This window comes from Lycium barbarum, chromosome 2, assembly GCF_019175385.1.
Source record: "Lycium barbarum isolate Lr01 chromosome 2, ASM1917538v2, whole genome shotgun sequence".
NCBI classification, from domain to species: domain Eukaryota; kingdom Viridiplantae; phylum Streptophyta; class Magnoliopsida; order Solanales; family Solanaceae; genus Lycium; species Lycium barbarum.
In genome coordinates, this window is record NC_083338.1 from 9,607,999 (window position 1) to 9,680,087 (window position 72,089).

A 72,089-nucleotide genomic window follows, 5' to 3' on the forward strand; every position below is an offset into this window, starting at 1 on the left:
TTAGTCTCCAACTCGGACCGACCCGCCACTGCAATAGTCCTCATATGGACAGCAGCTTCTAGCTCGGCCTTAAGAACATCGTTGGCACTCACCGCCTCCTCTAGCTCAGCTTTTAAGCCCTCACTAATCCGAGACCGCTCCTCGGCTTTCTCTTCGAAAACTTTCATGCGTTCTTTATATAGAGCAGTATCTGATTCCAGTAGCCGGTTCCTCCCGGCTAAGCTCGCTGCATCGGCTTTCACCAAATCAAGTTCCCCCCGGAGTTGGGACACGGTGGTCTCCAGCTCATCCAGCCTCGACGAAAATTGAGCTTTGTCTCGGCTAAGACAAATCTTCTCAGCCTCGAGGCTTCGGTTATAATCAGTCATGGCGGCCAACTCATTTTTCAAACGACGATTTTCGTCCTTGGCTGCATCAAGCTCGGGACGAAGGTTGGCAAGAACGGCGGCCCGACCCAACTCTTCATCCTTCTCTCGGAGGAGATGCTTGTATTTCTCCGTTTCTTGGCCTTGGGCATCTAGCTGGCCTCGAAGATCATCCATCTCGTGTTGGGCACGAATGAAGGCTTCGTTTGCCAGTACTACACTCTGCAAAAAAAGCAAACATAAGGAATCAAACGAAATAAGCATAAGGTCTATTGATATACAAAGATGGCCGAGAGCCTTACCCGGTTGCCCGCGTGCATCCCTTCGTTCATAAGGCAGTGCCAGGTGACCCCGGTCATTTTTCGCTTGTCCAAGTCGGAGACGAGAGGACGCAAATAACTGGCTACTCCTACCGGACGCGATAGAAAGCCACAATCCTCGGGGATGGTGATTACGGTCGATCTGGTCCTTCTTGGTTTTACGCTCGGGGCTGGGAAGATAGTCACCAGGTTGTCTCTAGAGCCGGATTCTGACTGTCGGTGGGCCGACCTCGTGACCCGAGGAATTCGAAGATGGCCAAAACCCGCAGCTTCACCGGTAGCAGGAGGAGTAGTTGAAAACATATCTTCAAAGTCTTCAATCCTCGGGGCGGGGGTAGACGAGCTTGGCATATACCCGATGTTCCGGGCAAGGACCGGGGGTTCCGGAGTAGAAACAGGTTCGTGGCCGGGCGATGGGCGAGCCTGAATGGGGGCTTCGGTCTCCGAAACTGGAATGGTCCTTTTATCGGTTGCAGTGACAGCCGTTTCCCCGGCTCCTTTACTCCTCTGCAGGGGAGTATCTTCCGAGGAAGTTTCACCTAAAATATCGACAAAGTCAACCGACCGAAGAGGAGCCGGGGAAAGGATTTCTTCCGCACCTGAAGGAAGAACGGGAATCAAGATACCTTCGTTGATAGAAGGCAAGGGCAGTTCGGAGGCAGTATCCTCGGGTGTTGGGGCTGTTGACGGAGCCGGGTCGACCCTCCGAACTATGATGTCGGGCTCCGTTTCCTCTCTCTGGGGCCGGGCAACGCTTCTTGCCTTCTTTCGTTTAGACGACTCCCCCTTTTCTGAGGGCCGTTTTCTTTTGGTGGCTTCGGCAAGAACACGGGAGGAACCCGCCGTATCAAACGCGGACGCCGATGCAGGGGAAGCGGCCCCCGACTCCGATCTAGATGCCACCGAGCCCTTCGGCAAACCTGAACGATAAAAGACGTTGGCAGGTTAAGAAAACGGATGACCTCGAATGGCTAAAGATGCAGCAAGATCGAAGGAAAGTCGAAAGTTACCATGATTTTGAGCGATCCATCGACCACGTGACAAGTGGGCCCAAGTTCGGTCTTCATAGGGAAGCTGGTTGAGGAGCGTCGTGACCCACTCACTCAGACCTCGGATAACCGGGGGAACAAACCCATTTGCTACAAAAATAAGGAAAGGGCGGTGAGATAACAATACCATAAGCGACTCAACAGGTAAGGGCGATGGCTCAAAGGTTCGAACTTACGTTTGTCGTTCCACTTCTCCGGAAAAGGTAGATGGGCGGCCGGGATTATGTCCTCGGTTTTTACCCGGACATAGCGTTCTAACCACCCCCTGTCCCGATCTTCGTCCATCTTCGAGAAAAGCGGGTTTCGGCTGCGCTTGGTTAGTTTTATGGCACCGCCCCGGAATATCCTTGGGGAGTACAGGCGTATTAGGTGGCCCAGTGAGAATTCTTTCTCAGCTCTGTTGGCTAGCAACCGGAGGCAAGCAACGACCCTCCAAACAATCGGGCCGATCTGAGCCAAAGTCACGCCATAGGTCCGGCACATATCCAGTATGACCGGATCAACCGGGGGATCGAGCTTAAGGGTAAAGGGATAAGTGTATACGTACAAGAACCCTTCCCGGTGATCGGTAACGGATTCGTCTGGCCCGGGTGCAAAAACCCCTACCGGGCGTGTGCGCCACCCACAGTCTGCCCGGACCGTGTTGAGTTTATCCTCGGTTATGGAGGAAGGATATCTCCTCACGTCATATCCCCGGTCCGAGACGGCAGAGGGCTTTTCCGCCTCCAGGTCTTTATTGAAGTTAAATTTGACCGGTATAATATCCGAGGCCGTAGTTTCGGGGTTACTCTTTTGTTTGGTCGGGGACACAGCCTCGGCCCTCGGGGATGAAACTGAAGGAACTTCGGTAGAAGTGGTTTCAGACATGTTGAAGGAATGGAAGGAAAAGGATTTTAGGAAACAACGCAAAGGAAACGAAGGAAATAACGATTTGAAGAAGCAAAGAGCAGTTGGCAAGAACGATGACAAAGTTAATCCCCTCTTTTCTTTTTTCGTATAAACAAAAGAAGATTTGGCAACAAATTTGTAACAGAAAGGACGGATCTGGAACGCAGAGGGAAGAGGAAAAGAGAGGATAGATCGAAAAAAGTGAAAAAATGAGGGAATAAGGGTCTTTATATAGGCATAAGGAAGGGAACGGTTATCGAGGACGGCCAATCGAGGATCGCCGCGTGTCAAGTCATTAATGTGAAGCGACGTGAAACGACGTGCAAGAGGCGGTTGACAGGAATGGACCATCCGGAATAAGACACGTGGCCAGCAAAGGGGAAGACATGACGCACCCATTCCCGCCAAAATAAGGAGATAAGGATAGGTCGTCCGGACAGTCGGATGTATGATTCATTCACTTCCCGTCACTCTGATGGATCGTTGGTCCGGGAAGCGTGGGGGCTATCTGTATACGGTAAAAAACCGGATACGGGTAAATCCGGGGCAACTATGGATCGGAGAGGGAAAAGGGGCGAGAGTTCGTACGAGGATATCACCTTCCCGGATAAGCACTTTGATCGCTGCCGAGTGGAAGCGCCATCTGACCCGATCTCTAAGCCACCGAGGGTTCGGGATCTCTCCCCGGTGTCTCATCACCGTTGGTCCGGTGTCCGTGAGTCCGTTGGTCCGATGCGACCGTTGCTAGGACGCGTCAGTGGTGTCACATCATGGTCAGCTGCCAACTGTGCGTGTGTCAGACGGCACCGTCAGTCAAATCTCACCAAACCTGTGCAGGGGCTGTCCCCTTTTATTACTATTTTATTAAACCCACATTGGAGGAGGCCCATGGGCTCATTAGTATAAATAGAGTGCCCCCTCCTCCCTTAAGGGGGTTGATTCTTCTTTTACTTTCAAGAGCATTTGTAACACAACATATATATATATACATCCGATTCTTGTTGAACCTCTTCAATCAACTCGTCATATGTATTTATGCTCCTTATTTGTGTATTAAAAAGCGTTCTTATCCAATCTTTGTAATCAATATTTAGGCCCAAGCACATATCCTATATCCACATACAAATTCAATTGGTTACCAAATCGGGGGTAAACAAAATTATCTCAATCAAGAAATAATAGAGTTTTAACATGTATCACTGATAGTCTTAAAGAATATTTATCACCCTCAGATTACTTAAAAGATACAGTAACTACAAATAATTGTCCTTGATAAGTACTGGAACTAATTATGTAAAACATAAGACATGCAACCTAGTCCTACAAGTAAAATTACAGTACTTTACAGTTTATGAATTACGCTATATTGTAAAGAGCAGCCCGGTGCACTAAGCTCTCGCTATCAGCGGGGTTTGAGGAAGAGTCGCACCACAAGATTTATTGTACGCAGTCTTATCTTGCATTTCTGCAAGAGGCTATTTCCACGGCTCCTGGTCACATAATATCAACTTTACCAGTTACGCCAAGGCTCCCCTTCGCATTCCTCACTGACACCGGCATCGCATGAGCCCGACCGGCTCGAAAGGACACAGCCGGGTCCAAACCGAGCATGACCGTCATAATTAGGCTATAATGTATATGAGTTAAATCCGAAATGATAATAGTAACAAGGATTTAGGGAGAATCAAATTTGTATTAATGTTTATCAACAGCAAGGGAGGCATCCCAAGTGCAACTGAGTCCTTTGGAATAATGACAAGATCTCCTGCTCCAAACTCCGCTGATGTTTCAGTTGTGTTCTTTGGGTACACTTTAACTTTGCCTCTCAACTGATAACATGTCTCTTCTGCATCAAATTTTAATTGGTATTTCCCTGGTGAACAACCAACCCCATCTGTTCAATCATCAAAAGAGAGAAAGCAAAAACTCATGATCAGGCTTTTTTTTAATGAAACAGAGACACTACTAAATAATATTTATTTTCCCACTGAAAAATATTTTATGACTATTTTTCGCGACTTAAGTAGTACAAAAAAAGAAAAGTTGAACCAAAGTAATACAGAAAAAAAAAGTACATAAATAGGATTCACGCACGAATTTCGTGCGTGAAAGGACCAAACTACAAAAAGTAACAATTTGGTCTTTCACGCACTAAATTAGTGCGTGAATGAGCAAACAAAAAGTCATCCTCTTTTCACCTTTTCAGCCAATGACATTTGTTGTCATTAGCTGCCCACTTGCATTCTCCTCTTCTTCTTAAGTTCTCATTGAACTGCATCACATGGAGTCCGAAATCAAAATGCCTCCCAAAAAATCACTTTGAACCAAAATATCCCAACAAAAAAAAAAGTTACAAAACTACCTTTAGCGCAGTAAAATACTGCGTTATAGAAACAATACCAAAAAGTAAAAAAAATTGGCCAAACTTTATTTTTTGTAACACTTAGTGTTTTTTTCCATACTTTGACCAACGATTAGTCGTGTGTCAAGACTCCGAAACGTCAATATTTTATATAGAACCTGATATTTTTTCCGCGTACAATAATGTAGGCCCAATACATCAAAGATACGTAGACGTTCAGATCGTCATTTTAGGGGTTGAAAAGGTGCCCGAAGTAAGTTTTGTTTGAAAAAACTTAGTGTTTTTTCCATACTTTGACCAATGATTAGCCGTGGGTCAAGACTACGAAACGTCAATATTTTATATAGAACCTGATATTTTTTTCTGCGTACAATAATGTAGGCCCAATACATCAAGGATACGTAGACGATCGGATCGTCATTTTAGGGGTTGAAAAGGTGCCCGAAGTAAGTTTTGTTTGAAAAAACTTAGTGTTTTTTCCATACTTGACCAACGATTAGTCGTGGGTCAAGACTCCGAACGTCAATATTTTATATAGAATCTGATATTTTTTTCTGCGTACAATAATGTAGGCCCAATACATCAAGGATACGTAGACGTTCGGATCGTCATTTTAGGAGTTGAAAAGGTGCCCGAAGTAAGTTTTGTTTGAAAAAACTTAGTGTTTTTTTCATTCTTTGACCAACGATTAGTCGTGGGTCAAGACTCCGAAACGTCAATATTTTATATAGAACCTGATATTTTTTTCTGCGTACAATAATGTAGGCCCAATACATCAAGGATACGTAGACGTTCGGATCGTCATTTTAGGGGTTGAAAATGTGCTCGAAGTAAGTTTTGTTTGAAAAAACTTAGTGTTTTTTTCATACTTTGACCAACGATTAGTCGTGGGTCAAGACTCCGAACGTCAATATTTTATATAGAACCTGATATTTTTTCTGCGTACAATAATGTAAGCCCAATACATCAAGGATACGTAGACGTTCAGATAGTCATTTTAGGGGTTGAAAAGGTACAAGAAGTAAGTTTTGTTTGAAAACTTTAAGGTGTTTTATTTTTTAAGATTTTGATTTAAGCGTGTTATTTTTTAATCAAGACATAACTTTATTTTGAATATAAATATAATTCTAAAAAATATAGGGAGAAAAACTAGTTGTAAAGTCGTCAAACTTTAGATGGTCATACCTTAGGGAGAAATTTTTTTTGCTTCTATAACGCAATAAAATACTGCGCTAAAGGTAGTTTTGTAACTTTTTTTTAATTGGGATATTTTGATTCAATGTGCTTTTTTTGGGGGCATTTTGATTCCGGACTCCATGCGATGCAGTGCAATGAGAACTTAAGAAGAAGAGGAGAAGGCAAGTGGGCAGCTAATGACAACAAATGTCATTGGCTGAAAAGGTGGAAAGAAGATGATTTTTGGTTTGCTCATTCACGCACTAATTTAGTGCGTGAAAGGCCAAACTGTTATTTTTTGCAGTTTGGTCCTTTCACGCACGAAATTCGTGCGTGAATCCTATTTATGTGTTTTTTTTTTTCTGTACTACTTTGGTTCAACTTTTCTTTTTTTGTACTACTTAAGTCGCGGATTCAAAGAACAATCAAGGAAAAACCCTGTTATTGACATTGATAACCTCTTTCTTTTTCGAAGGAAAGGTTTTGTATTTCTATAAATTAAAGAATTCCTTTCATACAACAGAACATAATAGCATCCATAATGTAATCATTAAAAAGTTCTGTTTATGAGATATTATTCTCTCAAAAGTTTTTATGTTTTTATATTGATTTTTTCATATGTAGATCAATTGACCATATTAGAATATAATTATGCCTTTTTTTAATTATTTTTTTTATCGTTTGATTTATTATTGTTCAAAGTTTTACAATTATTAGCTTCTGCATGACGCTATGGTATTTCGATCCCAACTTGGAGAAAATCATATCTGGAAAAGTTAAGGTTGTCGCTGGAATCAAAAAATTTAATTGTGGCACCGTTAAACTTATCAATGGTTAAAGTCTTCTTTGTCTTTTGAATATTTATTACTCCTCACTCCACTCATTTGACTTACAAATTGTGCTTTACACAGCTTTCTACACTTCTGTTACAAGACTATCTGTACTTTCTATTTTCTTCTTTAAAACTTGTCTTCTAATTTCTGTGATTGAATTTTTCCAGATTCACTGTTATGTTACTACTTTTTTTTTTTTCCCCTCCCATTTTTGGAGGATTTATAGTGTTTTCACACTTACCCTCCAGTGTGACTCGAACCCAGAACCTACCGGTCGTGGGTGGAGGTGCTTAACCACTGAGTCATCCCTCACGTGTTATGTTACTACTTATCCTTGAGTTGAGGCATAAGCAAATCCTTGCCTTTTCTCTTTTTCTTTACGAGGCGCAACATTGCTATACAGCTAATATGTAAAATATGAACTTCATTTACTATTTCTTAAAAGGAGTGTAAAGTCCACTGTAGACAAGTAAAAATAAACGGAGGGAGCAATGACAGATTCAGAATTTTTAATAAGGGGGTTTAAAAATATAAACACACGAAGACGTGAAGAGAGTTCAACATTTATTATATTTATAGGGGTTGTTTGGTACGCGGACTAAATTATCCCGATATTATAATCCTGGGACTAATTTATCCCATCTGAATGGTGGGATAAAATAATCCCAACTATGATGGGATAAGGTGGGATATCTCAGGATTAGTTTTGGGCTTTATTTTATATTGTTTGGCACAAGGTATAAAATTATCTTGGGATAAATTTGTACTTTGTACCAAACAAAGTATAAAATTAATACCAAATTTAATACTGGGATATCCAACCTATCAAAAAAGAATTTTGACTTTATATATACAGTGTAATTTTTCGACGAAGGGAAGGGGGTTAACCCCCAGCCCCTTACTATCTGCGCCCCTGGGAGGGAGTGTTAATTTAGTATAAACACTGAATCCCGATAGGTAATTTCCAAAAAAAAAAAGATCTCATTCATCTTCCTATATCTTGGCCAGTTTAGAACCTGTTTGGATTGACTTATTTTAGGTGTTTTTAAATTAAAATAACTTTTAAGCTAAAATTATAAAAATAAATCAAAAATTATAATTAAAACTTTTAACTTATAACTTTTAGCTTATAAATGAAAAGCATAAGACCATCCACTTAAAAGAAAAGGGAAAAGATATCCAATAAAATTGTTTCTTTCTTGTCGGCTCAGACAAACATGGTGAGGTAATGTGAATATATATACTTGATATAAAAATGAAGGAGTTGACCAGTCAACGAAAAGTTTTGAAAGTTCTTTTTAAGAAAAAGGAGATGGAGGTTTGAGTTTGAAAGGAATATTATACATTGACTAATGGCTGGCTATTTCCTCTCTTTGACTACCCATCAAAGATTAATTGCCAAAGAATCAAATACCACTACTTGAAATAGGAAAAAGAAAAACAGAAAACTAGGACCGTTTGGTCATGAGAGTTTTTCTTTTTTTAAAAAAAAAAAAAGACTTAAAATCTCGTTTTCACTTTTTTTACTTTTAATTCATTCAAATAATTAAATATTTTTTGCAAAAATTATAATCAAACACAACTCTATCTTCAACTCCAACTTCAAAATTCCAAATAAAGTAAAAAATATTTGATTTTCATGGCCAAACTACTAAGATGACGAATGATCTCTGGCTACAGATTACAATTATAAGTTAAATTATCTCAATCAAGAAATAATAGAGTTTTAACATGTATCACTGATAGTCTTAAAGAATATTTATCACCCTCAGATTACTTAAAAGATAAAGTAACTACAAATTGTCCATGATAAGTACTTGAACTAATTATGTAAAAAATAAGACATGCAACCTAGTCCCACAAGTAAAATTACGGTACTTTACAGTTTATGAATTACGCTATATTGTAAAGGGCAGCTCGGTGCACTAAGCTCTCGCTATCCGCGGGGTTCGAGGAAGAGCCGGACCACAAGATTTATTGTACGCAGTCTTATCTTGCATTTCTGCAAGAGGCTATTTCCACGGCTCCTGATCACATAACATTAACTTTACCAGTTACGCCAAGGCTTCCCTTCGCATTCCTCACTGACACCGGCATCGCATGAGCCCGACCGGCTCGAAAGGACACAGCCGGGTCCAAACCGAGCATGACCGTCATAATTAGGCTATAATGTATATGAGTTAAATCCGAAATGATAATAGTAACAAGGATTTAGGGAGAATCAAATTTGTATTAATGTTTATCAACAGCAAGGGAGGCATCCCAAGTGCAACTGAGTCCTTTGGAATAATGACAAGATCTCCTGCTCCAAACTCCGCTGATGTTTCAGTTGTGTTCTTTGGGTACACTTTAACTTTGCCTCTCAACTGATAACATGTCTCTTCTGCATCAAATTTTAATTGGTATTTCCCTGGTGAACAACCCCATCTGTTCAATCATCAAAAGAGAGAAAGCAAAAACTCATGATCAGGCTTTTTTTTTTTAATGAAACAGAGACACTATTAAAAAATCTCTATTTTCTCACTGAAAAATATTTTGTGGCTATTTTTCATTGAATGTCGGTGGAAAAACTTAAATATTAGTGTTTTTACACGGAAAAATTATAAAGTTTCCTAGCGTTTCAATGGAAACTTGTTTCCCACCATGCGTTTTCCTAGTAAACTGGTTCGGTACGAATGAGGTGAGAAAATCATATTTTATGGCACAAATTTCTCACTGAATGGCGGTGAAAAAACCTTCTATTTCTAATAGTGAGAAAACTAAACCAAAAAAGTAATAGGAAACATATATAATCCTTAGTATGCATATGTTACTCACTTAGGCCAAGATTTTATGCCTAATTCAGAGAGTTGGGCTTCTTCTGGATAATGATTTCTAGATTTGATGATGAACAAGACTTTGAGTTAACGTTGGATTGCGCATCCATATGAAGGATAAAAAAGAAGCGAAGATAGAAGGAAGGAAAAAATTATGAAGAGTAATTAGAGTGACACTTCAATGTATTAAAATGTTAAAGTTATTTCTGAGGTAAAGGAATAGTCTTTTACTAGGAAGGGAGAGAGAGAGAGAACATGATATCATACGAGATGCTTATGAGGAATAACTAAAAGAGAGCCGATGATACCAATGAGGCTTGTTCTTTCATAGACAAATTGGTTTTATAGGGTTAATTTTGGTATGGCCATTAATATTTATATAACAAATATTAGTAGTTGAGTTATCGAATGAGAAATCAACTCCGATTTTATCTAAATTCTTGTAAAATAAGGTCTTTTTTTATCCATCACTCCTCCCCAAAAAGAAAAAGAAAAATCCTTTGACTTATTATAATTTACTTCCTATTATTATTATTGTCATCATTGTTGTCCTGTTAAAAAACATTTAATGTTATAATTATTATTTGTTGTGACTAATATTTTTCGATTTTGAATTTTAAATTGGGTAGTGCTTGTGGAAGTACAATTTGTAGTAGTCCTTTTTCTTTTCTTTTTTTGATTTCCAGCCGGTGTCCGATATCCTTATTAAGGATCGACTAAATTTAGATTCGAGCAGAAAAATCCAACAGTGGGATAATTTCTACATGCATAATGCAACCATATTTCATCTTATATCGTGTATGATATACCATTTGTTTGGATATAAAAAAGAAAATGTCGTCCTTGTTCGAAAAGTAAATATCAAATCTTAAACTATTATGTATTTCATTCTGACTAAAGAAACATTTTTAAAGAACCTTGTCAAAATCAGATACTACTATCTTTTTTCTATTCTAATTTTGGTGCATGAACTTGAAACATCAAAAAGAGAATGAAATAACTAGAAAGCCTCATTTTAATTTTTATACATTGTAGGGATCATTTATGGAGACGACACTCCCTATAGAATCTTTCCATTCCCAAGGGCTCAATCCACACATAAAAAGTGGGTACCAAACCCTCTGTATACCCGTCTCATTAATTTTCTTTTATGACTTCAAATAAACGTTCAATAAGTTCAAGTTTTGAACCTTTTGAACCTTACAAATATAATTTCTTTCTCATTGCGATTGAAAACCTAAACCTAAAAAGCAACCACCAGTCATGGCCATGGTGGCCAGCAGCCAGCCTCCTTGGGGGCTTGGTCAGACGATAAACATTGCTTTCAATTCTGATTTCCCTACTTTGAATAACAAACTGTCAATTTCTATGCAAGGAAATGTAGATACCAATCCAAAACCTGTGTTAATGCGAGATCTTATGCAAACAACTACCAAAGTGGATCCTATTGAGATTAAACCTCCACTTTCATTAATGAGGTGTCAAGAATACAATGGACTGAAAATGAAGTTTCTAGGATGAACATAACTGAGAACCTACAATATGCTGTTGTAGGAAAATTCTCGTATGGATGGCCAGAGATTGAGGAACTTCGGAAGATAATACCATCTCAATGTGGTATGAAAGAAGAATGTCAAGTCTGCGTTTTTAGACATAGGCATGTACTAATTCGACTATCTCTAATGGAGGACTATGTGAATCTAACTTCAAAGGGTTCATATTAGCTAAACTCAAAGGATGTATTATCAGATGAGACCTTAGATCTATGATCCCAATTTCAAATTGGAGGAGGTGACCACTAAAGTCATGGCTTGGATCTCATTCTCGGATTTACTGCCTACATATTATGTGAAGGAATCATTGTTTCCACTAGCTGTTGCAATTGGAAAAACATTACATCTTGATCATGCAACAATAAACAAGACACGCCCTAGTTGTTCTAGGGTAAAGGTTTTGGTAGATCTTAATTCAGATTTACTTTTTAAAAAAAAAAAAAAAAATTAAAGGCCACTAGGCATATATTACCCAGGGCTGTTTTATTCATTTATTCAAAATAGAAAATAAAAGGTTTGCTGTCCAAAACAAAACAAAATGCAAATAGTTTGAGCTAACTAAAATTAGAAAGTGCAGGCCAGGTAAGTCGGTGGTTGGGTCGGCCTTGTGTCGATGTTGTCGCCGGTGGAGCTTCCGTCCCTTCGATTGCTTCCATCTTTCTCTTGCTGAAACTCAGGTTTGTTGCTGGTTCTCCTCCTTGATTTCAATTTTTTATGCTTCAATTTTTCTCTTTTCTTGTGTTGTGTTGGAGCTGATCTGAGTTGTTGTTGCTCCGATTGTATTTTTGATATGGTTCCTTGTCTCTGATGTTGTGTATTTTCATGGTTTACCTGTATTGTATGTGAGAATTTTGTGTTTATTCCCATTTTGCCCTTTGTGTGTTGTTCCACTCTCGTCTTCGATCTGCATCTGTTTGTGTCTCTTTTGAAATTTTCTGCTGATGCTTGCCATGGTTTCTTGATTCCTAACCTCGTAGATGATGTGTCCCTTTCCTGATGTGCTTGAATTTCCATTTGCACAGTGCACTTACTGTTAATGTCTTGTCCAATTGCTTGAACATGTCCAATTGTATACACTTCGAAAATAAAACCTGCACATGAAGCAAACATGTTAATGTAAAAAATTATCTCCATTCTCTCCTTCCACAGAATTTGAGAACTTTGATGTCTAGTGAATCTCCATCTCCTTTTTCCTGTTCTTGCCCCCAGTTTCCTCTTTTTTGCCATAAGATCACCTTTTACAGTTTTTTATTCTCAAATATGGTGTACCACTTTTATCACTGTTGATAAGCTTCCTTCCCCATGACTCCATTTCTTAGAAGTTATGAGCAGTATAATCTCCTTTGTCCAAAGCCATTTTTGAAAAAAAATCAGCCAATTTATTCCCTTCCCTTAAGATGTGATTAACCAGTACTATCCTCCTTTCCATAATCCCCCAAATTTCCTCTACTATGTTGTTGATTAGCCAAGGGCACTGCCACCTTCTCTCCATAACATTCTTCAACAGCATAGAGTCAGTTTCTACAATCATTTGAGGGATATTCTGTCTTTCCATGTATCTCAATGCTTGCAATATAGCTACAGCTTCTGCCTGTGTGTTTGTGTAATTGCCATTCTTCATCGCTTGAGATTGAGCAAAAATCAAATCTCCTGCTGCATTCCAAAGACAGTAGCTCCAAGAACTTTTTCCAGGATTCCTCCTAGTTGTACCATCAGTATTGCATTTTAACCAACCTGTATCTGGGGGTCTCCAGCATACTTGAGTAATCTTCAACTTAGGAGAATAATAATGTAGTGTTGTTTCCAAATCAAACCAGTTATACGGGGCATATCTGAAATTCTTCCTTCTAACTTGCATAAATAGAATTATATTATGCATGATGTGATACTTCACCTTGTTAACTGACACTTTACCTCCATGTAGAATAGTGTTTCTTCTTTTCTATAGCTCCCATACTATAACTGATGGTACCACCTGATAAATCTTACTAATGTGAATACTGACTGATGCTTCCCACCATGCTGATATCACCTGACTAAGTTGAAGCCCTGTAATGTTAATACCTGCTGGTCCACTGAAATACTTCTAGACGGTTTGTGCAACAGTAGAGTTAAGGAAAACATGTGCAACAGTCTCTTCTTGTGGAGTTTGACAACAACTACATCTTGAAGCAAAATGAAAACCCCATTTCTTAAGAGTATCATCTAGAGGCAATTTGGCTTTCCGTAATCTCCAAATAAAGAAACTAATCTTAATTGGAAGACCTTTAATCCACATATACTCATAGATTTTGCTTGGCTCCCTTCTCTATCTCATTACCTGATAAGCTGAGCTAACTGAGAAATCACCCCTAGGTTCTAATTTCCAGAACGCCTTATCAAGAAACTCCCCACCGGTAGATGGCTTAATAGCTTGCAAAATGTGGTTGGCCACCTCTTCAGGTACTAGACCCCTTATTTGTTCCTCCTTCCACCTCCCTTCTGCCTGAACTTCTTTAACTTGAACTATGGTGAGATCACAATGAAAATTTGTTGGCATTCTATGATACAAAGCTCCCTTTCCAGTCCAATTATCAAACCAAAAATAAGAGTCTCCTTGCTTAAGTTGCCACCATATTTCACCTTCTATGTTATCTCTGCACTGCAACATCTTCTTCCACACATAAGTTCCACTATCCACTGTGCTACAAGTGCATTATTCCTTTAAGTACTTATTGCTCATATAGGTCCTCTACAAAGATTGTTTTGTTCTAAAATTCCACCATAGTTTAGCAAACAAGGCCTTGGACATGTCCTGCAAACATCTAAATCCCATTCCTTCCTCCTCTTTAGGGTGACATAATGTGGTTCAAGATGACCAATGTTTACTAGAGTTCCCTATTGAGTTACTCCAAAAGAACTTAGCCAACAATCTATGAATCTGTGCAAATACTCCTGGTGGAGGATCACATACTGAAAGCAAATGAATTGGCATACTCTGAAGGACATGACTGATGAGAGTAGTTCTTCCACCTATCGATAATAATTTGCCAGTCCATGAATTCAACCTATTCTGAATTTTATCAGTGATCTCCTTGAAATGTGTCACTCTTCTTCTTCCATAGTAAATAGGTACCCCTAAGTATGTGAATGGAAACTCTTTTCTGGGAATATTTGTAATATCAACCACACTGTTAGTCAAGGTCTGAGAGATAGAGTAGTGTCGATATACAACACTCTTCTCTTTGTTGATTTTTTGACCACTAATCTGTTCATATTCTGCCAAAGTATCTATCACAAGCTTCAAAGTTTATGGCTGTGTAGATGTGAAAATGATTGTATCATCTGCATATGCCAAATGATTGATATAAGGACTCCACTTAGGCATACCATATCCCACATATCCTTCCTTGTAGTGTAAAGCATTTAGTGCCCTAGTCATGCATTCTGCAGCTATGATAAATAAAGTAGGTGATAGTGGATCACCCTGCTTTACTTCTCTTGATGATCTAAAGAACCCATGAGCCTGACCATTTATCAATACTGAGTACCAATTATTAGAGATGATTCTATAAACCATATCTATTAACCTTTCTCCAAAACCCAATTTTCGAAGTACCTTTGTAAAGAAAAGCCAGGATACCCTATCATACGCCTTTGCCATATCCAATTTTATAACTGTGTTGGCTGGCTTGGCCCTTATCTTTATATCATGAACAATTTCTTGCACCAATAATATGTTCTCCACTATACTTCTGCCCTTCACAAAACTTGTCTGCTGAGGTGAAATTATCTGGGGTAACAGCTTTACAATTCTATCATGAATAATTCTAGAGAATACCTTACTGATGAAATTTCTCAGGCTAATTGGCCTCAAATCTGAACAAGTAACCACCTCCTTCTTCTTTGATAGTAACACTAGATTAGTGCATGTGATATACCTGGGCAATTCATGGCCACAAAAGAAAGCTTGTACCATTTTAATGACATCCTTTGCAATAATATCCCAGGCAGCTTGATAGAATTTTCCAGTGTACCCATCAGGACCCCCTGCACTATTAGCATTTAACCCAAATACTGCATTTTTGACTTCATTCTCCTCAGGAAATTCATTAATCTCTATGTTCTGTTCATCTGGGATTAGTATAAGAACCTTTTCTAGTATGTCAAACTTTGTAGTTTCAGCTTCTACAGTAAATTGATTCTGAAAGAACTGAATTGCCTCCTCCACTATCTCCTCTTCCCTTTCTAGCCAAACACCATTCTGGTTTTGAATTCTAGTTAGTTGCAATTTCTTTCTCTTACCTTGAATATGTGCATGAAAGAACTTGGTATTTCTGTCACCATCAAAGAACCACTGCATACCAGATTTCTGTTTCCAGAATTGTTCCTCCACGGCATAGAATTTGATCAGTTCAGCCTGTACTTTCTGCAATCTTTACCTATTAGCTCCTGTTGGATTCTCTTCAAATTCTTGTTCATGAATTTTAACCACTTCTTCCAAAGTGTCTATCTGTCTGATATCACCATAAGTATCTTTACTCCATTTAGACAATACTTTGCTTAAATTCTTCAATTTACCATGGAAAATGAAAAAGGGATCTACTCCATGATGTCTTGTCCAGTTAGCTTTAACAGTCTCCTTAAAAGTAGGATGCTCAATCCAGAAGTTCAAAAATCTGAAAGTCTTCCTTACGATCCTACTGTCTTCCTTGCAAGTGAGTAGTAATGGAGAGTGATCGGATCCCTGTTTGATAAGATGTTCCACTTCTAGATATATTTATACAATGGTTGAAATCTTCCACTTCTACAAATGGTACATCTTGACCGCCATATTTTTCTATTTCATCCACTATCACATTAAAGTCACCTCCCACAAGCCATGGTGAATTGATGGTGTTTGAAATATGAAATAAATCATTCCATAGTGTCACTCTGGTTGCTCTATCTGTGCTGGCATATATCATGGTAATGATCAGCTCCTGTCCACCATCTAGGTTTGTCAACTTCAATGATAATAATTGGTCTGTATCCATCTGAGGTTCCACCTGATATCCATCCTTCTTCCACAAAAACCCAGATTTTACCATTGCTATTATACCAAGATGTTGACATGCCCACCCATAGTTTGTACATTTCAATATGTCTTTGATGTTGAAAAGGCTCCATCAAAGTAATAAAATTGAATTTTTTCTGTTTTTTTAACATCACAACTCTTTCAAAAGCTTGTTGTGTATTAACAGATCTAATATTCCATATCAATGCACTATTTATTGGGAAATTTTAGATTTAGAAGCTGTTTTCCTTATCTGTACACCCTCAGTAATTGTTGATGGTACACTTTTCTCCCTGACTGGCTTTCTGATATTCTCCTTTTTTGATTTTGCTAAGTGTCTTGGTGAGATGCCTGCTTTGTTCATGGCCTTGTGCATGCTCTGTACTATATCTTGATCCTCCATCTCCTGATCATCCCCTATATCAATCTCTTTGTTACTAGCCCTCTCTGCCTGTTGTTGATATCCTGGTTCAAAGTTCTTGGCTATTAACTGATTGTTCTTCTCCTGTGTAGCACCCTCTATGGTCATGTCTGCCATCTTATTATTATTGCCCTTGTCCTTCATATTTTCATCTACCATTTCCATTGCATTTGGGTTCTGAATTGTTGTATCTCCATATTTCTGCAGTTCTTCTTCTTTATTTCCAGTAGATGATGATTGATTGTCATTTGTGGACTCCTTGTATTCCTCTCCCACAGTATCTCCAGTTGTTATGTCAGTGACTTCATCAGGAGGCTTATCAGGCTCCTTATTTTGGTCCATATCATGTACCATCTTCTTCTTCTCATGTAGTTCCTCTACAGTATTTAGTGCATCTGGCGTGTTCACTTCTTGTTTAGTTTCCTTGGCTTCTTGATCATATTTATCTTCTTTTTGTTGAGATTGACTGGTAGTAATTCCTTTGTTCTTTCCTTGTTCCTCATTGTCTTTTTCTTGCTCTTCCTTGTCTTGTTGTTGTGTGGTGCTGTTGTTACTTTGTGCTGCCTCGTTATCATTGTTTTGAACTGAATTTGTTATACCGTTGCCTTTCTCTTTATTTGCCTTGCTAGTTGCACTGTAATCCCCTTTATTTTGATTCTTGTCATTCTCGGTCTCATTTTGTGTTTTACCAAAAGCATATTCAACCCATGATTTTGCAGTTTCTGATTTCTTAGCCATCTTCTCATGCATTATCTCCACTGATTGCTCTTCCTCTATATTTTTCAGTACCTCAAAAGCATTGCCCTTGTTCTCTTCCTGCATTTTTCTTTTTTCTTTCTGCATATTTGCTGCATTATTGTTGTCTGTAGCCTTTTGCATCTCATCTACATTGTTGTTTCTTTTCTTCTTATTTGTCATAACATTCCATCTTGTGTTATTGCCATTGTAGTTCCCATTTGCCATTCAATCCTTTACCTTTTGCTGCAGTTGTTTTGGTAACCCGTTGCTGATCTTCCTCCATCACTTGCTTCTGTTTGGTTATTGCAGGCACATATATCTCTTCTGGCTTTGGATCCTCCTTCTTGGGCCGGTACTCTGGATGAACAACCCAACAATTATGTATGTCATGTCCCTGTAGTTTGCAGTGGGTACAATATTTAGACAGATAATCATATTGTATTTTTTGCCATATAGCCTTTTTTCTCCAGTCTCCTCGTCTACACAACTGATATGTATTCTTTTTGGTAATTCTTTCAACATATCAACTTCCACCTTCACACGTGCACAACTAGGCCTAGTTTGATTAATTGTTGCTTTGTCAATTACCAAAGGCCTGCCTACTGCTTGAGCCATTGAAAACATTGATTCTTTATCAAACAGGTTCGTGGGTAAAGCAGGGAATGAAAGCCATGCCACTGCAATTGTAGTTTCCTCGTCCGGGTTAAACCATGGATCCCATATTAAGCACCTCAAAGGATAGATCCTTCCCCTATATTGTATTTCCCACGCACTTGATGTAAGTGTTGCATAATCTTCAAGTAAAGAGAGGCGTAGTAGTATGTGTCTCTCCTCTAGAAAGCCAATGTCGCATCGACCTTTAATCTCCAATTAAATTGGAAGGATCTTCTTCAATACTTGTAGATCTGTTCGACCATAAGAGAATTTCGCAATCACCGCATATTTTAAATTTTGATGTCGTGCCAATTATTCAAACTCCTTTTTTGTCCACGACATAGTTAGTTCCCCATGTAAATATGTAATAGGTTTAAGATCCAAGACTTTTGTTTCCTTAGCTGGTTGTAAAGTTGTCGCATAATTGCATAATTAAGTTTAGGAATATTATTGGGTAGGGTAGTTGGGGGCAAACTAGCCACCGGTGGTGGCAAGTTGCCGGCCGCTGTGGCCATGAATAGTTTAAAAGTTTTAGGGTTTTTCTATTTTTGGTGTTATACCCTATTTTAACCTAAGATAAAATAGTTTACAACATTCCGGTAATTCCGGGATTAATTAAAGTACAGGAGTCGCCACCTAATCATTTATGGTGAATTAGGACACTTAAAGTTCATTAAAGTTATTCCTTAAAGTTAACTCCGTTTTAAGGTCTACTAACTTAAGATTCTAGGTAAGGGTTCAACTAATCTAAAGGGAAGGTTTTAGGCATCCTCTAAGATCCATTAATAATGGCTAACCGACCGGACTTATGTTAATTAAATAAAGCTAAAAATGTAGATGTAGCATTTTACAACATTTAAGAAAATATCTTTGGAAGTATTGCTAAAGATCCTTGAAAACTGAATAATGTTATTCAAAACTCAATACGTATGGCATACTTATCCATCTAGAAAATTGGCAGCAGTCACTCCAAATATTAGTCACATAATGGAAGGACAGATATAGATAAGAAGCAATAAAATTCACTGAATCGATAGAGATAAATGTTAGAGAGGAACCATAATCGCCTTCTGTTATGAGTTCCCCTCATAAACCAAAGCACAAATAATCAAAACTGGAGTATGGTACTAGAGACTAGGAACTCCTGGTGGACTTATGCTCATATTATGTAATACTGTCACTTTTGAAGAGTGAAGACAAATGGGTCAACTGGACAAGAGATTTCACTCTTCAGAGAGTTGTGACAGGTACAGCCTCTGCCACCTTTTCTCTTGAAGGTTGGATAAAAGGTTCAAACAGGGCGCAAAAGGAATGATACAGTCACTATCTCAAAGTTCAACTACATTGACTCAAATTTTCGTCTGAACAGAGAATAGAAGGCTAAGATATCTGTGAACACGAGTTATACTATTGATTTTGTAGCATTTCTGGACTTCATATATAAAAAAGCACACAAGCAACACACAAGCACACCAACATATAAAAGATGGTATCGTAAAATAATGGAAGTCATTTTCGACTTTCCCATGCGACAAGAATGCTCTGTAAGATGCCGCTTATGCAATGTAAGAGGGAGTTGACGGTGAGTGTCGTGCTGACTCCGTAAGAGGTATCGTTGAGTCTCAAAATTGGACTCTTCGGCTCCGGTGTTCATGCAAGAAAAAGAATGTAAAGTTAATTAGTCTGTTTCGGATCACCAAATAAAGTATAAGAAGAACCAAATTCATATGCAGGTTCACTGGAATATTGTACACTCCAACAGTGAGTATAAGCACAAGCAGATCCGAAATCAAACAAATTTTCAAATTAACACATTCGTACTCGAGTTTTGATGTTTTAAAGTGTACCGTCATTTACCAGATATTTAAAATGGGATAGCCATTTACCAACATGATTTGTATTCCTTAAGTCTACTCAATTCGCTACAGCCTCAAACTTGTTTTCTTAGCTAATCTCAACAACATGCCCTTCGTACATTACTTAATGGCACAAGATGGATTCGAGACACTCAAACAAACAACACAACCATATCGTCTTATATTACAGTTAACTCGAAGTCTCAGTCACAATAACTCCCCTGAATTCCTTTGATCAAGACAGACTCAACATATGCATATTCTCATCTCAATCGTCTCAACATATACACAAATAAGATTTTATCTTAAGTGATCTGCAAACAGGCACCAGACCAGTAGCTTCATAACTACAGCGTCAGAGAAATATCCCTTTTAAACTACCAAAGAAAAACCAGAGGCTGACTATTCGACTGAAGACGAGAACAGGTTCGAATGAAAACAAGAACATAGAACTAAACACATATGCATTTGAAGGCTAAACCACATAATCTAACAGCCCATACTAAGTCATTTCTTTGAACAGATAAAGAGCACTAAGATCGTAAACGATTCATACTTCACAATTCACGGACCAAAGCAAAGTAAAGCTACGACACTTACAAAATCAACTAAGCCATATTGAACTCTGAATAAAATAGAAACGCAGAGTTAAGAAACTAATTAGAGATATTAAGCAGTAACGGAACATATACGGTTTCAAGCCTAAACACGATTTCAACACAACATCGTCGGGCTAAAGAAACTAAACAGGAGATGATATTACCTTTTGTGGTACAGTGAACGGGGCGTCGAGGCCTCGAATCTGCTCTCGTATTGACAGATTCGAAACTCGAGTCGAAAATTAAAATGCCTTTGTCGTAGTTAAAGTTCTTTTACCGAACAACGACAAAAGTTAGTCGAATCGGAAACCTTAACTTTTCAACCCCAATCTCATGTTTCAACAAAATGTTTTCTGGTTTAAAAAGTTCAAGACCAGATTTAAAAAAAAAAAAAAGAATTCAAGACTTTTTGACAGAAAAACTCGTGTATCCCCAATAATTGTTCAATCCCCCCTCGGCTGAGAACTCAAAGTCATTTTTATAGGTGATAAAGGCTAGGGTTTTGTTTTGAACTTGAGATTTTGGCTCCAAACAAAGTTCAAGGAGCCGTTTGAAGTCAAGAATCGAATCTCTGCCAATCGATTTTTTCTCAGAAACTTGAAACCTATTTTGATTTTTGTGTTGACTCCATTAAAGAGGAGAGATGAGGGGACTGTCATTTTACCCAAAAATGGAAAAACTACTTCTGATTTTCGGAGATTGTCGCGTGTCTTGAAGCAAGAGTGTGCAAACACTTCCCTTTCAATCGACAAACGCGTGCATGTAACAGAAAGGGAAGACAAAATTTGGTATCAAAATGTGGTAGACAAGCCTGCTCATGGCTAAAGAGGACTGAGCTTTTGCTGGAAATGGAGAGAGAGGGGAGGAAAGAAGAGAGAGGGACTGCGTATTGCACGAAAATGGTATCTGTTATCGTCTGCCATGGCTGAAGAGAAACAGACCTCTGAAAAACAGGAAAACGACTAGGGAGAGAGCAGAGGAAAGAGAAAGAAGAGAGAAGGGGAAAAGGATGCAGCGACGATTAGGTTTTGGTTTTAGGGGAGAAAACTGATGAATGGGTTTTGAAAGGAGGTGGGCCGGGTCAAGTTGAAAGGCTAACGGGCTGGTCGAATTAAACGTGTAGTGGACTGATTTGGGCTCAAATGTTGGTCCGAAAATATGGGTTCTTCTTTCTTTATTTTAATTATTCTTGAGTTTTTAACTTAATAATTAGTACAATATATATTATGTGAAGATAAATAGTAATTAGTATGCAGAAAGTAAAGGATTTAATAAAGTAAAATTAATTTAACGAGTACAAATCCTAAAATGAAACGATGACGAACCATTTAAAATTTGTGATAAAGTAATACTAGTAATGTTGATGGTAGAATAGTGAAAATGAAAGTAATGATATTAAGAATAGTAGCAATAAAAATAATAGTGAAAATAAAGTGTTTAGCTCGTTAATAAATTTAGAAGCCCAAGAAAATAAATTGGAAAGGAGGGACGAAATTGGGTGTCAACATTTGGGAAGAAGGAAGAGAGCGTTTTTTATTTTCACTTTGGTTATGATTTCAGATTTACTAAAAACTGTTCAAATGGACATTATCAATGAAGAGACTAGGTTGGAGAGAACTGTAATGGTAGACATAGATACGATCATCTTCCCAAGTATTGTTTTGAACTTGAGTGCAGAGTTCTCAATCCATAGTTGACTTTAGTGGTCTCCTCCACTAAAGTTATAATGAACTTGAGTGCAGAGTTCTGAATCCAGAGTTGAGACCTGCAAAAGAGGAAAATACAAGTGGAATTGAGAAGGACAAAAAGAAAAAAAAAACACAAGTGGAAGTACAAGGAGTAGAGAACATAAAAAAACTAGCATCTGATTCACAAAAAGCAAACAAAAAGGATACTAATAACCATAAGCAACCTATGAAAATTCTGACAAGTGGTAAGGTGGTTGGAGTTATGCAGAAACGGAATCCCAAAAAGGATAAGAAGATGGATGAGGAAGTCAACAACACAATAAAGGTGACAGATGGGCATGAAGTTAAAAATGATGTAGCCAGTCAGATACATACAAAAACAAATTTGAGGCTTTAATAAGTGAAGGGGAAGATGATATCAAGGAGGATCATGCTGGCAATATCAAGGAATGAACTGTAAGCAGTAACAATATCAGCAACAAGGTAGATGGAGAGGTGAAGACTAATAATGATGGAAAATAGGATCTGGATAGAAAAGATGAGAGAATGGGTGCAAAACCATGTGAGGAGGCTAGCTATGGCAAGGTTCTTAACAAAGGAGAAATTAATGCAATCCCCGAGCAATAATTGAGGAAATAAGGGGGAAATCAATTGATGAAACAAAAACAAAATGGGTGATAGGGTAGACGAAGTGTAAGGCACAGACTCTGAAGGCAATTATGAAGGATATTCCTATCAAGAAGTACAATCTAAATCCTTAATACACCAAGAAGAAATGGAGAATAACAACACTTATGAGAATGGAGAAGAAGGGATACACAGGGAAGAGGGAATAGAGATCTATGTGAATCATAATGCAAGTTCTTGTGCTTCTTTTTCCAATGCAGAAAAGGAAAAGGCAAATAATATAGAAGATCAAGAAGTCAACAACACGGGGGAAGACAAGCCTAAAAAGAACCACAAGAAATTTCTGGGGAGTCACAATCATAAAGTGATTCTGAAAGGTTACTAGCAGATGAGGATACAAGTAAGGGTGCTTAAAATATACCTCTACTAAGGTTACTTCGTGGTTGCGTAAAAAAAAGTTTGTTGTGACAAATTATTCGTGAATACTAAAGAGGTATAAGCTATAAAGATAGAAAAGAAGAATGATATTGATGAAGTTGAAGCCATGCACAAAAATAATATTAGATGAGTTGCAACCACCGACTCCAATTCAAAACCAACAAGAAAAGAAAATAAGTTATTTTCTACTAATATTTAGTTACCGATTTTTTTTTCCCACCAAAAGTGGTAAAATATTTCTTTCATTTTTGGGAGAAAGTCATATTTTAAATATTTCAACTCTTTATTTTATATCACTGCACCAATTAACAATTACACATTATTTTTAATTTTTAATAAATACATATTTCCAAAATATTATAATTAATCTTTAACTGTTTTTTTTTTTAAAAAAAAATTCTCATTCATAACCAAAAGCCGTTTTTTTTTTCTAATATATACTTTACATAATATAGGTCATGCTTTCGAATAAAATTTATCAAAAAAAGTTTTAAGAATCTAAGATTGGGGAGCGGGGTTGAATTGTAAATTGGACGAGCTTTTATATAAAAACAAAATAAAACGAATTGAGATGAAGTTTCGTAAAAAATTACTTTGCTTTTATCTATTTATAGATTTCGATCGTAAAATATTACACGGTACATTATATACCTTTAAAATATACAATTATGTTAATTGTATACCGCGAAGGTATACATCAATAAAAATAGGTGAAACACATCGTTGTATACGATTGAGATATACAGCAACTGAATTGTATACTTTTCTAACCTATGTACATGCTGAATACTTATATATATTTTGTAAAATTACAAAGTGTAATATAATTTTAAAGTTAGTTTTTGGAACAATTATTTAAGATGGCACAAAATATTTTAGTTAATTTCTCAAAGTTTTACTCTGTCATTCAGGTCACTATACAACAACAACATATCTATTATTCCTTAAATGAGGTTTAGGAGGGTCAAGTATATACAGTCTTACCCTTACCTTGTGAAAGTGGAGAATTTGTTTCTGAAAGAAGCTGGGCTCAAATAAAGGAGTTTAAAACAAGTTTGAAAAGGAAATATTATAACAAAGAACAAAACAGTATCAGTAACAAATAATACGATAGTTGAAAGCAAAAATAAAAATAAAATAACATATGCTAATAAAAAATAGAAATCGACGAATATATAAGTAATAGGAGAGTGATAATAAAGCAAAGGAGACAACATGCAATAGAAAAACCGGGAAACAATACTTCAATAATATACAATCCGACATAAAATATTACATTCACGAAGTCATATTTTTAATTACACCCACATAGCCACTTTTTTTTACAACCGCCTTTATACCCACGATATACAACATTATACATTTACTGTATACAATATATAAACCTATTATAAAAGTGTATAATAATGTATAAAAAGGACCATTTCGCGTAATATTTGAAATATGAGCTATTTCGGGTAAATATTTTCTCCAAACAGAGTTATTTTCCCAAACAAGATATGACAAATAGATACTGGGCCTAAGCATTAAACCCATTAGGGTTTTGGCTAATATAAAGGACTACTAGTTACAAACCCTAGTTTCTGATCCCCTCAACCTTCAGCAGATCGCCGACGACAGCGCCGCCGGTGACCCGTAAACATGGTACACGTCAACTTTTATCGTAACTGTAAGTCTTCAGTTTTGTGTTTATCAATTGATTTAAAATACACATTAGATTTGTGTTCTTTATCTTCATCCGTTTTAATACTAGCATTCTTGGTCCCTAAATTATGATTGATGAAGCACGTTTAATGGTTGGGGGGTGGTTGTACATGGTGCAATTGGTGCAGTACATAGCTGTTGGATAAATTTAAAAGTGTTAGTTTTTATTTTTGATTTTGTTGCCTTATGTCATTGTATTATGCTCACAGCTAAGACTGGAAAAATGGTTAAAAGATCAAGTAACCATCCAATCCAACCCATTAAATACGGATTCTACTGACAATGTAAAAATGGATCAAATATGTATATTATCCATGTTAAATATGGGTAGGTAGGATATATATCCATTTTTGTGTAACGTGTTTTCGACCCGCCCATATCTGATCCTACCCGCTCGTTTGCCACTCCTAAACACGTAAAAATTAGTGGCTTGGGTTGATTCCTTATTAATGATTGTCAAGATATGGACCATTATTTCTGTAGGTAACTTTTTCTTAAATCGTTTTAGCAGATACTAATTTTTATGTTTTTGGGGGTGGGTACTTCAGACGGGAAGACGTTTAAGAAGCCTCGACGTCCTTATGAGAAGGAGCGATTGGATGCAGAGTTGAAACTTGTAGGAGAATATGGATTGAGGTGTAAGAGGGAGCTCTGGAGAGTTCAGTATGCTTTGAGTCGTATCAGGAATGCTGCAAGAATGCTTCTGACATTAGATGAGAAGGACCCTCGTCGTATTTTTGAAGGTGAAGCACTCTTGAGGAGGATGAACAGATATGGGTTATTGGATGAGAGCCAGAACAAGCTCGATTATGTCTTGGCTCTTACTGTGGAGAACTTTCTTGAGCGTCGTCTCCAAACCCTTGTCTTCAAGACTGGCATGGCTAAGTCAATCCACCATGCTAGAGTGCTCATTAGGCAAAGGCATATCAGGTAAAATTTATTTCCAGTTTTAGCGGCGAAGTTCAAATAAATATGCTTGTCTACTTTTTGTACTTTCTGGTTTGGTAGGCGAACAATTTACTATCTAGCAATTGCTCTAGCCTTTAATCACACATTTTGAGGGGTTGTTCTGATCAGCTTTTCATTTTGATGTTCCTTCTAAAAGAATCATTTGAGTCTTTCTAACCTTATATAAATATGATGTGCTTTTCTTGAAGGTCCTTATTGAGGTCTTGGCCTTTCTTTATCAATTGCTCCACTGAGCACTGACTTTTTCTTTAAAGAAGTCCTTTTTACCTTTATGGTTTTAGAACATGTCCCAAAGGCTAACCAAAGAGGCCTTAACTATGGAATGGAAATTCTTAGTCTGAAGCTGCTGAACTCATTTCATTAAGATTGTTCCTTTAATTAAGAGGTTGTTTTATTTGGAAGCATTATGCAATGCAATTAATCTACAATCTCCATTGGTTTAAATCGCTATTGAGAAGAATCAATGTCCTGACAGTGAATTCTGTGAGAAACCAGTGTATCAGATGGAGTTATAGACATGATTTGTAATCATTCATTCATCTTCTTGATGCCTTCTTATTACAACAACTTCATCAAAAAAAAAAAAATAGTGTATCAGAAGCCAGAACAATATTTCAACATGGATATATGATCCGTTGTGTATAGAAGTGATATTTGCTTTCATAAACAAGTTTAGAATTTTGAGAATCTAGACTGTTTTCTTGAGAAGCTCTTGTTTATTTGGTCAATGTAATCTACATTGATGCATCTCCAATTGGTTTGAATTTCTAGGGCTTCTTAGAAGCTAAATTCCCAGTTCTTTAACTTCCACCAGTAGATTTTTTCCTTTACTAGATGAAGCAACAATGACTTGTCATCTATTGCGTTATTTGTTAATGAGCTTCTAGGATTGAAATCCCATGAAGTGTGGATAGTCATATTTTTCCATCAGCTATGGTGCTAACTCCATTTTATCATTAATCTTTCTGAAGGGTTCCTTCAGATATTTGTGCTTTCCGCATTTCACAAGTAGTTCTCTACGAGTTATTGGTTCTTTATTTACTTCTGTGAACATCGACTCCTACATTTTAACACTCCTCACTCGACTGCACACTTAGTTTTCCTCAGTTGTCTTTTACTTTGGGTTTCCACATACTAATTTTGTTGTGTTGCAGGGTCGGAAGGCAGGTGGTGAATGTTCCATCCTTTATGGTGAGAGTGGACTCCCAGAAGCACATTGACTTCTCTCTCACCAGTCCTTTCGGTGGTGGTCGTCCTGGAAGAGTGAAGCGAAAGAACCAGAAAGCTGCTGCAAAGAAGGCATCTGGTGGCGACGGAGACGAGGAAGATGAAGAATGATCACCCACCTATTTTCGTGTGTGGAGCTTTAATGCCCATGTAGTACTGTCTCTTCTCTGCAATTTAAGTAAATTTTGCACTCCAGGCTTTGGACTAAATTTACTTTGAAGCAATTGACCTGGTTATCTAGAGAGAAATATGTCTGGATATGAATTTGATCTAAATCCAAACTTCCAAGACTTAAATTTGAGAATTTCTTGATCTACTTCAACACATCGACTTAAATTTTATTTCATAATTGACTTGGAGAGTATGCAAGTAACTTTGTCCAATTGAATACAGTATAGGAGCGCGTATTTCGTCCCATCATTTTAATGTACCGATAAATAGAAAGAATTTTCAACTACAAAACTATTGTTACTGAGTGTCTCATGATTATACCTCTCCGTAATGAGTCAACAAAAGGAAATTTAACCACCAAAACATATGCTATGCCTAAGTCGTCAAAAAAAGGATTCATTTTAAAGAACTTCTGAAAGATGGACTAAGGAAATATTAGAATTCAGAATAGCTCTATAATAAAATTAGCTTTAGTGATTGTGATCGTTTGTTTCAGTTGGCGATAACATTTAACTAAGTCCAATTATTACTACAGTTAATAGTCAACCACTCTATCACTGAGTTATCTAGGAAAAGTGAAATAAAGAAGTTAATTCGCTAACCACCTTAATGAATAAATCTTTAATGATGTTCCTAATAAACAAGATCGAATAACAACAACGTACCCAGTAAAATCCCACAATGTGGGGCTGTTTCTGAATAAATACTCCGCATTTTTTGTTTTGTTAAAAGATTTGTGGTAACTTTTGGCGAGCAAGATTGAGTTATAAAACAAAAGAATAGTCAGAAATATAGCAGAAATTGGACCCACTTATCACTTTTCGTATATATCTTTAAAAAATAGCTACTATCCTAGAGGTTTAAATTTTACAAGTAAAACTCTACAATAATTTCTCCAATTGTAAATATGTATCCAGTGCACCCGCATTTCATATTTCTTTTTGCACAAATTTCTCAACAACTTACATATTGCAGCCTTATTCCAGATTTGCACATCAAGTATGTTTAATCCTCCTTATGCTCTTCCTTTGCATAGCTTGTCCCAAGTTAGAGCCTTTTTTGAAAGTTCACTCTGCATTTTTTATTTTTTGTTGTAAAATTTGAGGTAAATTTTGGGGAGATGCTGAATTAAAAGAGTAATTGGAAGGGAGTACTATAGCGCAAAAAAAAAAAAAAAAAAACACTCGCTTATCACTTTTCGTATATATCTTTAAAAAATAGCTACCATCCTATAGCTTTAAATATGACAAGTAAAACTCCAGAACAATTTGTACACTTTGAAACTTCAAGACAATAACTATTTTTAAATTATAGAGGCTGAAAAATCGTTGTTTGTGAATTTTTCCCAGAAAATAAGAGGAGTGGGCAAAGAAAGAAATTGCACAATTTGTGCTTCAAATAGGCTAATCTGTAATTTTTATCCTTCAAAATCGAACTTATGCCTAGCAAGATATGAGTCCTTAAAGGGAGTGGGGCATAATTATGGAATATTATGATGTAAAAATATAAACAAAATATTGTGTGGATTGTCATTCATATGGACTGATACTTAATTTTTGTCCCGTCAAATCGATGGTCTTTAATTTTTGGCCCTACATTTCATTTAATAAAAATTTGAGGGCCAAAGTACCCCTATTCGCTGGTCTATAAAACTAGAAATTATGTGTTCGAACCCCAGCAGAGGCAAGAAAGAAAAAAATAATTTCGCAAGGCAAAATTTTATAGCAAACTATGTCTACTCGGGAAAAAGTTATGCCTTGAGCCAATTTCTTTGGGTCAGTGTATTGGGCTTAATGTTGAATCCATTTTAATTTTGAGACCCATTCAAGGCCCATTAGGGTTTTGTCCGAACAAGAAGAATATAACGAAATTTTATACACTTCAAAAACCCCTCGTTTTTCAGCAGATCGCCGACTATAGTTCCGGTGACCGGTAAATATGGTGCATGTCAATTTTTACCGCAACTGTAAGTTTTCTATTTTGTATAAATTCTTTTGGTTTTAAATAGTATAGAATTTATACATTAAGTTTGATACTGCTTGACTAAATAAAAATGTAATTTAAAAAACGGAAAAGGCTCAAATATGCCATCGAACTATCAAAAATGGTTCATTTATGCCATCAAACTATCAGAAATGACTCATCCATGCCATTTTTCAATAAAGTCGGTTTTACGATACCAGATATGACACTTGGTTACCAATTAAAGGTCCACATCGTTTAATTAAACCAGCACAGATTTGTGGGTTGAGTTTTAGTTTAATTTAGGATTTAATTTGTGCTGGTTTAATTAAATGACGTGGACTTTTAATTGGTAACCAAGTATCATATCTGGTATCGTAAAACCTACTTTATTGAAAAATGGCATGGATGAGCTATTCCTGATAGTTCGATGGCATAAATGAGCTAAACTATTGACGAGTGACATAAATGAGCCATTTCCGATAGTTCGATGACATGTTTGAGCCTTTTCCGTTTAAAAAATGAGATAATGATAAAAAAAAAACACACCTGGAAGTATCATTTTTTTGCGAATTTCCTACCTGAACTATCATCAACTATTTATCAAAACAATCTTGAAATTAATGAGTCAGCTGCCATGTGAATGAAATTGTATAGTGAAATTAAGCCGTCACGCGCCTTTTGGCTATTGTATTGAAACATTTGGTTTAGTCAGCTTCGAGTTATGTTTTGATAAATAGCCGGTGAATGGTCAGGTAGGAAACGCAAATACCTAATAGTTTAGGTAGGAAACTCGCAAAAAAGTGATACTTTAGTTTTGTTTTTAACCATTATCTCTTTTAAAAATAGTTGGCAACTTTGTGCATATAGGTCGAGCTGAATTGTAGATATAGTTGATCCGCCAATGTATATAGTCATAACTGAGTGAATTGCAAGTTTCTTAATCCGTTGCTTCTGTCCAGTTTCGTATTTCTGCAACTCAGGAAAAGGAAGGTTTCTGTCCTTGTTTAGCAACAACCTATTTTACGGTGTCACATAATGGAAATGTATTTGACAACACATCTGAAATGACGATTCGACCCCGTCATCGGTCTTGAGGAGTGGTGAGCGAATTAGTTGGAATAATTTAGAGTGTCTTTTGTTTGTGCTGATAAATTCAACTCGTTAAGATTAAGAAGTTTGAGTACTTGGTAATTGTCCAATTCATCTCAGTTCTGTTGGCGATCGGATGCATTGAATTGTCTGCATAATTTGACGAATGTGATGGTTTTCTTGGTCTGTCCAGATATATAATTGAAAAGGTTGAATTTTTATTGTGATTCTATTAGTCAGTGACATTGTATTCGACCACTTTTTTTTGTCTCTTTTTTTTTTGGGTAAAAGTAAACAAATTGCATTAGACAGGCATCAAGTAGATGCAATGCTACAGAGTGAAATCTAAGCTTCAAACATATAGATAGATGAAGCTAGGTTTGTGAGCAAAAAACCTGTGCAAACAGTCTAAACCTATGCTACCTTAGAAACTCTGGTAGGTTAGAGTCAAGGAGCCAACCAAAGCCAAAAGTTATCAACACTGTTTACAGGAGTATGGAAATGCCAACTAAACAAACTAACTAAGCAGATTCCTTTCAAAGTTACGTGCATCACGACATTTTGATAATCTACTAGTCTTTGGAGATAAATATACTAGGAGCAAAAGATTCAAATTCATACAGGTGTTACTAAGTTGTTGGGATTGAGGTTCAATCTTGTTGGTGCATTTGCATTAGAGTATTTCTAATGAGTTTCTTTTGTTTGTTTAGAAATTTGTGGTGTCAATGTCGTTACAACTATGTGATCTAGAGGTCCCCTAGTGTTGGAGAACCCCTAATTAGCCTCAAAATTCAAAATTTTGAGTGTTGGAATAAAATAGTTCAAAAAAGAGTGAATGGATACTGAGGTGTAATAGTAGCATTGTTATACTAGTCTCTGGAGATATGAACCACTGTCTCTTTCTTCTATTTTGCTAATACACCTAGATCTGATTTTGTATATACAAAATATAGTACTAATATGTTCTTAATCTTTTTGACGTGTACCTCAGATGGGAAGACCTTTAAGAAGCCTCGACGTCCCTATGAGAAGGAGCGATTGGACGCAGAGTTGAAGCTTGTAGGAGAATATGGATTGAGGTGCAAGAGGGAGCTTTGGAGGGTTCAGTATGCTTTGAGTCGTATCAGAAATGCTGCAAGAATGCTTCTGACATTAGATGAGAAGGACCCACGTCGTATTTTCGAAGGTGAAGCACTGTTGAGGAGGATGAACAGATATGGGTTATTGGACGAGAGCCAGAACAAGCTTGATTATGTCTTGGCTCTTACTGTTGAGAACTTTCTTGAGCGTCGTCTTCAAACCCTTGTCTTTAAGACTGGCATGGCTAAGTCAATCCACCATGCTAGAGTGCTCATTAGGCAAAGGCATATCAGGTAAAAAAAAATTTCCAGTTTTAGTGGCATAGTTCATATAAATGAGATGAGTCTACTTTTTAAAGCAGGACTTCTGAAGTGAATACCTTTTTAGAATTGTTGATTAGAATGCAATAATATGTGTGATAGGTGAATTTTTCTCAAAAAAAATATGTGTGATAGGTGAATAGTTTACTATCTAACAATTGTTCTAGCCTTTGATCAGACATTTTGAGGGGATGTTCGGATCATCCTTTCATTTTGATATTCCTTCTAAGAAATCATCTATTAGTCTTTGCTTTTCCGCTGAAGAACTTTAACATGAATATGATGTTCAGCAATTTTTTTAATATAAATGTGCGTTTCTCGAACCTCCTTGTTGAGGTCTTTTACCTTTTCTTTAGAGAACTCCTTTTTGACCTAGTGTTTTCAGAACATGTCCCAAAGGCTAACCAAGATGCCTTAACTGTGGAATGAAAATTCTTAGTCTGAAGCTGCTGAACCTCAGTTCATGTTTACAGTTACGAGTTTTTTAAAAAAAGATTCTTTTAACTAAGGTTTTATTTATTTATTGAAGCATTATGCAATCATCTAGTCTGTTTTCTTGAGAAGTTGTTTATTTGCTCGCTGTAATTTATGTTGATGCATCTCAAAGTGGTTTGAGTTTTTATGGCTTCTTAGAAGCTAAATTTGTAGTTATTAAACTTCCATCGGTTGATTTTTTTTTTCCTTTAACTAGACGAAGCAATGATTTGGTGTGTAATCTTTTGCATGTCTTGTTATTGCACTGATAGATTGAAATCCCGTTAGTTGTGCTTTCCACATCCTACGTAATGCAAAGTATTCTCGATGAATTATTGGTTCTTTATTTACTTCTGTGAATACATTTTAACACTCCTTACTCGACTGCGCACTTAGTTTTCCTCAGTTGTCTTTTACTTTGGGTTTCCCCGTACTAATTTTGTTGCATTGCAGGGTCGGAAGGCAGGTGGTGAATGTTCCATCCTTTATGGTGAGAGTTGACTCTCAGAAGCACATTGACTTCTCTCTCACCAGTCCTTTCGGTGGTGGTCGTCCTGGAAGAGTGAAGCGAAAGAACCAAAAAGCTGCTGCAAAGAAGGCTTCTGGTGGGGATGGAGATGAGGAAGATGAAGAATGATCACCTATTTTCATGTGTGGAGCTTTAATGCCCATGTAGTACCGTCTCTTATCTGCAATTTTAAGTGAATTTTGAAGCAGCTGACCTAACCATTAATAGGGAACTATGTCTGTGTATTCAATTAATCCAAATTCCAAACCTCAACCTTTTTTACTAGACTGTTTAATTGGCGGTTTACTTGATTTTCGTCATTCGTACATCAATTTACATATTTTATGAAGCTAAACACCTCAACCCAAACTTGTATCTATTAAACGCTTCTACTACTCCGGATTTGGAACCACCGAGACTTTTGCTGACATGGCTAAGCGAGTGTATTCCACTCTCCATGAGTGCGTCCAGGGAACTAAAAATGGTTAATCCATTTTCCTTTTCCTTTTCAATTGGTTTTATTTCTTGGCCGTATGTCTCCGGCGTTGCTCCGTTGATTTGCCATCGAAGCAACGCCGTTGATTTGCCATCGAAGCAACGCCATTGAGCATTGTTTCCCTTCTTCGACCTCCGTCTCTTCTATTGTCACTAGATATATCCCTATTTGAGTCGATTTTTATGTTTTTACACTTAGTTTGGTTGGAGGGGTTAGTTTTCCGACGAAATTCTATGTATTCCGGACTGATTTTGATGCCGTCTTTTGGTTCTCATTTCTATGCTCACCTTCTCCTGCGACCACTGCTACAACCAACTATGCCAACCCCACCCCGTGAGCTCTTCTTCATCACCACATAATAGAAATAATTATTGGCGAAGCTTGGTTACTGGAGCTTTGTTCCTTGCTCTCTTCCTTTTTTCTTTTTCTTTCTCTTCTTTTTAACTGAACCTAAATGAGGGAAGAAAAGGGGAATAATTGTTGGGGTGGGGGAACGGTGCTGGGGTGGCGGAATGGCGGCCGGTGGTGGGGCGTTTGTAGAGAAAGAGGAAGAAAGGGAGATGATTGTTTGGGTTGGGTTGGGGTCCAGTTTTTTTTCTATTTTAATTTTTTTTTAAAAAAATCGTTGTTCATTATTTAATGATTATTTTGAGTCCAAATGCCACGTGTCCTTATTTAATTCGTCATTTTGCCACATCATCCGCGAGTGGACTACACACTTTATATTTTTCACTGATCGTCAAAAAAGTGTATAAGTGGTTAACCACCGGAGCAGTAGAGATGTTCAATAAGTATAATTATAAGTTGAGATATCTCAGTGGAATCTGTGGACAACATTAGGGACAGCAAATGACTTAAGCCTTGTTTAAGTGTAGCATTAGTTTTGGTTACATATGGCTGAGTGTTTCACGAATAGTTCATGCTCCCTAGACTTTCACAAGTGCTACTTGATAGTTTATTAAGGAATGTCTTTTTCAGTAACTCTCTAATTCTAATTTTCATGATTTGTAAGATCATAAGATATAAAACATGTTGGTACATACATATACATCTTTAGTTTTAGGTCACAATGTTCTAAACTCTTCCTTAAATTTGTTCCTAATCAAGCTTAGTTACGAGGGAAGGAATAATATATAAAAAATTATAGGTCTCCTTTATCATTGATTGAAACAATTAAAGGCTTTTATTTATTTTGAAAAATCATGTAAAATGTGATTATACCTCTCTATAGTGAGTCAATATAAGGAAATAACCTCCAAAACATCATGTCAAAAATGGACTCATCCTTTTCTTCAAAATGCTTTAAGAAAGTTGATCTCCAAAAAGCATACGACTCTGTTGAGTGAATGTATTTACATCAAGTTATGCTAGAATTGGTCTTTCCTAATAGGTTGATCACTTGAATCATGTCATGTGTGCAAACTGTTAACTATAGTATTCTTATTAATGAAGAACCAAGTGAGTCTTTCCCAGCAGCCAAGGGGCTTAGGCAAGGGGATCCCATATCCCCTTCCCTATTTACATTGGCAATGGAATAATTGAGTAGATAGTTGCAAGGCCTTAGATGAGTAAAGGGATTCCATTATCACCCCAGATGTGCAAACCTAGGCCTTACCCACTTATGTTTTGCTGATGTGTAAGGGGTGACATCTCTTCAGTTTGCACAATGCTTTCTAGAGTTTTACTAGGTCTTCTGGTCTACAAGCTAACTTAGGAAAAAGCTTAATTTATTTTTGGAGGGTTTCCCAAAGTCACCAGATAAGTATTATTCAGTTTCTTGGCTATTCTTATGGAGAGCTTCCTTTAAGATATTTAGGTGTTCCACTCTCCACAAAGAAGATGTCCCTTATTCAATGGAAGTCACTTTATAGATAAGATTGTAGCCAAAATATCATCTTGCACAACACAAAAGTTGTCTTATGCAGGCATGTTACAATTGATTCAATCTGTGTTGTTTGGTATTAAATTTTATTGGGCTCAACTGTTCATTATTCCTATAAAAGTGATCAAGATTTTTGAAACTTATTGTAGAAGCTATCTTTGGGCTGGGACTAACCCTATTTCTAAGAAGGCTTTAGTGGCATGGGACAAGGTGTGCTCCCCTAAAAGTGTTGGTAGCTTCAATATTGTCAACGTGCCACTGTGGAACAAGGCAGCAGTAGCCAAACTTTGTTGGGATGTAGCTATAAAGAAGGACACAATGTGGATTAGATGGATAAATGCATACTATGTCAAAGCTGCTGATCAGTTTCATCATGTTAATACTCCTAAACTAGCTATTTGGTTGGTATGACCGATTTTTGAAGCCAGACCTTGTTAACTCAGATTCAGCATCTTATAATTAACAAGAAGAGCATAATTAGACAAATTTATTATCAGTTGTTGGGAGACAGAGAAGGTGGAATGGAAGGACCTGGCGTTTCACAATCTTGCTAGCCAAAAACAATATTCACTATGTGGATTCACTTGCAGGGGAAGCTGTCCACTGCAGATCGACTAGCAAAATGGGAAATGGATATAGAAAAAAAAAAAAAAAAGGCATCCTATGTCTACAACAAGATGAGACAAATGAGCATTTATTTGGCTGTTGTATGGTTACAAGATGCATATGGGATAGGGTACTAAGATGCATGAACAAAACTAGCCACAATCTTTCGTTTGGGAATAATATAAACAGTGGATCATTGGAAGTGTCAAAGGGAGATCACAAGAAGCTCGATTGTTCAAACTATTATATACAGAGTTTATCTATAATGTTTGGATGGAAAGAAACCAGCGAGTATTTGAGGCCAAAAGTAAAGCAGGAGAACAAATTCCATAGAAAATTGTCTATCCATGTTGTGTTCGAGCTCCTCCGAGACTTACGAATATAGTAAACAACCTTGTATTTTAAAGCTTATGTTTCATTTTTTAGGCTTTTGTCCTGTTAGATTTTAATTGATTTAGTAGGCTGTGTTATAGCCTTGCTAGCAGTTTTGTAATGAGTACTTGGTGATTAATGGAAAAAATTAGTTACAAAAAAAAAACAAGAAAAAGAAAAAAAAAAAGATGTTTATATACAAATATGGGCCTAAACCGAGTAACAAACTCAAAATATGGGCTACGTGGTGTAAATATTTTCTCCCAATAGACATAGAGCATAATTCTCCTTAATTGAAGGGCTAAAAAGTGGTTATTTGTGATTAGTGGTTAAAGTTCTAATCACTTTTTGGGTCACTATATACGGGCAATTTGCACGATTGTCCTTTGTTGGGGGTAGTCTTTAATTTTTGTCCCGCAAATTGCGGGTCTTTAATTTTTTTCCGTTCGCCTAAAATACCCCGAGGTTTTGGGATCGAACCCCGACTTAGTCATAAAAATAAAATAAAAAATCGCAAGGCAAGGCTTTGCAAAAAGTCTGCAACAGACTTTGTGTTAAGACATAACTAAAAGTCTGTCGGAGAAGGCAGACTTTGCCTTATAAAGTAAACTTTTAGTTATAAGGCAGACTTTGCCTCAAGGCATAAGTAAAAGTCTTCCGGAGACGACAGACTTTGCCTTATAAGACAGATTTTTAGTTATGCCTTAAGGCAAAGTCTGCAGCATAAGATACACTTTTTGCAAAGCCTTGCCTTCCGATTTGTTTTTTTTTTTTGACTAAGCGGGGATTCGAACCCAGAACCTTAAAGTATTTTCGATCACCTTTTTAAGCGAAGGGCAAAAATTAAAGACCAGCAATTTGAGGGACAAAAATTAAAGACCACCCCAAAAGAAGGACAATCCGCCCAAAAAAATGACCATATACACCCAAAATATTGGGCTTAATGTTCTTGAGACCCATTCAAAGCCCGTTAGGGTTTTGAATATAAGGAAATTTGCACACTTAAACTCTCCTTTATTTCACCTTCTCCATTTCTGTGACCGGAAAACATGGTGCATGTCAACTTTTACCGCAACTGTAAGTTTTCTATTTTCTACAATTTGACCCAATAATTTTATCTCCTGTACAATTTTCCCTTTTCTAAGAATTTGTTTGATTAATTACGTAAATGGCTCTTTGAGCTTAAAAATAGACATTTAATTTTTTTTCTTGACAACTTTATGTATATATGTTGAGCTGAATAGCAGATACAATTCATACCCACACCGGGTGTTTACACCAAACCAATGTAATTTAATGAAGTGAATATATGCGTTAGTTTTTGTACTAGTAGTCGCAGTTTTGCTCTATAATTTCTTATCCTTTGATTTATTATCTACTATCTATTGTTTCTTGTACTTCGATTATCTTATTTATATGTGGTAGCTACTTCTCCTCTCTTTTTTCCAAGACTGTTTTATGATGGTTTTTTTGCTTTCGTTATTTCATTTTCATACTGCTTTGAATTGCTTGTTGTTCTGACATTTTTTTTACAATGCTTTCTCGCCTAGGGGTAAGGTCTGCTTACACTTTACCCTCCCCAGACCCCACTTTGTGTGATTTCATTGGGTATTCAGTTGTATATATTCAACAACATGTCATACATGCATTTGTTTGGTGTAAACACCTGGTGTGGGTAAGTTTTTACCAAATTTCACACTGTTCCATGGAATAACTGAGTGAATAGCGTAGCCCCGTGCAAGTTTTTCGGTCTGTTTCTTTTATCCTGTTGCATATTTCTGCAACTCAAGAAAAGAAACGTTTCATTCTTGGTTAGGAGAACCATTTTGACTGTAACATGAGGTGGCTGGTTTGGCTAGGTAACATAATGGAAATGTACCTGACTGCAAATCTAGAATGGCGATTCGACCCGTCATCGATCTTGAGGAGTGGTGAACAAAGTAGTTGGAATAATGTAGAGTCTCTTTGATTTGTGCTGATAAATCGACTCGTTAGAATTAAGAAGATTGAATGCTTGGTCATTGTCCAATTCATCTAAGTTCTATTGGTGATCAAATGCATCGCATTGTATACATATTTGAAAGCTGTGATGGTATTCTTGGTTTGTCGAGATATATAATTGAAAAGGTTGAATCTTTATTGTGATTCTATTACTCGGTGACATTGTATTGGACCAAAATCTCTTAATGATTAGCTGATATCCATCATCACTTTTGATAATCTATTATTAGCCTTCTCAGATAAATTTAATAGGAACGGTAGTTGGGATTAAGGCTCAATCCTGTTGGTTCGCTTACTGTACAGCAATCATTTAGGAGTTTTTTTTTGGTTCGTTTAGAGATTTGTATGTCAATGTTGTTACAACTATGAGATCTGAAGATCCTCTAGTGGTGGAGAACCCGTAATTAGCCTTAAAAACAAAATTTTGAGTGTTGGAATAGAACAGTTCAAAAGAGAGCGAATGGATAAGCAGTTGAACCCAAATAGTTTAGGATTGAGATGTTATCCCAGCAGCATGTGTTATACTAGTCTCTGGAGATATGAATCATCGTCTCTATCTTCTATTTTGCTAATATATCGAGATCTAGCTTTGTATATACAAAATATGGTGCTGTTAGCCTTTGTTCATATTCTTAACCTGTGATGTGTAACACAGATGGGAAGACCTTTAAGAAGCCCCGACGCCCATATGAGAAGGAGCGATTGGATGCAGAGTTAAAGCTTGTTGGAGAATATGGATTGAGGTGCAAGAGGGAGCTTTGGAGAGTTCAGTATGCTTTGAGCCGTATCAGAAATGCTGCAAGAATGCTTCTGACCTTGGATGAGAAGGACCCACGTCGTATTTTCGAAGGGGAAGCATTGTTGAGGAGGATGAACAGATATGGGTTATTGGATGAGAGCCAGAACAAGCTCGATTATGTCTTGGCCCTCACTGTGGAGAACTTTCTTGAGCGTCGTCTCCAAACCCTTGTCTTCAAGACTGGCATGGCTAAGTCAATCCACCATGCTAGAGTGCTCATTAGACAAAGGCATATCAGGTAATAACATATTACATTTTTAGTGATACAGTTCATATAATAGACCCTTGTGGTCCGGCCCTTCCCCGGACCCTGCGCATAGCGGGAGCTTGGTGCACCGGGCTGCCCTTTTTCTTTTTGTAAATGTATGGTAGTGGGAATTCTGAAGTGAAAAGAAGAATTTGCTACAATGAAAAAACACTATGTGGCATTTTTAATGTTCTTAGGCAAACAATATACATTTTTTAATCTAGGTTTGAGTCATTGACATCACTTTCTTTTTAGTAAAGAGCTTTAACATAAAGCGATATACCTAATTAAAAAAAGAGCTTTAACAAAAAGCCGTAGTTGAGGGCTAGGAAAATTTAGTCAAATAATCAAATCATCATGAATCCTTGTGTTATTGATGATTGTTGTGCTTTTGAGGAAAAGAGAGTCATATTTCGGTTCTCCATCATTCTGAAAGGCCTTCGCAAGTTCTTTGCTTTCGTTTCAAGTCCTTGGCGTAACACACCAATTCATTCCAAGATGTGCTTCTATACCAAAAAGTTTCAGAACATCTCTGAAGGACCACTAAATGCCTCAACCATGAAAAAGAAATTCATAGTTTGATGCTGCTGAACAGGACCAGTATGCATTTTGTGAAGATTGTTTGTTGGTCTGGTTAGCTGAGGTTAAATTTGTTATCATTTTGAAAGTTTTATCCAATTCAATAATCTGGGATTTCCATCTTTTGCAAATTGTTGTGGAAACAAAGCCATATAGTTATAGTGAAGTTGTGAGAACTTGCATCACTGAAATACATTTCAGTATGTAAAACCGTTTTACTTAACTTCCTCTTTCAACTTTTTTCTTCAAGGAAATGAAGAAAAGAATCGTGTCCCAATTATTGCTATTGTTTGTATAGTGGTAATAGACTGAAATTCATGAAGTTTGAATGGGTTATAAAGAAAATTAATTTCATGAAAAGCTTGAATGGCACTATTTTTCAGCAGTATGGGGCAGACTCCAAATCAGCATCAACACCCTGTGAGGGGCTGGTGTTCCTTTAGACATCTTGCACTCTGTGAATTTTACAAAGTAGTAATTTATGAATTATTTGTTCTTTATTTAGTACTTCTGTTAACATAAACACTTCCGCTTGGCCTGCCCATTTTGGGCTTTCTTGGATCTCACACTTTGGGCTATTTATCACTTTATCAGCATGTGGAATATGTTTCCATGATCTAATCTTCTTGTTGTCATGCAGAGTTGGTAGACAGGTGGTGAACGTCCCTTCTTTTATGGTGAGAGTGGACTCCCAGAAGCACATTGACTTCTCTCTCACCAGTCCTTTCGGTGGTGGTCGTCCTGGAAGAGTGAAGCGAAGGAACCAGAAGGCTGCTGCAAAGAAGGCATCTGGTGGTGATGGAGACGAGGAAGATGAAGAATGAGCTGTTATGTCTAATTACGTTTGGGTGTTATACTTTTGCCTATGTTGTACCCTCTTCTTTTATGTTTTCTACAATTTTTGTGTACCTTTAAAGTCATATGTTAGAAATGTTTTCAACAAAGGGTTGGGAGGATTTGGAGTTTGGATTTCACACTTTTTAATTTCTCCTTAGGCATTGGTCTAAATTTATTATTAAATCCGCTGACTTGGTATTAAGATATGTTTTTGTCTTGGAGGGAATATTAGATTCTTATCTTCTCCCTTCATTAGATAATGGATTGTTCTTTGCTTGAATCAGTTTCCACACACATTACAGTTCGCAGTAGTTTATTACTGACTAGCTATAGCAGTTGTATATTTTACAGAATTTTTGGTACTTAATGCTTGCACTTGATATATTGTTGTCAATGAAGCTGTACGTATGTAAATGGACTCACCAAAAGATAGCAAAACTGAGGTGCATCTTGGACTTTCCTGCAAGTGTTGCTCATATTGATGTGAAAAAATAATACCATGAGTTATTAACGCCCGTGTTTCACTTGCGCCTTGCATTTGTGGCACTTACATCCTTTTAATTCCTCAAAATTTAAAGCTACCTATATGAGCCAGCTTATTGAGCTGCCAGCTTATTGAGCTGCCACCTTTATCCACGAGTCAGGTGAACAAATGTGAGAATCAAGTTTGAAGGAGGAGGTGATGGAGGTTTGGGGGGGCGGGGGGAGGGGGTTGGTAGTGATGGAAGAAAAGGTGGGGTAAGGGGTAAAATGAGGTTGGAACGGTGAGGTGGCATACCATGTGGTGTCCACCTTAGCAAAATATCAACTACTTGGATTGGTGTTTGTCACGTTGGAGGATCTTAATGGAGAAGGGTTATTTTTGCACCAATTTTGTAACGTCGGGTAATAGTGGAGTCGTTTGGTGCATGTTGTAAGGTGGGATATCCTAGCACTAATTTTTTGTACCATGTTTGGTAGAAGGACCTTCTACCAAACAGAGTATAAAATGAAGCACAATTTTAAGGATGAGATATCCTACCTTACCCACTAATGTTAGATTATTTTATCTCATTTCTCAGATGGTATAAGGATTACAATCCTGGGATAATTTAGTCCGCGTACCAAACGACTTGTATAAAAGTATAACGAGGGCATAAATGATCATTTTCGCATAGTAGAGGGATTTCGACCCTTTTCCCTATATTTAATTACATAGTTCATATATTTCATATCAAATTCTGTTAAAAAGATGGGTAGTTTTGAACTTAAATTTAACGTTAAGGACAATTATTTAGTTTAGACTATTAATAAGTGGAAGTTGAGGGTACGACAAAGGGTACTCTCCAAATAATACCATCTATTAGGGGCATTTTGGTATTTTCAGTTCAACCCTCTTTTTTCTTTCTAATGACACGTGCTGTAGCACTTTCATCATTTTGCCATTTCTTCTTCTTCATTAGTGAGAACAAGAAGAGCTATTGATTATCAATTTTGTCATTTCTTCTTCTTCATCAGTGAGAACAAGAAGGGCATATAAGTAAATAATATGAATTTTTTTATGGCTAATTCTAACCAAACATCTGTCCCACTTCTACACACTTCTTCAAATGATCTTCTTGGAATGATCCATGTTTATCTTTTTGGAATGATCAGAAAAAAGAAAAAACACCCTGTCCAACTATCTTGCTTCATCTTCATCTTCAATTTGTGCTGATATCTGTAACAATCTGTTCTTACAATTTTAGGTATGCTCCTCGCTCTTGCCCTAATTTTTTCTTCAAAGTTTTCCAATTTATGGGTATGCTTCTCGCTCTTGCCCTAATTTTTTCTTCTAAGTTTTCCAAATGTGTTAAATTCGTTGCTGTTGCTAGAATTTTCATTGCTTCTGTCACGACCCCACCCCGTGGGCCGCGACTGGTGTCCTCTTTGGACACCCCAAACCCATTCGCTTATCAAACCACCATATCGAAGGCTTATTCAAATTTGGCACACGTTATTTTAAACAGATACTGAAAACAAATGTCATCTTAAGCGGTTGCCCGTACAAAAACATCATATCAAATCCGGTAGGCTGGCGGAATACACATCGCCCAGATATACAAACATATACAAACATATGGGCCGTTTTGGCCATAATAGCAAACGGGACCGCTTAAGGCACAAATCACAAACATACTCAAACAAACGCGACCCATGACCCACATATATGACTACAGGCCTCTACAAACCATAACAGAAACATATGACGGGACAGGGCCCCACCGTACCCCATATAGTCAAATATACAGAAATATGTACAACAAAAGATATGTACCAAAATGTAGGCTCCAAGTCAAAGGAGCACTCCAAAGTAGCAGAATGTATCCTACACTGGCGGGTCACCAGAACAAACGTCTGTACCTGCGGGCATGAAACGCAGACCCGAAGAAAGGGGGTCAGTATGAAATATGTACTGAGTATGTAAAGCAGGAAGTACAGTAATCCAAATCTGAACTGAAATAAGGAGTATGGAAAGCGGTTACAGAATCAGTATATCAAACCTGTTTTAAAAACATATGTAATGCAAATAAAATCATGCATAAGGCTCAGGAACGTGGTCGCCACTCCGACACTGGCGCCACAACACATCATACTCCAGAAGGTTTCAAATCTCCGTACAATCCCCGAACATATCACATCATCATATCATATCAAACATCAGAACGTATCATATGCCATATCACATCATAACGCCGTATATAAGTGGTATCCGGCCCTATGGCGAGGTCTCGGGAACCGCAACACATCATACTGCCGAATATAACATAGTGCGCACGATACAAAACCGGCCCGGGAACCGACGAACGATATCATAGTAGTAGGCACGAGCGGAGTAGTGCGGAAACCATATGCATATAAATAAATAACTTTCAAAGTTCGATGAACAAATATATTTACGGCATCCGAAGGCTCAGAAATCAGTTTCGGGTCAATCAGAGTTAGTATACGAAAGTTACAAACTTTTGAAGTACAGGACTTTCTAAAAGCATTTCAGAAGCTCTTTTCGGAAATTCAAGTGACATTCATATTAGGGGAACTTTTAACCATTACTATGGAGCAAATCAAATGGAGCCTTTAAGACCATATGTACGTATCAAAATATATGTATCCAAAACTTTAGCCATATCAAATATTCTTCAGACATCATTATGGATCACGTATTCATACTAGGAAACTTGCGGATAACATTATGGATCAAATCAAATGAGGACTTTGAGACCATATTTTCATATCGAAATATTCATCAAAGGCTTTAGTCTTCTCGTTTTTCTTTCGAACAACATTCGGAGCATAACGAATAGAATCTTTGAACATCATAAAATATGTATCCAGCCATATGGAATAGCTTATGGAGGTCAAAGATGTTAGCCAACCTAGTGGCTCTAAGAATAAGATTTTCTTTATAAGCATACATATACAATTTTGTTTATTCCAAAAAGGATCATGCCAAAAAGAAAGAACGGTAGGCTTTACATACCTCAATCGCTCGCTAACCAAATCCCGACTCAAGTCTCGGGCTCTCCAATATCTACAATGATATTGTCAATTACCAAACATTAGCTACAAGTACTTAGAAATTCAATTCTAACTAGTACTTGTCTACAGAAATTTCGGTAGCATCTCCTCTGTAAATTCAACATCCCCGAGAATTTAACTCGGCCAAATTCATCAACAACCATACCAACAATACCAACAACCATACCAATAACATCACTAATCAATACAAAACACATTCTAACATTAGTAACCTTCCTTTCAACATAATTCATCAACATTCAATTCAACTACGAATTTTCAAGCCGATATCGCACTTACACATTCACTACCAATTTAAGATCATTCAAGTGCAATTCAAAAGCATTTCATATCATTCTACAAAATATACAACAATCCCACCAAAAACTATAATTCACCCGAAACCTCCAACCTTCGACACAACATCCACAACACATTTTTCATCTTCCAATTTCACCACCAACAACAACAATTTGCATCCTACAACTCCATTCCCATAATTACATAAACTATAATAAAATCACATACTTTCCGACAACAGCTGAACAACAAATTTTTCATGCTAACTAGAACCATTAATCTTCCATTTACATCACAAGGCCACAACAACATAATTAACATACTAAACAAATTCAATTCATCTTCCTTCACAAAAAGGCACCACACGGCCACAACACACACACACATACACAACATCTCCATATTTTTCATTAAATTCTACTCACCATAACAATATAAATTTTCCATAAGAAAAGGGTAGAATTCTTACCTTTTCCAAATTTTCCACTTGATAAAAAAAGTACTTTCTTGCTTCAAAATTTATATCCCGTTGAAGAGGATCTTGAGCTTAGTAGGAATACTAGAAAATTTGTATTTTTGAACTCAAGATTGATGGGCTAAATTTTGTTTTTTCTTCAATGGCCAAATGGCCCCCTCTCACTTGCTCTCTTCTTTTTTTTGATCTTGAATGTTCTACTATGTTGAAGAATAAGGCCCCTTTCCCTTTATAATACATGGGTTTTAATTTTCTATGGGCTTGGGCCATTGGGTATATGGCCGGCCACCACACAAAATTTGGGCCTCTTTTTTTTCCATTTATTTTGAGCCCATTAAGTTGTGGGTCCTATTGTGTAATTCTCGAAACTAATTTTCAAAATTTTCCATTTCGCCCTTGACCTTCCTCCATGCTTCCACATCAACATTTCCTGAACAACACCCATATTTTAAATAAAGATCAAATTATGGCCTTATTTCTTACAAGTCAAAATTATTTCGAATTTTCCAAATGTGCAAAAATGTGGGATATAACAGCTTCCTTTCTTCTTCTTCATCAGTGAGAACAAGAAGGGCTATTGATTATCAATTTTTCCATTTCTTCTTCTTCATCAGTGAGAACAAGAAGGGCATATACGTAAATTTAGACTATTAATAAGTGGAAGTTGAGGGTAAGACGAAGGGTACTCTCCAAATAATACCATCTATTAGGGGCATTTTGGTATTTTTCAGTTCAACCCTCTTTTTTATTTCTCAATGACACGTGCTGTAGCACTTTCATCATTTTGCCATTTCTTCTTCTTCATCAGTGAGAACAAGAAGGGCTATTGATTATCAATTTTGCCATTTCTTCTTCTTCATCAGTGAGAACAAGAACGGCATATACGTAAATAATATGAATTTTTTTTATGGCTAATTCTAACCAAACTTCTATCCCACTTCTACACACTTCTTCAAATGATATTTTTGGAATGATCCATGTTTATCTTTTTGGAACGATCAGAAAAAGAAAAAACACCCTGTCCAACTATTGCTTCATCTTCATCTTCAATTTGTGTTGATATCTGTAACAATCTTTTCTTACAATTTTAGGTATGCTCCTCGCTCTTGCCCTAATTTTTTCTTCAAAGTTTTCCAATTTATGGGTATGCTTCTCGCTCTTGTCCTAATTTTTTCTTCTAAGTTTTCCAATTTATGGGTTAAATTCGTTGCTGTTGCTAGAATTTTCATTGCTTCCTTTCTTCTTCTTCATCAGTGAGAACAAGGAGGGCTATTGATTATCAATTTTGCCATTTCTTCTTCTTCATGAGTGAGAACAAGAAGGGCATATACGTAAATATTATGAATTTTTTTTATGGCTAATTCTAACCAAACATCTGTCTCACTTCTACACACTTCTTCAAATGATCTTCATGGAATGATCCATGTTTATCTTTTTGGAACGATCAGAAAAAAGAAAAAAACACCCTGTCCAACTATCTTGCTTCATCTTCATCTTCAATTTGTGCTGATATCTGTAACAATCTGTTCTGACAATTTTAGGTATGCTCCTCGCTCTTGCCCTAATTTTTCTTCTAAGTTTTTCAATTTATGGGTATGCTTTTCGCTCTTGCCCTAATTTTTTCTTCTAAGTTTTCCAATTTATGGGTTAAATTCATTGTTGTTGCTAGAATTATCATTGCTTCCTTTCTTCTTCTTCATCAGTTAGAACAAGAAGGGCTATTGATTATCAATTTTTCCATTTCTTCTTCTTCATCAGTGAGAACAAGAAGGGCATATACGTAAATTCACACTATTAATAAGTGGAAGTTGAGGGTATGACGAAGGGTACTCTCCAAATAATACCATCTATTAGGGGAATTTTGGTATTTTCAGTTCCGCCCTCTTTTTTCTTTCTCAATGACACGTGTTGTAGCACTTTCATCAGTTTTGCCATTTCTTCTTCTTCATCAGTGAGAACAAGAAGGGCATATACGTAAATAATATGAATTTTTTTTCTGGCTAATTCTAGCCAAAAAACTGTTCCACTTCTACACACTTCTTCAAATGATCTTCTTGGAATGATCCATGTATATCTTTTTGGAACGATCAGAAAAATGAAAAAACACCCTGTCCAACTATCTTGCTTCATCTTCATCTTCAATTTGTGCTGATATCTGTAACAATCTGTTCGTACAATTTTAGGTATGCTCCTCGCTCTTGCCCTAATTTTTTCTTCAAAGTTTTCCAATTTATGGGTATGCTTCTCGCTCTTGCCCTAATTGTTTCTTCTAAGTTTTCGAATTTATGGATTAAATTCGTTGCTGTTGCTAGAATTTTCATTGCTTCCTTTCTTCTTCTTCATCAGTGAGAACAAGAAGGGCTATTGATTATCAATTTTGTCATTTCTTCTTCTTCATCAGTGAGAACAAGAAGGGCATATACGTAAATTTACACTATTAATAAGTGGAAGTTGAGGGTACGACGAAGGGTACTCTCCAAATAATACCATCTATTAGGGGCATTTTGGTATTTTCAGTTCAGCCCTCTTTTTTCTTTCACAATGACAAGTGCTGTAGCACTTTCATCATTTTGCCATTTCTTCTTCTTCATCAGTGAGAACAAGAAGGGCTATTGATTATCAATTTTGCCATTTTTCTTCTTCATCAGTGAGAACAAGAAGGGCATATACGTAAATAATATGATTTTTTTATGGCTAATTCTAACCAAACATCTGTCCCACTTCTACACACTTCTTCAAATGATCTTATTGGAATGATCCATGTTTATCTTTTTGGAACGATGAGAAAAAAAGAAAAAACACCCTGTCCAACTATCTTGCTTCATCTTCATTTTCAACTTGTGCTGATATCTTTAACAATCTGTTCTTACTATTTTAGGTATGCTCCTCACTCTTGCCCTAATATTTTCTTCTAAGTTTTCCAATTTATGGGTTAAATTCGTTGTTGTTGCTAGAATTTTCATTGCTTCCTTTCTTCTTCTTCATCAGTGAGAACAAGAAGGGCATATACGTAAATTTATACTATTAATAAGTGGAAGTTGAGGGTACGACGAAGGGTACTCTCCAAATAATACCATCTATTAGGTGCATTTTGGTATTTTCAGTTCAGTCCTCTTTTTTCTTTCTCAATGACACGTGCTGTAGCACTTTCATGATTTTGCCATTTCTTCTTCTTCATCAGTTAGAACAAGAAGGGCATATACGTAAATAATATGAATTTTTTTATGGCTAATTCTAACCAAACATCTGTCCCACTTCTACACACTTCATCAAATGATCTTCTTGGAATGATCCATGCTCATCTTTTTGGAACGATCAGAAAAAAAAAAAAACACCCTGTCCAACTATCTTGCTTCATCTTCATCTTCAATTTGTGCTGATATCGGTAACAATCTGTTCTTACAATTTTAGGTATGCTCCTAGCTCTTGCCCTAATTTTTTCTTCAAAGTTTTCCAATTTATGGGTGTGCTTCTCGCTCTTGCCCTAAATTTTTCTTCTAAGTTTTCCAATTTATGGGTTAAATTCGTTGCTGTTGCTAGAATTTTCATTGCTTCCTTTCTTATTCTTCATCAGTGAGAACAAGAAGGGCTATTGATTATCAATTTTGCCATTTCTTCTTCTTCATCAGTGAGAACAAGAAGGGCATATACGTAAATTTAGACAATTAATAAGTGGAAGTTGAGGGTACGACGAAGGGTACTCTCCAAATAATACCATCTATTAGGGGCATTTTGGTATTTTCAGTTCAGCCTTTTTTTTCTTTCTCAATGACACGTGCTGTAGCACTTTCATCATTTGCCTTTTCTTCTTCTTCATCAGTTAGAACAAGAAGGGCATATACGTAAATAATATGAATTTTATTATGGCTAATTCTAACCAAACATCTGTCCCACTTCTACACACTTCTTCAAATGATCTTATTGGAATGATCCATGTTTATCTTTTTGGAACGATGAGAAAAAAAGAAAAAACACCCTGTCCAACTATCTAGCTTCATCTTCATTTTCAATTTGTGCCGATATCTGTAACAATCTGTTCGTACAATTTTAGGTATGCTCCTCGCTCTTGCCCTAATTTTTTCTTCAAAGTTTTCCAATTTATGGGTGTGCTTCTCGCTCTTGCCCTAAATTTTCTTCTAAGTTTTCCAATTTATGGGTTAAATTCGTTGCTGTTGCAAGAATTTTCATTGCTTCCTTTCTTATTCTTCATCAGTGAGAACAAGAAGGGCTATTGATTATCAATTTTGCCATTTCTTCTTCTTCTTCATCAGTGAGAACAAGAAGGACATATACGTAAATTTAGACTATTAATAAGTGGAAGTTGAGGGTACGACGAAGGGTACTCTCCAAATAATACCATCTATTAGGGGCATGGAATTTTCAGTTCAGCCCTCTTTTTTATTTCTCAATGACACGTGCTGTAGCACTTTCATCATTTTGCCATTTCTTCTTCTTTATCAGTGAGAACAAGAAGGGCTATTGATTATCAATTTTGCCATTTCTTCTTCTTCATCAGTGAGAACAAGAAAGGCATATACGTAAATTTATACTATTAATAAGTGGAAGTTGATAGTACGACGAAGGGTACTCTCCAAATAATACCATCTATTAGGAGCATTTTGGAATTTTCAGTTCAGCCCACTTTTTTATTTCTCAATGACACGTGCTGTAGCACATTCATCATTTTGCCATTTCTTCTTCTTCATCAGTGAGAACAAGAAGGGCTATTGATTATCAATTTTGCCATTTTTCTTCTTCATGAGTGAGAACAAGAAGGGCATATACGTAAATAGTATGAATTTTTTTTTATGGCTAATTCTAACCAAACATCTGTCCCACTTCTACACACTTCATCAAATGATCTTCTTGGAATGATCCATGCTTATCTTTTTGGAACGATCAGAAAAAAGAAAAAACACCCTGTCCAACTATCTTGCTTCATCTTCATCTTCAATTTGTGCTGATATCGGTAACAATCTGTTCTTACAATTTTAGGTATGCTCCTCGATCTTGCCCTAATTTTTTCTTCAAAGTTTTCCAATTTATGGGTGTGCTTCTCGCTCTTGCCCTAAATTGTTCTTCTAAGTTTTCCAATTTATGGGTTAAATTCGTTGCTGTTTCTAGAATTTTCATTGCTTCCTTTCTTATTCTTCATCAGTGAGAACAAGAAGGGCTATTGATTATCAATTTTGCCATTTCTTCTTCTTCATCAGTGAGAACAAGATGGGCATATACGTAAATTTATACTATTAATAAGTGGAAGTTGAGGGTACGACGAAGGGTACTCTCCAAATAATACCATCTATTAGGGGCATGGAATTTTCAGTTCAGCCCTCTTTTTTATTTCTCAATGACACGTGCTGTAGCACTTTCATCATTTTGCCATTTCTTCTTCTTCATCAGTGAGAACAAGAAGGGCATATACGTAAATAATATGAATTTTTTTTATGGCTAATTCTAGCCAAACATCTGTCCCACTTCTACACACTTCTTCAAATGATCTTCATGGAATGAACCATGTTTATCTTTTTGGAACGATCAGAAAAAAGAAAAAACAACCTGTCCAACTATCTTGCTTCATCTTCATCTTCAATTTGTGCTGATATCTGTAACAATCTGTTCGTACAATTTTAGGTATGCTCCTCGCTCTTGCCCTAATTTTTTCTTCTATGTTTTCCAATTTATGGGTATGCTTCTCGCTCTTGCGCTAATTTTTTCTTCTAAGTTTTCCAATTTATGGGTTAAATTTGTTGCTGTTGCTAGAATTTTCATTGCTTCCTTTCTTCTTCTTCATCAGTGAGAACAAGAAGGGCTATTGATTATCAATTTTGCCATTTCTTCTTCTTCATCAGTGAGAACAAGAAGGGCATATACGTAAATTTAGACTATTAATAAGTGGAAGTTAAGGGTACGACGAAGGGTACTCTGCAAATAATACCATCTATTAGGGGCATTTTGGAATTTTCAGTTCAGCCCATTTTTTTATTTCTCAATGACACGTGCTGTAGCACTTTCATCATTTTGCCATTTCTTCTTCTTTATCAGTGAGAACAAGAAGGGCTATTGATTATCAATTTTGCCATTTCTTCTTCTTCATCAGTGAGAACAAGAAGGGCATATACGTAAATTTATACTATTAATAAGTGGAAATTGAGGGTACGACGAAGGGTACTCTCCAAATAATACCATCTATTAGGGGCATTTTGGTATTTTCAGTTCAGCCCTCTTTTTTCTTTCTCAATGACACGTGCTGTAGCACTTTCATCATTTTGCCATTTCTTCTTATTCATCAGTTAGAACAAGAAGGGCATATACGTAAATAATATGATTTTTTTATGGCTAATTCTAACCAAACATCTGTCCCACTTCTACACACTTCTTCAAATGATCTTATTGGAATGATCCATGTTTATCTTTTTGGAACGATGAGAAAAAAAGAAAAAACATGCTGTCCAACTATCTTGCTTCATCTTCATTTTCAATTTGTGTTGATATCTGTAACAATCTGTTCTTACAATTTTAGTTATGCTTCTCGCTCTTGCCCTAATTTTTTCTTCAAAGTTTTCCAATTTATGGGTGTGCTTCTCGCTCTTGCCCTAAATTTTTCTTCTAAGTTTTCCAATTTATGGGTTAAATTCGTTGTTGTTGCTAGAATTTTCATTGCTTCCTTTCTTATTCTTCATCAGTGAGAACAAGAAGGGCTATTGATTATCAATTTTGCCATTTCTTCTTCTTCTTCATCAGTGAGAACAAGAAGGGCATATACGTAAATTTATACTATTAATATGTGGAAGTTGATGGTACGACGAAGGGTACTCTCCAAATAATACCATCTATTAGGAGCATTTTGGAATTTTCAGTTCAGCCCACTTTTTTATTTCTCAATGACACGTGCTGTAGCACTTTCATCATTTTGCCATTTCTTCTTCTTCATCAGTGAGAACAAGAAGGGCTATTGATTATCAATTTTGCCATTTTTCTTCTTCATGAGTGAGAACAAGAAGGGCATATACGTAAATAGTATGAATTTTTTTTTATGGCTAATTCTAACCAACCATCTGTCCCACTTCTACACACTTCATCAAATGATCTTCTTGGAATGATCCATGCTTATCTTTTTGGAACGATCAGAAAAAAGAAAAAACACCCTGTCCAACTATCTTGCTTCATCTTCATCTTTAATTTGTGCTGATATCGGTAACAATCTGTTTTTACAATTTTTGGTATGCTCCTCGCTCTTGCCCTAATTTTTTCTGCAAAGTTTTCCAATTTATGGGTGTGCTTCTAGCTGTTGCCCTAAATTTTTCTTCTAAGTTTTCCAATCTATGGGTTAAATTCGTTGCTGTTGCTAGAATTTTCATTGCTTCCTTTCTTATTCTTCATCAGTGAGAACAAGAAGGGCTATTGATTATCAATTTTGCCATTTCTTCTTCTTCATCAGTGAGAACAAGAAGGGCATATACGTAAATTTATACTATTAATAAGTGGAAGTTGAGGGTACGACGAAGGGGCCTCTCCAAATAATACCATCTATTGGGGGAATGGAATTTTCAGTTCAACCCTCTTTTTTATTTCTCAATGACACGTGCTGTAGCACTTTCATCATTTTGCCATTTCTTCTTCTTCATCAGTGAGAACAAGAAGGGCTATTGATTATCAATTTTGCCATTTCTTCTTCTTCATCAGTGAGAACAAGAAGGGCATATACGTAAATAATATGAATTTTTTTTATGGCTAATTCTAGCCAAACATCTGTCCCACTTCTACACACTTCTTCAAATGATCTTCATGGAATGATCCATGTTTATCTTTTTGGAACGATCAGAAAAAAGAAAAAACACCCTGTCCAACTATCTTGCTTCATCTTCATCTTCAATTTGTGCTGATATCTGTAACAATCTGTTCGTACAATTTTAGGTATGCTCCTCGCTCTTGCCCTAATTTTTTCTTCTATGTTTTCCAATTTATGGGTATGCTTCTCGCTCTTGCGCTAATTGTTTCTTCTAAGTTTTCCAATTTACGGGTTAAATTCGTTGCTGTTGCTAGAATTTTCATTGCTTCCTTTCTTCTTCTTCATCAGTGAGAACAAGAAGGGCTATTGATTATCAATTTTGCCATTTCTTCTTCTTCATCAGTGAGAACAAGAAGGGCATATACGTAAATTTAGACTATTAACAAGTGGAAGTTGAGGGTACGACGAAGGGTACTCTCCAAATAATACCATCTATTAGGGGCATTTTGGAATTTTCAGTTCAGCCCATTTTTTTATTTCTTAATGACACGTGCTGTAGCACTTTCATCATTTTGCCATTTCTTCTTTTTTATCAGTGAGAACAAGAAGGGCTATTGATTATCAATTTTGCCATTTCTTCTTCTTCATCGGTGAGAACAAGAAGGGCATATACGTAAATTTATACTATTAATAAGTGGAAGTTGAGGGTACGACGAAGGGTACTCTCCAAATAATACCATTTATTAGGGGCATTTTGGTATTTTCAGTTCAGCCCTCTTTTTTCTTTCTCAATGACACGTGCTTTAGCACTTTCATCATTTTGCCATTTCTTCTTATTCATCATTTAGAACAAGAAGGGCATATACGTAAATAATATGAATTTTTTTATGGCTAATTCTAACCAAACATCTGTCCCACTTCTACACACTTCTTCAAATGATCTTATTGGAATGATCCATGTTTATCTTTTTGGAACGATGAGAAAAAAAGAAAAAACACCCTGTCCAACTATCTTGCTTCATCTTCATTTTCAATTTGTGCTGATATCTGTAACAATCTGTTTTTACAATTTTAGTTATGTTCCTCGCTCTTGCCCTAATTTTTTCTTCAAAGTTTTCCAATTTATGGGTGTGCTTCTAGCTCTTGCCCTAAATTTTTCTTCTAAGTTTTCCAATCTATGGGTTAAATTCGTTGCTGTTGCTAGAATTTTCATTGCTTCCTTTCTTATTCTTCATCAGTGAGAACAAGAAGGGCTATTGATTATCAATTTTGCCATTTCTTCTTCTTCTTCATCAGTGAGAACAAGAAGGGCATATACGTAAATTTATACTATTAATAAGTGGAAGTTGAGGGTACGACGAAGGGGCCTCTCCAAATAATACCATCTATTAGGGGAATGGAATTTTCAGTTCAACCCTCTTTTTTATTTCTCAATGACACGTGCTGTAGCACTTTCATCATTTTGCCATTTCTTCTTCTTCATCAGTGAGAACAAGAAGGGCTATTGATTATCAATTTTGCCATTTCTTCTTCTTCATCAGTGAGAACAAGAAGGGCATATACGTAAATAATATGAATTTTTTTTATGGCTAATTCTAGCCAAACATCTGTCCCACTTCTACACACTTCTTCAAATGATCTTCATGGAATGGTCCATGTTTATCTTTTTGGAACGATCAGAAAAAAGAAAAAACACCCTGTCCAACTATCTTGCTTCATCTTCATCTTCAATTTGTGCTGATATCTGTAACAATCTGTTCGTACAATTTTAGGTATGCTCCTCGCTCTTGCCCTAATTTTTTCTTCTATGTTTTCCAATTTATGGGTAAGCTTCTCGCTCTTGCTCTAATTTTTTCTTCTAAGTTTTCCAATTTATGGGTTAAATTCATTGCTGTTGCTAGAATTTTCATTGCTTCCTTTCTTCTTCTTCATCAGTGAGAACAAGAAGGGCTATTGATTATCAATTTTGACATTTCTTCTTCTTCATCAGTGAGAACAAGAAGGGCATATACGTAAATTTAGACTATTAATAAGTGGAAGTTGAGGGTACGACGAAGGGTACTCTCCAAATAATACCATCTATTAGGGGCATTTTGGAATTTTCAGTTCAGCCCATTTTTTTATTTCTCAATGACACGTGCTGTAGCACTTTCATCATTTTGCCATTTCTTCTTCTTTATCAGTGAGAACAAGAAGGGCTATTGATTATCAATTTTGCAATTTCTTCTTCTTCATCAGTGAGAACAAGAAAGGCATATACGTAAATTTATACTATTAATAAGTGGAAGTTGATAGTACGACGAAGGGTACTCTCCAAATAATACCATCTATTAGGAGCATTTTGGAATTTTCAGTTCAGCCCACTTTTTTATTTCTCAATGACACGTGCTGTAGCACATTCATCATTTTGCCATTTCTTCTTCTTCATCAGTGAGAACAAGAAGGGCTATTGATTATCAATTTTGCCATTTTTCTTCTTCATGAGTGAGAACAAGAAGGGCATATACGTAAATAGTATGAATTTTTTTTTATGGCTAATTCTATCCAAACATCTGTCCCACTTCTACACACTTCATCAAATGATCTTCTTGGAATGATCCATGCTTATCTTTTTGGAACGATCAGAAAAAAGAAAAAACACCCTGTCCAACTATCTTGCTTCATCTTCATCTTCAATTTGTGCTGATATCGGTAACAATCTGTTCTTACAATTTTAGGTATGCTCCTCGATCTTGCCCTAATTTTTTCTTCAAAGTTTTCCAATTTATGGGTGTGCTTCTCGCTCTTGCCCTAAATTTTTCTTCTAAGTTTTCCAATTTATGGGTTAAATTCGTTGCTGTTGCTAGAATTTTCATTGCTTCCTTTCTTATTCTTCATCAGTGAGAACAAGAAGGGCTATTGATTATCAATTTTGCCATTTCTTCTTCTTCATCAGTGAGAACAAGATGGGCATATACGTAAATTTATACTATTAATAAGTGGAAGTTGAGGGTACGACGAAGGGTACTCTCCAAATAATACCATCTATTAGGGGCATGGAATTTTCAGTTCAGCCCTCTTTTTTATTTCTCAATGACACGTGCTGTAGCACTTTCATCATTTTGCCATTTCTTCTTCTTCATCAGTGAGAACAAGAAGGGCTATTGATTATCAATTTTGCCATTTCTTCTTCTTCATCAGTGAGAACAAGAAGGGCATATACGTAAATAATATGAATTTTTTTTATGGCTAATTCTAGCCAAACATCTGTCCCACTTCTACACACTTCTTCAAATGATCTTCATGGAATGAACCATGTTTATCTTTTTGGAACGATCAGAAAAAAGAAAAAACAACCTGTCCAACTATCTTGCTTCATCTTCATCTTCAATTTGTGCTGATATCTATAACAATCTGTTCGTACAATTTTAGGTATGCTCCTCGCTCTTGCCCTAATTTTTTCTTCTATGTTTTCCAATTTATCGGTATGCTTCTCGCTCTTGCGCTAATTTTTTCTTCTAAGTTTTCCAATTTATGGGTTAAATTCGTTGCTGTTGCTAGAATTTTCATTGCTTCCTTTCTTCTTCTTCATCAGTGAGAACAAGAAGGGCTATTGATTATCAATTTTGCCATTTCTTCTTCTTCATCAGTGAGAACAAGAAGGGCATATACGTAAATTTAGACTATTAATAAGTGGAAGTTAAGGGTACGACGAAGGGTACTCTCCAAATAATACCATCTATTAGGGGCATTTTGGAATTTTCAGTTCAGCCCATTTTTTTATTTCTCAATGACACGTGCTGTAGCACTTTCATCATTTTGCCATTTCTTCTTCTTTATCAGTGAGAATAAGAAGGGCTATTGATTATCAATTTTGCCATTTCTTCTTCTTCATCAGTGAGAACAAGAAGGGCATATACGTAAATTTATACTATTAATAAGTGGAAATTGAGGGTACGACGAAGGGTACTCTCCAAATAATACCATCTATTAGGGGCATTTTGGTATTTTCAGTTCAGCCCTCTTTTTTCTTTCTCAATGACACGTGCTGTAGCACTTTCATCATTTTGCCATTTCTTCTTATTCATCAGTTAGAACAAGAAGGGCATATACGTAAATAATATGATTTTTTTTATGGCTAATTCTAACCAAACATCTGTCCCACTTCTACACACTTCTTCAAATGATCTTATTGGAATGATCCATGTTTATCTTTTTGGAACGATGAGAAAAAAAGAAAAAACATGCTGTCCAACTATCTTGCTTCATCTTCATTTTCAATTTGTGCTGATATCTGTAACAATCTGTTCTTACAATTTTAGTTATGCTTCTCGCTCTTGCCCTAATTTTTTCTTCAAAGTTTTCCAATTTATGGGTGTGCTTCTCGCTCTTGCCCTAAATTTTTCTTCTAAGTTTTCCAATTTATGGGTTAAATTCGTTGTTGTTGCTAGAATTTTCATTGCTTCCTTTCTTATTCTTCATCAGTGAGAACAAGAAGGGCTATTGATTATCAATTTTGCCATTTCTTCTTCTTCTTCATCAGTGAGAACAAGAAGGGCATATACGTAAATTTATACTATTAATATGTGGAAGTTGATGGTACGACGAAGGGTACTCTCCAAATAATACCATCTATTAGGAGCATTTTGGAATTTTCAGTTCAGCCCACTTTTTTATTTCTCAATGACACATGCTGTAGCACTTTCATCATTTTGCCATTTCTTCTTCTTCATCAGTGAGAACAAGAAGGGCTATTGATTATCAATTTTGCCATTTTTCTTCTTCATGAGTGAGAACAAGAAGGGCATATACGTAAATAGTATGAATTTGTTTTTATGGCTAATTCTAACCAACCATCTGTCCCACTTCTACACACTTCATCAAATGATCTTCTTGGAATGATCCATGCTTATCTTTTTGGAACGATCAGAAAAAACAAAAAACACCCTGTCCAACTATCTTGCTTCATCTTCATCTTTAATTTGTGCTGATATCGGTAACAATCTGTTTTTACAATTTTTGGTATGCTCCTCGCTCTTGCCCTAATTTTTTCTTCAAAGTTTTCCAATTTATGGGTGTGCTTCTAGCTGTTGCCCTAAAGTTTTCTTCTAAGTTTTCCAATCTATGGGTTAAATTCGTTGCTGTTGCTAGAATTTTCATTGCTTCCTTTCTTCTTCTTCATCAGTGAGAACAAGAAGGGCTATTGATTATCAATTTTGCCATTTCTTCTTCTTCATCAGTGAGAACAAGAAGGGCATATACGTAAATTTATACTATTAATAAGTGGAAGTTGAGGGTATGACGAAGGGTACTCTCCAAATAATACCATCTATTAGGGGCATTTTGGTATTTTCAGTTTAGCCCTCTTTTTTCTTTCTCAATGACACGTGCTGTAGCACTTTCATCATTTGCCACTTCTTCTTCTTCATCAGTTAGAACAAGAAGGGCATATACGTAAATAATATGAATTTTATTATGGCTAATTCTAACCAAACATCTGTCCCACTTCTACACACTTCTTCAAATGATCTTCATGGAATGATCCATGTTTATCATTTTGGAACGATCAGAAAAAAGAAAAAACACCCTGTTCAACTATCTTGCTTCATCTTCATCTTCAATTTGTGCTGATATTTGTAACAATCTGTTTTTACAATTTTAGGTATGCTCCTCGCTCTTGCCCTAATATTTTCTTCAAAGTTTTCCAATTTATGGGTATGCTTCTCGCTCTTGCGCTAATGTTTTCTTCTATGTTTTCCAATTTATGGGTTAAATTCGTTGCTGTTGCTAGAATTTTCATTGCTTCCTTTCTTCTTCTTCATCAGTGAGAACAAGAAGGGCTATTGATTATCAATTTTGTCATTTCTTCTTCTTCATCAGTGAGAACAAGAAGGGCATATACGTAAATTTATACTATTAATAAGTGGAAGTTGATGGTACGACGAAGGGTACTCTCCAAATAATACCATCTATTAGGGGCATTTTGGAATTTTCAGTTCAGCCCTCTTTTTTATTTCTCAATGACACGTGCTGTAGCACTTTCATCATTTTGCCATTTCTTCTTCTTCATCAGTGAGAACAAGAAGGGCTATTGATTATCAATTTTGCCATTTTTCTTCTTCATCAGTGAGAACAAGAAGGGCATATACGTAAATAGTATGATTTTTTTTTTATGGCTAATTCTAACCAAACATCTGTCCCACTTCTACACACTTTATCAAATGACCTTCTTGGAATGATCCATGCTTATCTTTTTGGAACGATCAGAAAAAAGAAAAAACACCCTGTCCAACTATCTTGCTTCATCTTCTTCTTCAATTTGTGCTGATATCGGTAACAATCTGTTCTTACAATTTTAGGTATGCTCCTCGCTCTTGCCCTAATTGTTTCTTCAAAGTTTTCCAATTTATGGGTGTGCTTCTCGCTCTTGCCTTAAATTTTTCTTCTAATTTTTCCAATTTATGGGTTAAATTCGTTGCTGTTGCTAGAATTTTCATTGCTTCCTTTCTTATTCTTCATCATATCGAAATATTCATCAAAGGCTTTAGTCTTCTCGTTTTTCTTTCGAACAACATTCGGAGCATAACGAATAGAATCTTTGAACATCATAAAATATGTATCCAGCCATATGGAATAGCTTATGGAGGTCAAAGATGTTAGCCAACCTAGTGGCTCTAAGAATAAGATTTTCTTTATAAGCATACATATACATTTTTGTTTATTCCAAAAAGGATCATGCCAAAAAGAAAGAACGGTAGGCTTTACATACCTCAATCGCTCGCTAACCAAATCCCGACTCAAGTCTCGGGCTCTCCAATATCTACAATGATATTGTCAATTACCAAACATTAGCTACAAGTACTTAGAAATTCAATTCTAACTAGTACTTGTCTACAGAAATTTCGGTAGCATCTCCTCTGTAAATTCAACATCCCCGAGAATTTAACTCGGCCAAATTCATCAACAACCATACCAACAATACCAACAACCATACCAATAACATCACTAATCAATACAAAACACATTCTAACATTAGTAACCTTCCTTTCAACATAATTCATCAACATTCAATTCAACTACGAATTTTCAAGCCGATATCGCACTTACACATTCACTACCAATTTAAGATCATTCAAGTGCAATTCAAAAGCATTTCATATCATTCTACAAAATATACAACAATCCCACCAAAAACTATAATTCACCCGAAACCTCCAACCTTCGACACAACATCCACAACACATTTTTCATCTTCCAATTTCACCACCAACAACAACAATTTGCATCCTACAACTCCATTCCCATAATTACATAAACTATAATAAAATCACATACTTTCCGACAACAGCTGAACAACAAATTTTTCATGCTAACTAGAACCATTAATCTTCCATTTACATCACAAGGCCACAACAACATAATTAACATACTAAACAAATTCAATTCATCTTCCTTCACAAAAAGGCACCACACGGCCACAACACACACACACATACACAACATCTCCATATTTTTCATTAAATTCTACTCACCATAACAATATAAATTTTCCATAAGAAAAGGGTAGAATTCTTACCTTTTCCAAATTTTCCACTTGATAAAAAAAGTACTTTCTTGCTTCAAAATTTATATCCCGTTGAAGAGGATCTTGAGCTTAGTAGGAATACTAGAAAATTTGTATTTTTGAACTCAAGATTGATGGGCTAAATTTTGTTTTTTCTTCAATGGCCAAATGGCCCCCTCTCACTTGCTCTCTTCTTTTTTTTGATCTTGAATGTTCTACTATGTTGAAGAATAAGGCCCCTTTCCCTTTATAATACATGGGTTTTAATTTTCTATGGGCTTGGGCCATTGGGTATATGGCCGGCCACCTCACAAAATTTGGGCCTCTTTTTTTTTCCATTTATTTTGAGCCCATTAAGTTGTGGGTCCTATTTTGTAATTCTCGAAACTAATTTTCAAAATTTTCCATTTCGCCCTTGACCTTCCTCCATGCTTCCACATCAACATTTCCTGAACAACACCCATATTTTAAATAAAGATCAAATTATGGCCTTATTTCTTACAAGTCAAAATTATTTCGAATTTTCCAAATGTGCAAAAATGTGGGATATAACAGCTTCCTTTCTTCTTCTTCATCAGTGAGAACAAGAAGGGCTATTGATTATCAATTTTTCCATTTCTTCTTCTTCATCAGTGAGAACAAGAAGGGCATATACGTAAATTTAGACTATTAATAAGTGGAAGTTGAGGGTAAGACGAAGGGTACTCTCCAAATAATACCATCTATTAGGGGCATTTTGGTATTTTTCAGTTCAACCCTCTTTTTTATTTCTCAATGACACGTGCTGTAGCACTTTCATCATTTTGCCATTTCTTCTTCTTCATCAGTGAGAACAAGAAGGGCTATTGATTATCAATTTTGCCATTTCTTCTTCTTCATCAGTGAGAACAAGAACGGCATATACGTAAATAATATGAATTTTTTTTATGGCTAATTCTAACCAAACATCTATCCCACTTCTACACACTTCTTCAAATGATATTTTTGGAATGATCCATGTTTATCTTTTTGGAACGATCAGAAAAAGAAAAAACACCCTGTCCAACTATTGCTTCATCTTCATCTTCAATTTGTGTTGATATCTGTAACAATCTTTTCTTACAATTTTAGGTATGCTCCTCGCTCTTGCCCTAATTTTTTCTTCAAAGTTTTCCAATTTATGGGTATGCTTCTCGCTCTTGTCCTAATTTTTTCTTCTAAGTTTTCCAATTTATGGGTTAAATTCGTTGCTGTTGCTAGAATTTTCATTGCTTCCTTTCTTCTTCTTCATCAGTGAGAACAAGGAGGGCTATTGATTATCAATTTTACCATTTCTTCTTCTTCATGAGTGAGAACAAGAAGGGCATATACGTAAATATTATGAATTTTTTTTATGGCTAATTCTAACCAAACATCTGTCTCACTTCTACACACTTCTTCAAATGATCTTCATGGAATGATCCATGTTTATCTTTTTGGAACGATCAGAAAAAAGAAAAAAACACCCTGTCCAACTATCTTGCTTCATCTTCATCTTCAATTTGTGCTGATATCTGTAACAATCTGTTCTGACAATTTTAGGTATGCTCCTCGCTCTTGCCCTAATTTTTTTTCTAAGTTTTTCAATTTATGGGTATGCTTCTCGCTCTTGCCCTAATTTTTTCTTCTAAGTTTTCCAATTTATGGGTTAAATTCATTGTTGTTGCTAGAATTATCATTGCTTCCTTTCTTCTTCTTCATCAGTTAGAACAAGAAGGGCTATTGATTATCAATTTTTCCATTTCTTCTTCTTCATCAGTGAGAACAAGAAGGGCATATACGTAAATTTACACTATTAATAAGTGGAAGTTGAGGGTACGACGAAGGGTACTCTCCAAATAATACCATCTATTAGGGGAATTTTGGTATTTTCAGTTCCGCCCTCTTTTTTCTTTCTCAATGACACGTGTTGTAGCACTTTCATCAGTTTTGCCATTTCTTCTTCTTCATCAGTGAGAACAAGAAGGGCATATACGTAAATAATATGAATTTTTTTTCTGGCTAATTCTAGCCAAAAAACTGTTCCACTTCTACACACTTCTTCAAATGATCTTCTTGGAATGATCCATGTATATCTTTTTGGAACGATCAGAAAAATGAAAAAACACCCTGTCCAACTATCTTGCTTCATCTTCATCTTCAATTTGTGCTGATATCTGTAACAATCTGTTCGTACAATTTTAGGTATGCTCCTCGCTCTTGCCCTAATTTTTTCTTCAAAGTTTTCCAATTTATGGGTATGCTTCTCGCTCTTGCCCTAATTGTTTCTTCTAAGTTTTCGAATTTATGGATTAAATTCGTTGCTGTTGCTAGAATTTTCATTGCTTCCTTTCTTCTTCTTCATCAGTGAGAACAAGAAGGGCTATTGATTATCAATTTTGTCATTTCTTCTTCTTCATCAGTGAGAACAAGAAGGGCATATACGTAAATTTACACTATTAATAAGTGGAAGTTGAGGGTACGACGAAGGGTACTCTCCAAATAATACCATCTATTAGGGGCATTTTGGTATTTTCAGTTCAGCCCTCTTTTTTCTTTCACAATGACACGTGCTGTAGCACTTTCATCATTTTGCCATTTCTTCTTCTTCATCAGTGAGAACAAGAAGGGCTATTGATTATCAATTTTGCCATTTTTCTTCTTCATCAGTGAGAACAAGAAGGGCATATACGTAAATAATATGAATTTTTTTTATGGCTAATTCTAGCCAAAAAACTGTCCCACTTCTACACACTTCTTCAAATGATCTTCTTGGAATGATCCATGTATATCTTTTTGGAACGATCAGAAAAATGAAAAAACACCCTGTCCAACTATCTTGCTTCATCTTCATCTTCAATTTGTGCTGATATCTGTAACAATATGTTCTTACAATTTTAGGTATGCTCCTCGCTCTTGCCCTAATTTTTTCTTCTAAGTTTTCCAATTTATGGGTATGCTACTCGCTCTTGCCCTAATCTTTTCTTCTAAGTTTTCCAATTTATGGGTTAAATTCGTTGCTGTTGCTAGAATTTTCATTGCTTCCTTTCTTCTTCTTCATCAGTGAGAACAAGAAGGGCTATTGATTATCAATTTTTCCATTTCTTCTTCTTCATCTGTGAGAACAAGAAGGGCATCTACGTAAATAATATGATTTTTTTTTGGCTAATTCTAACCAAACATCTGTCCCACTTCTACACACTTCATCAAATGATCTTCTTGGAATGATCCATGCTTATCTTTTTGGAACGATCAGAAAAAAGAAAAAACACCCTGTACAACTATCTTGCTTCATCTTCATCTTCAATTTGTGTTGATATCTGTAACAATCTGTTCTTACAATTTTAGGTATGCTCCTCGCTCTTGCCCGAATTTTTTCTTCTATGTTTTCCAATTTATGGGTATGCTTCTCGCTCTTGCGCTAATTGTTTCTTCTATGTTTTCCAATTTATGGGTTAAATTCGTTGCTGTTGCTAGAATTTTCATTGCTTCCTTTCTTCTTCTTCATCAGTGAGAACAAGAAGGGCTATTGATTATCAATTTTGCCATTTCTTCTTCTTCATCAGTGAGAACAAGAAGGGCATATACGTAAATTTATACTATTAATAAGTGGAAGTTGAGGGTACGACGAAGGGTACTCTCCAAATAATACCATCTATTAGGGGCATTTTGGCATTTTCAGTTCAGCCCTTTTTTTTCTTTCTCAATGACACGTGTTGTAGCACTTTCATCAGTTTTGCCATTTCTTCTTCTTCATCAGTGAGAACAAGAAGGGCATATACGTAAATAATATGAATTTTTTTATGGCTAATTCTAGCCAAACATCTGTCCCACTTCTACACACTTCTTCAAATGATCTTCATGGAATGATCCATGTTTATCTTTTTGGAACGATCAGAAAAAAGAAAAAACACCCTGTCCAACTATCTTGCTTCATCTTCATCTTCAATTTGTGCTGATATCTGTAACAATCTGTTCTTACAATTTTAGGTATGCTCCTCGCTCTTGCCCTAATTGTTTCTTCTATGTTTTCGAATTTATGGGTATGCTTCTCGCTCTTGCGCTAATTTTTTCTTCTAAGTTTTCCAATTTATGGGTTAAATTCGTTGTTGTTGCTAGAATTTTCATTGCTTCCTTTCTTCTTCTTCATCAGTGAGAACAAGAAGGGCATATACGTAAATTTATACTATTAATAAGTGGAAGTTGAGGGTACGACGAAGGGTACTCTCCAAATAATACCATCTATTAGGTGCATTTTGGTATTTTCAGTTCAGTCCTCTTTTTTCTTTCTCAATGACACGTGCTGTAGCACTTTCATCATTTTGCCATTTCTTCTTCTTCATCAGTTAGAACAAGAAGGGCATATACGTAAATAATATGATTTTTTTTATGGCTAATTCTAACCAAACATCTGTCCCACTTCTACAAACTTCTTCAAATGATCTTATTGGAATGATCCATGTTTATCTTTTTGGAACGATGAGAAAAAAAGAAAAAACACCCTGTCCAACTATCTTGCTTCATCTTCATTTTCAACTTGTGCTGATATCTGTAACAATCTGTTCTTACTATTTTAGGTATGCTCCTCACTCTTGCCCTAATATTTTCTTCTAAGTTTTCCAATTTATGGGTTAAATTCGTTGTTGTTGCTAGAATTTTCATTGCTTCCTTTCTTCTTCTTCATCAGTGAGAACAAGAAGGGCATATACGTAAATTTATATTATTAATAAGTGGAAGTTGAGGGTACGACGAAGGGTACTCTCCAAATAATACTATCTATTAGGTGCATTTTGGTATTTTCAGTTCAGTCCTCTTTTTTCTTTCTCAATGACACGTGCTGTAGCACTTTCATGATTTTGCCATTTCTTCTTCTTCATCAGTTAGAACAAGAAGGGCATATACGTAAATAATATGAATTTTTTTATGGCTAATTCTAACCAAACATCTGTTCCACTTCTACACACTTCATCAAATGATCTTCTTGGAATGATCCATGCTCATCTTTTTGGAACGATCAGAAAAAAAAAAAAACACCCTGTCCAACTATCTTGCTTCATCTTCATCTTCAATTTGTGCTGATATCGGTAACAATCTGTTCTTACAATTTTAGGTATGCTCCTCGCTCTTGCCCTAATTTTTTCTTCAAAGTTTTCCAATTTATGGGTGTGCTTCTCGCTCTTGCCCTAAATTTTTCTTCTAAGTTTTCCAATTTATGGGTTAAATTCGTTGCTGTTGCTAGAATTTTCATTGCTTCCTTTCTTATTCTTCATCAGTGAGAACAAGAAGGGCTATTGATTATCAATTTTGCCATTTCTTCTTCTTCATCTGTGAGAACAAGAAGGGCATATACGTAAATTTATACTATTAATAAGTGGAAGTTGAGGGTACGACGAAGGGTACTCTCCAAATAATACCATCTATTAGGGGCATGGAATTTTCAGTTCAGCCCTCTTTTTTATTTCTCAATGACACGTGCTGTAGCACTTTCATCATTTTGCCATTTCTTCTTCTTCATCAGTGAGAACAAGAAGGGCATATACGTAAATAATATGAATTTTTTTTATGGCTAATTCTAGCCAAACATCTGTCCCACTTCTACACACTTCTTCAAATGATCTTCATGGAATGAACCATGTTTATCTTTTTGGAACGATCAGAAAAAAGAAAAAACAACCTGTCCAACTATCTTGCTTCATCTTCATCTTCAATTTGTGCTGATATCTGTAACAATCTGTTCGTACAATTTTAGGTATGCTCCTCGCTCTTGCCCTAATTTTTTCTTCTATGTTTTCCAATTTATCGGTATGCTTCTCGCTCTTGCGCTAATTTTTTCTTCTAAGTTTTCCAATTTATGGGTTAAATTCGTTGCTGTTGCTAGAATTTTCATTGCTTCCTTTCTTCTTCTTCATCAGTGAGAACAAGAAGGGCTATTGATTATCAATTTTGCCATTTCTTCTTCTTCATCAGTGAGAACAAGAAGGGCATATACGTAAATTTAGACTATTAATAAGTGGAAGTTAAGGGTACGACGAAGGGTACTCTCCAAATAATACCATCTATTAGGGGCATTTTGGAATTTTCAGTTCAGCCCATTTTTTTATTTCTCAATGACACGTGCTGTAGCACTTTCATCATTTTGCCATTTCTTCTTCTTTATCAGTGAGAACAAGAAGGGCTATTGATTATCAATTTTGCCATTTCTTCTTCTTCATCAGTGAGAACAAGAAGGGCATATACGTAAATTTATACTATTAATAAGTGGAAATTGAGGGTACGACGAAGGGTACTCTCCAAATAATACCATCTATTAGGGGCATTTTGGTATTTTCAGTTCAGCCCTCTTTTTTCTTTCTCAATGACACGTGCTGTAGCACTTTCATCATTTTGCCATTTCTTCTTATTCATCAGTTAGAACAAGAAGGGCATATACGTAAATAATATGATTTTTTTTATGGCTAATTCTAACCAAACATCTGTCCCACTTCTACACACTTCTTCAAATGATCTTATTGGAATGATCCATGTTTATCTTTTTGGAACGATGAGAAAAAAAGAAAAAACATGCTGTCCAACTATCTTGCTTCATCTTCATTTTCAATTTGTGCTGATATCTGTAACAATCTGTTCTTACAATTTTAGTTATGCTTCTCGCTCTTGCCCTAATTTTTTCTTCAAAGTTTTCCAATTTATGGGTGTGCTTCTCGCTCTTGCCCTAAATTTTTTTTCTAAGTTTTCCAATTTATGGGTTAAATTCGTTGTTGTTGCTAGAATTTTCATTGCTTCCTTTCTTATTCTTCATCAGTGAGAACAAGAAGGGCTATTGATTATCAATTTTGCCATTTCTTCTTCTTCTTCTTCATCAGTGAGAACAAGAAGGGCATATACGTAAATTTATACTATTAATATGTGGAAGTTGATGGTACGACGAAGGGTACTCTCCAAATAATACCATCTATTAGGAGCATTTTGGAATTTTCAGTTCAGCCCACTTTTTTATTTCTCAATGACACGTGTTGTAGCACTTTCATCATTTTGCCATTTCTTCTTCTTCATCAGTGAGAACAAGAAGGGCTATTGATTATCAATTTTGCCATTTTTCTTCTTCATGAGTGAGAACAAGAAGGGCATATACGTAAATAGTATTAATTTTTTTTTATGGCTAATTCTAACCAACCATCTGTCCCACTTCTACACACTTCATCAAATGATCTTCTTGGAATGATCCATGCTTATCTTTTTGGAACGATCAGAAAAAAGAAAAAACACCCTGTCCAACTATCTTGCTTCATCTTCATCTTTAATTTGTGCTGATATCGGTAACAATCTGTTCTTACAATTTTTGGTATGCTCCTCGCTCTTGCCCTAATTTTTTCTTCAAAGTTTTCCAATTTATGGGTGTGCTTCTAGCTCTTGCCCTAAATTTTTCTTCTAAGTTTTCCAATCTATGGGTTAAATTCGTTGCTGTTGCTAGAATTTTCATTGCTTCCTTTCTTATTCTTCATCAGTGAGAACAAGAAGGGCTATTGATTATCAATTTTGCCATTTCTTCTTCTTCATCAGTGAGAACAAGAAGGGCATATACGTAAATTTATACTATTAATAAGTGGAAGTTGAGGGTACGACGAATGGGCCTCTCCAAATAATACCATCTATTAGGGGAATGGAATTTTCAGTTCAACCCTCTTTTTTATTTCTCAATGACACGTGCTGTAGCACTTTCATCATTTTGCCATTTCTTCTTCTTCATCAGTGAGAACAAGAAGGGCTATTGATTATCAATTTTGCCATTTCTTCTTCTTCATCAGTGAGAACAAGAAGGGCATATACGTAAATAATATGAATTTTTTTTATGGCTAATTCTAGCCAAACATCTGTCCCACTTCTACACACTTCTTCAAATGATCTTCATGGAATGATCCATGTTTATCTTTTTGGAACGATCAGAAAAAAGAAAAAACACCCTGTCCAACTATCTTGCTTCATCTTCATCTTCAATTTGTGCTGATATCTGTAACAATCTGTTCGTACAATTTTAGGTATGCTCCTCGCTCTTGCCCTAATTTTTTCTTCTATGTTTTCCAATTTATGGGTATGCTTCTCGCTCTTGCGCTAATTTTTTCTTCTAAGTTTTCCAATTTATGGGTTAAATTCGTTGCTGTTGCTAGAATTTTCATTGCTTCCTTTCTTCTTCTTCATCAGTGAGAACAAGAAGGGCTATTGATTATCAATTTTGCCATTTCTTCTTCTTCATCAGTGAGAACAAGAAGGGCATATACGTAAATTTAGACTATTAACAAGTGGAAGTTGAGGGTACGACGAAGGGTACTCTCCAAATAATACCATCTATTAGGGGCATTTTGGAATTTTCAGTTCAGCCCATTTTTTTATTTCTTAATGACACGTGCTGTAGCACTTTCATCATTTTGCCATTTCTTCTTCTTTATCAGTGAGAACAAGAAGGGTTATTGATTATCAATTTTGCCATTTCTTATTCTTCATCAGTGAGAACAAGAAGGGCATATACGTAAATTTATACTATTAATAAGTGGAAGTTGAGGGTACGACGAAGGGTACTCTCCAAATAATACCATTTATTAGGGGCATTTTGGTATTTTCAGTTCAGCCCTCTTTTTTCTTTCTCAATGACACGTGCTTTAGCACTTTCATCATTTTGCCATTGCTTCTTATTCATCAGTTAGAACAAGAAGGGCATATACGTAAATAATATGAATTTTTTTATGGCTAATTCTAACCAAACATCTGTCCCACTTCTACACACTTCTTCAAATGATCTTATTGGAATGATCCATGTTTATCTTTTTGGAACGATGAGAAAAAAAGAAAAAACACCCTGTCCAACTATCTTGCTTCATCTTCATTTTCAATTTGTGCTGATATCGGTAACAATCTGTTTTTACAATTTTAGTTATGTTCCTCGCTCTTGCCCTAATTTTTTCTTCAAAGTTATCCAATTTATGGGTGTGCTTCTCGCTCTTGCCCTAAATTTTTCTTCTAAGTTTTCCAATTTATGGGTTAAATTCGTTGCTGTTGCTAGAATTTTCATTGCTTCCTTTCTTATTCTTCATCAGTGAGAACAAGAAGGGCTATTGATTATCAATTTTGCGATTTCTTCTTCTTCATCAGTGAGAACAAGAAGGGCATATACGTAAATTTATACTATTAATAAGTGGAAGTTGATGGTACGACGAAGGGTACTCTCCAAATAATACCATCTATTAGGGGCATTTTGGAATTTTCAGTTCAACCCTCTTTTTTATTTCTCAATGACACGTGCCGTAGCACTTTCATCATTTTGCCATTTCTTCTTCTTCATCAGTGAGAACAAGAAGGGCTATTGATTATCAATTTTGCCATTTTTCTTCTTCATCAGTGAGAACAAGAAGGGAATATACATAAATAATATGAATTTTTTTTATGGCTAATTCTAGCCAAACTTCTGTCTCACTTCTTCAAATGATCTTCATGGAATGATCCATGTTTATCATTTTGGAACGATCAGAAAAAAGAAAAAACACCCTGTCCAACTATCTTGCTTCATCTTCATCTTCAATTTGTGCTGATATTTGTAACAATCTGTTCTTACAATTTTAGGTATGCTCCTCGCTCTTGCCCTAATTTTTTCTTCAATGTTTTCCAATTTATGGGTATGCTTCTCGCTCTTGCGCTAATTTTTTCTTCTATGTTTTTTAATTTATGGGTTAAATTCGTTGCTGTTGCTAGAATTTTCATTGCTTCCTTTCTTCTTCTTCATCAGTGAGAACAAGAAGGGCTATTGATTATCAATTTTGCCATTTCTTCTTCTTCATCAGTGAGAACAAGAAGGGCATATACGTAAATTTATACTATTAATAAGTGGAAGTTGAGGGTACGACGAAGGGTACTCTCCAAATAATACCATCTATTAGGGGCATTTTGGTATTTTCAGTTCAGCCCTCTTTTTTCTTTCTCAATGACACGTGCTGTAGCACTTTCATCATTTGCCACTTCTTCTTCTTCATCAGTTAGAACAAGAAGGGCTATTGATTATCAATTTTGCCATTTTTCTTCTTCATCAGTGAGAACAAGAAGGGCATATACGTAAATAGTATGATTTTTTTATGGCTAATTCTAACCAAACATCTGTCCCACTTCTACACACTTTATCAAATGATCTTCTTGGAATGATCCATGCTTATCTTTTTGGAACGATCAGAAAAAAGAAAAAACACCCTGTCCAACTATCTTGCTTCATCTTCTTCTTCAATTTGTGCTGATATCGGTAACAATCTGTTCTTACAATTTTAGGTATGCTCCTCGCTCTTGCCCTAATTTTTTCTTCAAAGTTTTCCAATTTATGGGTGTGCTTCTCGCTCTTGCCCTAAAGTTTTCTTCTAATTTTTCCAATTTATGGGTTAAATTCGTTGCTGTTGCTAGAATTTTCATTGCTTCCTTTCTTATTCTTCATCAGTGAGAACAAGAAGGGCTATTGATTATAAATTTTGCCATTTCTTCTTCTTCATCAGTGAGAACAAGAAGGGCATATACGTAAATTTATACTATTAATAAGTGGAAGTTGAGAGTACGACGAAGGGTACTCTCCAAATAATACCATCTATTAGGGGCATTTTGGAATTTTCAGTTCAGCCCTCTTTTTTATTTCTCAATGACACGTGCTGTAGCACTTTCATCATTTTGCCATTTCTTCTTCTTCATCAGTGAGAACAAGAAGGGCTATTGATTATCAATTTTGCCATTTTTCTTCTTCATCAGTGAGAACAAGAAGGGCATATACGTAAATAGTATGATTTTTTTTTATGGCTAATTCTAACCAAACATCTGTCCCACTTCTACACACTTTATCAAATGATCTTCTTGGAATGATCCATGCTTATCTTTTTGGAACGATCAGAAAAAAGAAAAAACACCCTGTCCAACTATCTTGCTTCATCTTCTTCTTCAATTTGTGCAGATATCGGTAACAATCTGTTCTTACAATTTTAGGTATGCTCCTCGCTCTTCCCTAATTTTTTCTTCAAAGTTTTCCAATTTATGGGTGTGCTTCTTGCTCTTGCCCTAAATTTTTCTTCTAATTTTTCCAATTTATGGGTTAAATTCGTTGCTGTTGCTAGAATTTTCATTGCTTCCTTTCTTATTCTTCATCAGTGAGAACAAGAAGGGCTATTGATTATCAATTTTGCCATTTCTTCTTCTTCATCAGTGAGAACAAGAAGGGCATATACGTAAATTTAGACTATTAATAAGTGGAAGTTGAGGGTACGACGAAGGGTACTCTCCAAATAATACCATCTATTAGGGGCATTTTGGAATTTTCAGTTCAGCCCATTTTTTTATTTCTCAATGACACGTGCTGTAGCACTTTCATCATTTTGCCATTTCTTCTTCTTTATCAGTGAGAACAAGAAGGGCTATTGATTATCAATTTTGCCATTTCTTCTTCTTCATCAGTGAGAACAAGAAGGGCTTATACGTAAATTTATACTATTAATAAGTGGAAATTGAGGGTACGACGAAGGGTACTCTCCAAATAATACCATCTATTAGGGGCATTTTGGAATTTTCAGTTCAGCCCATTTTTTTATTTCTCAATGACACGTGCTGTAGCACTTTCATCATTTTGCCATTTCTTCTTCTTCATCAGTGAGAACAAGAAGGGCTATTGATTATCAATTTTGCCATTTCTTCTTCTTCATCAGTGAGAACAAGAAGGGCTATTGATTATCATCATATACGTAAATTTATA

At 36.2% G+C, this 72,089-nt stretch overlaps 3 protein-coding genes, 1 long non-coding RNA gene and 2 pseudogenes across 6 annotated transcripts; 4 read left to right on the forward strand and 2 right to left on the reverse strand.

Moving 5' to 3' along the window:
* Nucleotides 1–4,161: 4,161 nt before the first annotated feature.
* LOC132628324 (uncharacterized) lies at nucleotides 4,162–9,090 on the reverse strand (annotated as a pseudogene).
* On the reverse strand, nucleotides 8,767–10,597 carry LOC132628325 (uncharacterized; annotated as a pseudogene).
* Nucleotides 10,598–10,741: 144 nt separating this feature from the next.
* LOC132626106 (uncharacterized) lies at nucleotides 10,742–18,488 on the forward strand. Of its 2 annotated transcripts, XR_009577079.1 has the most exons (3): nucleotides 10,860–12,039; nucleotides 17,866–18,062; nucleotides 18,199–18,488. It is a non-coding gene; the product is annotated as an uncharacterized LOC132626106 (long non-coding RNA). The 2 variants fall into 2 exon arrangements; XR_009577078.1 differs by lacking the exon at nucleotides 18,199–18,488 and having other exon boundaries at nucleotides 10,742–12,039; nucleotides 17,866–18,177.
* Nucleotides 18,489–24,945: 6,457 nt separating this feature from the next.
* Nucleotides 24,946–27,622, forward strand: LOC132626107 (small ribosomal subunit protein uS4y-like). Its single transcript, XM_060340854.1, has 3 exons — nucleotides 24,946–25,087; nucleotides 25,671–26,052; nucleotides 27,246–27,622. Exons 1-3 carry the CDS (start codon nucleotides 25,060–25,062, stop codon nucleotides 27,427–27,429), a joined length of 594 nt encoding a protein of 197 aa, XP_060196837.1. The 5' UTR covers nucleotides 24,946–25,059; the 3' UTR covers nucleotides 27,430–27,622.
* LOC132626108 (small ribosomal subunit protein uS4y-like) lies at nucleotides 24,950–33,236 on the forward strand. Of its 2 annotated transcripts, none has more exons than XM_060340856.1 (3): nucleotides 24,950–25,087; nucleotides 31,535–31,916; nucleotides 32,871–33,236. In XM_060340856.1, exons 1-3 carry the CDS (start codon nucleotides 25,060–25,062, stop codon nucleotides 33,052–33,054), a joined length of 594 nt encoding a protein of 197 aa, XP_060196839.1. In that variant the 5' UTR covers nucleotides 24,950–25,059; the 3' UTR covers nucleotides 33,055–33,236. The 2 variants fall into 2 exon arrangements, with proteins under 2 accessions (XP_060196839.1, XP_060196838.1); XM_060340855.1 differs by lacking the exon at nucleotides 24,950–25,087 and adding an exon at nucleotides 29,297–29,455.
* Nucleotides 33,237–37,220: 3,984 nt separating this feature from the next.
* Nucleotides 37,221–41,024, forward strand: LOC132626109 (small ribosomal subunit protein uS4y). The gene is made up of 3 exons (XM_060340857.1): nucleotides 37,221–37,358; nucleotides 38,938–39,319; nucleotides 40,548–41,024. Exons 1-3 carry the CDS (start codon nucleotides 37,331–37,333, stop codon nucleotides 40,729–40,731), a joined length of 594 nt encoding a protein of 197 aa, XP_060196840.1. The 5' UTR covers nucleotides 37,221–37,330; the 3' UTR covers nucleotides 40,732–41,024.
* The last annotated feature ends 31,065 nt before the right edge of the window (nucleotides 41,025–72,089 follow it).

What these genes read in the sequence shown, in the direction of transcription:
- LOC132626107 (XM_060340854.1), top strand. Translation starts at nt 25,060, where the DNA reads ATGGTACACGTCAACTTTTATCGTAACT. An exon ending in CGTCAACTTTTATCGTAACT is followed by an intron (nt 25,088 to 25,670) that starts GTAAGTCTTCAG and finishes TGGGTACTTCAG; the next exon opens with ACGGGAAGACGTTTAAGAAG. An exon ending in ATTAGGCAAAGGCATATCAG is followed by an intron (nt 26,053 to 27,245) that starts GTAAAATTTATT and finishes GTTGTGTTGCAG; the next exon opens with GGTCGGAAGGCAGGTGGTGA.
- LOC132626108 (XM_060340856.1), top strand. Translation starts at nt 25,060, where the DNA reads ATGGTACACGTCAACTTTTATCGTAACT. An exon ending in CGTCAACTTTTATCGTAACT is followed by an intron (nt 25,088 to 31,534) that starts GTAAGTCTTCAG and finishes CGTGTACCTCAG; the next exon opens with ATGGGAAGACCTTTAAGAAG. An exon ending in ATTAGGCAAAGGCATATCAG is followed by an intron (nt 31,917 to 32,870) that starts GTAAAAAAAAAT and finishes GTTGCATTGCAG; the next exon opens with GGTCGGAAGGCAGGTGGTGA.
- LOC132626109 (XM_060340857.1), top strand. Translation starts at nt 37,331, where the DNA reads ATGGTGCATGTCAACTTTTACCGCAACT. An exon ending in TGTCAACTTTTACCGCAACT is followed by an intron (nt 37,359 to 38,937) that starts GTAAGTTTTCTA and finishes TGTGTAACACAG; the next exon opens with ATGGGAAGACCTTTAAGAAG. An exon ending in ATTAGACAAAGGCATATCAG is followed by an intron (nt 39,320 to 40,547) that starts GTAATAACATAT and finishes GTTGTCATGCAG; the next exon opens with AGTTGGTAGACAGGTGGTGA.